This window comes from Patiria miniata, unplaced genomic scaffold (genome assembly GCF_015706575.1).
Source record: "Patiria miniata isolate m_02_andy unplaced genomic scaffold, ASM1570657v1 HiC_scaffold_20, whole genome shotgun sequence".
NCBI classification, from domain to species: domain Eukaryota; kingdom Metazoa; phylum Echinodermata; class Asteroidea; order Valvatida; family Asterinidae; genus Patiria; species Patiria miniata.
In genome coordinates this window covers 10317121-10388311 of record NW_024037059.1, presented here as the reverse complement: position 1 = coordinate 10388311, position 71191 = coordinate 10317121, and the positions used below count along the sequence as shown (strand labels likewise).

The window sequence follows — 71191 nt, the reverse complement described above, 5'->3', positions numbered from 1 at the left end:
TTTTGAATGGATATTCGTTCATAATACATTGTGGATACGTCGATTCATCTGTCCCCAAAAGTGTCCGAAGACATGGAGGTTATATCTCCGTCCAAAGCGTTTGTCACACTGGTGACAAGCATAGGGTTTGACTGCAGAAATAGTATTCATGTTGAAGCTTTGAAGGTTAATCTCCGAATGGTAAGGAACGGATGAAATCATTTAATATATATCTACTCATTTGGTTACTCATTTACTCATTTGATTACTCATTCACTCGTGGCGTTACTCATTTACTCATTTGCTACTCATTTGGTTACTCATTTACTCATTTGGTTACTCATTTGGTTACTCATTTACTCATTTCGTTACTCATTTACTCATTTCGTTACTCATTTACTCATTTCGTTACTCATTTGATTACTCATTCACTTATTTGATTACTCATTCACTCATTTGTTACTCATTTGGTTACTCATTCACTCATTCCTTGATTTTTCTTGCTCATTGAATTGTACTCATTTCTGCAATTTCACTTATTCTATGCGCTCTAACAATAAAGTATTTGCAATAATTACACGTTTGGGATGACATCTCAAACGTATTGACTGCAGAAATAGTATTCATGATGAAGCGTTGAAGGTTAATCCAAATGAGTAGATATATATTAAATGATTTCATCCGTTCCTTACCATTCGGAGATTAACCTTCAAAGCTTCAACATGAATACTATTTCTGCAGTCAAACCCTATGCTTGTCACCAGTGTGACAAACGCTTTGGACGGAGATATAACCTCTTGATACATACCGAAAATGCACTTGCTGAAGATGAATCCGACATAGACGAAATTGAAGTGGATAATTCTGAACCTGAATTTAAAAGCAGTAGATTTGAAGATCCGGAAATGGAAAACTATGAAACTGAATCTACGTATGATGAAGACGAAGATCTTGAGGAAAATGATTCCGAATCCGTCACGGAGGTGGAAGATGACGAATCATCTGATGAAGATGAATCTAGTTCTGATTTGGAAGACAATGCAGCCTATTTAGACTGGTTTAAAGAGGCCATAGAAGCCACCAATGAGATGTGGAGTGAAAAACATAAAAAGTACATCAACGAGGGCATGAGTGAAGATCAGGCCACGGAAAAGGCCAACAGAAAGACCTTGTGGGCAGTCAAGCGAATCTTTTTCAACAAATACAAAGATTTTTTTGTCAAGTTACATACATCTGAAAGATCATGATACTCATCAAGAAATTGTGGACGAGATCAAAGACAGAGTCAATCATTCCGGTATTCTACTGCCCACGGCTGTCAGCAGGGTCATATCTAAACACCAGGCCAAATTTGACGGCCTGTTCCATCAAGATGAAGATGACGTTAACGAGGAAGACAGTGACGATTAAAGTGACATTACATTAAGATCACTGGTGATTTAATTGCAAAGAATACATTTAAAAACAAATAAAAAAACACGAGTGATTCAATGAGAAATGACGTCAATAAAGCAATAATGTTATAACATTATTGCTTTATTGACGTCATTTCTCATTGAATCACTCGTGTGTTTTTTTATTTGTTTTTAAATGTATACACTTTCTGCAGTTGTAATTTTCTTTGTTGGTGTTGTCTTACAGTTAAACAATCGGGAAAGCCCTACTGTCATGCAGTCATATAATTAGTGTTTGGACACGCCCTGTTGATAATCCCCGAAATATTTACGGTCTTTAATGCTTCATGTATGGCTTTATCACGCACAGTGTCCAACTTTGGGACTTTGTTGGGGGTAAAAAAGTTAGTTGTCTTATAACACTCTAAATCTTCAATATACAATAGAAGTACATACCATTGCTTTAACACAAAAAGACCTAGTTATATATATCCTTGATTTTGTAAACAAGTCTGGCCCGGTGGTACAACTAGGGTTCGGTGCATTCCTGTACAGACAGCGGTAAAGGGGTATTAAGGCTTAAAGACTCATTAAATCCCGGGAAATTTCATGTTTTAATTCTTATTTTCAAACATTTAATTAAACCATAATGTCTTATCGTTCCTGAGAAAGGATTAAAAAAAACCACGGTTCTTCACATCGGATGCGCGACGGTGTATGTACGCATACGTTTTTCCTGTCGAACGCCAATGTGGTTTCTCATACGGCCGCAAAAGGCGAGCACTTTATTTAACTATAGCTAATTGGGTTGTTTTTGGGGGGTGAGGTCGCAAATGGAGAACCCTAAAATTCGTTCTTGCTCGAAATATCACACAACACACAGGTTTAAACGATGGTTGTGTTATGCTCTTTCCGATAAAACATCATTCGAGAAGCATTGCTCAATCGGGCACTGTCCAGGCCGTAGTGTCCCTTTAAAAACCACAGGCAAGTACGTTTTGTTATGGTTATAATGACGCTTTTTCAACAAAATCCATTCAAAATTGCACGCGCATCTGCAGACTTAAAGATATAGAGCCTAATCGATAATTTAGCCTGAATGAGTAATCATTTGGTTACTCATTTACTCATTTGATTACTCATTCACTCATGGCGTTACTCATTTACTTATTTGCTACTCATTTGGTTACTCATTTACTCACTTGGTTACTCATTTTGTTACTCATTTACTCATTTCGTTACTCATTTACTCATTTCGTTACTCATTTGATTACTTATTCACTCATTTGCCTAATCGATGGATTAAGCGCCATCTGATCGGACGAGTGTGAAGATGCAGTAGGATGTCACAGGTGCCTGTGTACTTGCATTCGCTCTGGCTAAAGTCAAAACCTTCCATTGCTACGATCACCGCGCATAGATATATATTTTACTTGGATGGTTTTGGTGGCAGTGTAGAAGAGTGCCATTGGTATTGTATCGAATAACAATTAAGAAGAATATTGGTGCACGGAGATAATGAATTGCGTATCATCGTGGAACGACGACCAGTCTCCGTACATACGCATGGATTATTAGCTATCTTGGACCTTCGATTAATCAAAAACTATGCCTCGTTGTTTGGTAAAGTCAGCTCGTACAGCCGATTCAGAGCTACTGCCGATTGAACAGCGTTGAGTGTAACGGTATCCAATATGAAACCGAGCTCTTCGTAAGTTTGACAATTTTGTATTTCTCTGTAGATATCCATTTCTAGGTAGTGTTACGCAGTACGTGCTGTAGCTCTATGATGTCATTATACTATTGCTCTTCAATTTATAAATGACCGAATGATCGGTAGTCCGACAGTTTCGCTGACTTTTTTTTTTTTTACGTACGAAACGCAGAGGTTAAAAATAATTAGTGACGATATTCCTAAATATAACTCTGACAACATCTCTAAACTATGCCTCACACCACGAGCGCCACCGTAGGCCCTTTCGAGAAATATCGATCTGTTCCGGCTAACCCCCACGGAGTGATCAATAAGTACTTCCGGCCACTTAAAGTCCTATTGTCCGACGGATTACACACTCACCACACGCGAGCGCACGTGCGTCAACAGTCCATTGTCCGAAAAGATTATCTCGGATCGATGCTCACTTCCGGAGATCCCGGTGCCACGGTACTGTCTATTGTCCGAGAGGATTAACTACTACCGGCCACAGCTGGTCGTGTTCGGGTTGCGTAACCGCATGTAATACACGTGTAGATACATAACTATATTAATTTTTTTTATATTTCCCCATACATATGTGACAAGTGTACATATGGTCCTTTAAATGTAATCGAGTTTAAGATACCCCCATTTAATTCTGTTGTGTTGACATGTTACGCAATGTAGGTTTTGTGTAGCGCCCTCGGCGGTTCCGCCTTGTTAAATTATTTTCGCGGGCTTCGTCATTACCTTGTCATGCGAAGAACTGACAACATGTACATTTTTTGTCTTCGTGCTACAGGTAATGACCGTTTGATTATTTCCATTTCTTATTTAACTGTACTTTATACTCTAGTTTAGATATATCCTATATCAAGTCTAAGCTTATCATGTTTGTAATGATTTCGTCATATGTACAATGATAACTTAGAGAGTAGATATTTTGCTCAGAAAGCAATGATCTCCGATGAGTCAATTCCAAAACATTAGGTCCGACACCGATAAATGTTGTATTTCAGATTATACTTTATTCCCATTTTCCTTTTAGCGTCTTAATTAATTAACTGTAAGTTTGATGTTCCTTGATTTGTTACAGTGACATTTCCGTTACTTTGTTTGATTTACTCAGGGCAAATGCAAGATGGCGGTCCCCAGAACAGTTTGGGCGGGATTTTCAAGTCTTCATTTACATTTATATTATTTCCACCTGCTTGTAAATTGTGTAAATAACCTAATTCGCATTACTAGATTATTTACTTAATGTCAAACGTTAACTTTTTGATTTAAAGTCTAAACATTGTTTCATTTATTTATTACCTTGTCATGCGAAGAACTGACAACATGTACATTTTTTGTCTTCGTGCTACAGGTATTAAATAAATCACCATTTGAATAAGAAGTCCATCCAGTTGCCGTTCCCTCAATAGTCTCAATAAAACGACCCGTCACATTTGGTGGAGAATCCGGGTATTGAGGGTCTTCAAACGGCAAAATTTCGCCGGGCGATCCTGTACTGCACTCCAGGGCGACTCTCTGAGCTCAGCGGTCCTACAGCGACAGTCCAAGGTATCCATCCCTCATCGCCGCATACCGGACCTGATTCGCCGATATCGAGCAACACAGATGCGGCCCCTGGAGAGATTCTTCGCTCCGAGCTGATCCAACCAACCCCCAACTCAGTCCTGCATCCGATGAGCCATGCTTGATCACCGTCCCTTCCAGCGAAGACGACTTCACCGGTCCCCAAAGAGCCGTGCTGACCGATCCCACGAACTGCGCTGACGGATCTCTGCGTCCTCCAGAGCTGTGGCACCTCAATCGCCTACATGTTTGATCGCGGTCTAATACCCGTGATACGCAAGCAGTTCCCGGGCTGATTACCGTTACCATCTGAATTCCTGCCCAAGGATGGCTGACTTCGTCGAACTTTGTATCTCGATGGTGCAAGAACTCCTTGACCGGACCTTTTGAACTGGACTGGACTATCCTAAACGCACATCCAAACGCGATTTTCATTGAACATTGACACTGATCAACAAACGGTCTCGATCTCAATATTCAACACGTACTACGCTGGTAACTGGAACAAGGCTCAAGATGGTATTGTAACTTATTGTTAACCTTTTGGAAGAACTAAACATCTGCTTACCCAATCGATTGCTTTCTTAAAGTGATTTAAGCCTGAGTTATTTTGCTTTCGTTAAGTAACGGGAATTCCACCACCTCCCACCAAAATAGTCAAGGGCTTTGATTGCGTGTACTCTATTGTTAACCAATTACTGTACATGCACAATAGGGAAATCCACAACAGAAATACTTAACGCCTCAGTACTCTTAATCCCCCACTTGCTACTGTGTATTTTGCTGGTGTACCAGTGTGGATTAGTTGTTCATTGCAATACGTAAGGAAATTCTTCCTGATATCCTTGCATCGTGTGTTACTATCAGTCACACTTTAGGTCCTATTGGAACATAACCCTAAAAGTGTTTGAATTGTGTTCATACTTTGGTTGATCTGATCATTGTGATACTCCTTTTTTTGATATTGCATTGATGGTACATTGAATTTGATTGCACAATATCATCTGTCTGTTATCGATCGAGTTGCATTATCAATTTGCCTCTGACTGAATGCCATGTGAATGTTTGTATTTGATGCCAATGGTTGCTCATTACATTGTTTTCAGTGATATTTTGATTACATTGTGTTTGCAATATATTGCTGAATTATGTGATACATTTTCCATTTGACATTGACATTTGATAATTTCTGGTTTGATGTACTTGACACTTTCAATTGTGAATATAGCTGTGCTTCTTCAACTTTTAGCCGTACTCCTTAAGAAAGAAAGCTGAACACATTGACCCCACACCTACAACAACCAGAGGCATGCCTAATTTGACACCGCATCCAGACACTGGTGCACGTCCGAAACAGCCACTCCAGAATCCACATACTTCATACCAAGAGAATCTTCACTTCCAGGCCCCAAAACCAACCACGGAGCAGATTCTTGCCGATGTTGCAGCCTTGGAACGCCGACTCTCGGATATCTCCCCCTTCCTACAACACCGGGCCTATTCCTCACCAGCTGGTATAGCCGAGGAAATTCCCAGACGACGCTCCCCTGTACCGGTGTATCACCACTATCCAACACCTAGGCACTCATCTCCATCACCCCCAGTCCATGTAGTGCCCTCCCATCAGATCAAGAGTGTTGCCCAATCTTCACCGGCCGTGAAGGAGGAAGTATCTACGTCGAAGACTGGATTCGGGACACACGATACCTGATTGAATCTACTTCTATGCCTACCGAAATGCAGTTCCCCACAATTGTACGGTACCTCGGAGGAGTGGCTCGCAAACTTGTTCTTAACTTACCACCGCACTTACAGACTCCACAGAACGCCTTTGCAGAGTTGAAAGCGCAGTTTGGGGACAGTCTGACATCTGGTGATCCGCTTGCAGAGTTCTACGAACGCATCAGACTACCGAAGGAATCTGCAAGCATCTATGCAGTGGAACTTGAAGCAACCCTTCGTGAGATCGAGGAACGTTTGAACAAGAAACTCCCTTGGAGCAACCGTAACGCTATGCTGACACAACATGTCATGAGGGGCGTCCGAGACGAAAAGATTACCAATAGACTGGCTCCAATGAAACCCCGAGAGATGCTTTTCAGAGAACTACAAGTCGAGCTCAGACAGATCGAACGAGAATCCAGAGTGTCTGCTTCATTAGTGTCTACCTCAAAGGCCCAAGCTCAACCACATCAAGCGAAACCGTATCAACAGAGTTCCTCAACAACACAGACTACCCCGCCAATACCTTCAGCCAGCCAGCCTACAAAACCAACTTCCTCCAACGACGACGTCCTGAGGAATCTACTTCAAACAGTACAGCTACTCGCCCAGAAGGTGGAACAGTTGAACATCAAGCCTGGAAGAAACTATTCTCGGAAGCAGAGCTCTCAAGCTTCTACGTCTGACCAGGTCGCCACCTCTGCAACACCAAGGGTATATTGGTCTGTCACCGTTGTGGTCAGGAGGGACATATAGCTAGAGGCTGCCGGAACCTGCCGGTAAACTACCAAGGCCCGCGGCTGGAGGGCAAGCCGTCAGAGGCCGGAAACCACGCCCAACAGTAGAGACCAAAGATGACACAGCTACCCACCAGTCCTACACCGTCCATCACAACAGCTCCACACCAGATCACCAACAACTCATTGGGCCAAACAACGAAGAAACTGTGACCATAAACGGCGAGAATTATCTTGCGCTCATTGATACTGGCTCTCAAGTTACTTCCATCACCGAAGACTTATGGAAATCTCACCCTCAACTTCAAAGTATCGAATTATCATCAGCCGCAGTCTCCATCGAAGGTGCTAGTGGTAAAAAAGTCCCATATCTTGGAGTTTTGCCAGTTTCTATAAGCATCCTTGGTGTTACCTATGACGATGTGCCGGTATTTGTTGTTCCAACTGACAGCTACAGGGTTAGAGTACCAGTTCTAGTCGGCACAAATGTCATCAAGGCATCACAGAGAGACCAACATTTAGCCAGAGGCCAGCATTACTTAGATGAGATAAAAGCCGAGAGCACTGTATGGCACGCAGCGTACATCAACACGACAGCTTCTGACCTAGGTGATCAGAAAGGGAGAATAGGCTACGCCAGATATGTTGGCAGATTCCCAAGAACGATCCCACCAGGAGATGAAGTCGAAGTCCTCTGCGAGGCACCACGATGTCAGGGAGGTCAAACCTACACAGCAGTCGTGGAGAGCTTTTCACGGAGCCCATCATATCTCAAAGTTAAAAACCTCGTCGCTGATGTTGGTTCAAACCGTCGTGTCCCCGTCCGTATGTGCAACATCTCCGCCAAACCCATAACAATTACCCGTAACTGCAAGCTGGCCAAGGTGTCCTCCATCCTACATATGGCCGAGATACCACTCAAGCCTACAATGACAACTACCCAAAGTGACCAAGGAGAACCTCCGTGTCGACCTGAACCTGATGACAGTCTACGTCGTAAATGTCTCCTTCAAACTCAACTGGTTGGCAAAGTCAGACACCAGACTGCTGTCGAAGAGCCGAGCCCCATCATCCCGTCCTTAGATTTGACAAATGCTGCAATAGAGAATGATGAAGAGAAGAGAAAACTTGACACTCTCCTTCACGAATACGCAGATGTCTTCTCCGTTAACTCCTTAGATTATGGTCACACCTGCACTATCAAACACACGATTCCGCTTATTGACAATCAACCCTTCCGTCTTCCACACAGACGTATACCACCCTCTCAATATCAGGCCGTCAGAAAACATCTCAAAGGAATGGAAGAGTCTCGAGTCATCCGCAAAAGTTGTTCTCCCTACGCCTCTCCGATGGTCATTGTTTATAAGAAAGACGGCTCTCTCAGAATCTGCGTGGACTACAGACAGTTAAATAGCAAAACCGTGAGAGATGCTTTTCCTCTACCCCGCATTGAGGAAGCCCTTGATGCCCTCGGTAAGGCCACGTTATTCACAACTCTAGATCTCACGTCGGGTTACTGGCAAGTTGAAGTCGAAGAGAGTGACAAAGCAAAAACGGCCTTTACCACCCCATGGGACTCTACGAATGTAACCGCATGCCATTCGGTCTTCAAAATGCCCCTGCCACCTTTCAACGCTTGATGTTGACATGCCTAGGTGACCAGAATTATTCGACGGTCCTTCTTTACTTAGAACACATCATTGCCTTTTCGTCGACATTTGATGAGCATATAGAACGTCTGGGAAAGGTATTGTCATGTCTCCGTCAACATGGACTTAAGCTCAAGCCATCGAAATGCCACTTACTACAGAAAGAAGTCAAGTATCTAGGTCACATAGTCTCTGAGAAGGGTATATGCACAGATCCAGAGAAGACATCACAAGTGAAGAATTGGAAAACTCCTACCAATCGTAAAGAGCTCCAGCAATTCTTGGGCTTCACTGGCTACTACAGGCGGTTTATCAAGGGATATTCCAACATCGTGGCACCCCTGTACAAACTGACCACCGGCAACCCCCGTCAGAAAAAGAAAGGACGAAAAAAGCCCCGTGTCCCTCCTCCCCCCTTCATCTGGACTGAAAGATGTCAGCAAGCGGTGGATGTTTTGAAAGAGTACCTCACATCGGCTCCAATACTTGCTTACGCCGACTACACGGCTCCTTTCATCCTCCAGACTGACGCGTCCGGTGTTGGACTCGGGGCGGTACTCAGCCAAATAGAAGACGGCAACGAGCGTGTGATAGCCTACGCGAGCAAATGTTTGAATCCTGCAGAGTCTCGATACCCAGCTCATAAATTAGAGTTTCTTGCGCTAAAATGGGCAGTTACCGACAAGCTACGAGACTACTTACTTGGAAACAAATTCACAGTCTTAACAGATAACAATCCTCTGCTATACGTGACTTCATCGGCCAAACTAGACGCCACAGGACAAAGATGCGTCGCAGCCTTGTCTCAGTTTGACTTCAGCATCAAGTATAGACCCGGTAAGAGCAATGCTGCTGCAGATGCACTATCCAGGAAGCCCCATCAAGAAGCGACCAGGTCCTCCTTAGAATTCAAGAAGGAGGCTATCACTCTCCCCGCTGAAGTTGTGCAAGCAATCTGTGCAGGGCATCCATCTTCTTCACAACCATTTATGGAAGCCTCATCTGCTAAATGTCAAGTTACAACTCGAAGCGAAACCAACGTAGCCGATCCACCAAAGCTTCAAGCGAGTGACGATGGACTTCCGAGGGTATCCAAGCGAGAAATTGCTATATCACAGCGAGACGACCCGGTCATATCCCGCGTCATGTTCTATATCGAACAGAAAAGAAGACCAAACAGAAGAGAAATAGCACGGGAACCAGCTGAATGTTCTGTCTTCTTTCGTCAGTGGGATAAACTGTGCCTGCGAGACAACATTTTGTATCGACAAAGAAGGACGACTGAAGGTTATATGACGCAACAGTTGGTCCTACCGGTCGAGTACAGAACAACCGCCATGTCTGCTCTACACAACGACCTAGGTCATCTGGGTTTTGAAAGGACGCTAGACATGGTCAGGAGTCGATTCTATTGGCCCAAGATGTCGAATGATATCAAGGTTTGGTGTGAACAGTGCAAACGATGCTGTCTTCGAAAGACCAAGCCATCTAAAACCAAAGTTCCACTCGTCAGTATACAGTCATCTGAGCCCCTGGAACTAGTGTGTATTGACTTCTTGAAGTTAGAGAGATCAAAAGGAGGCTACGAAAACATACTCATCATCACCGATCACTTCACTAAGTATGCCCAGGCACATCCAACAAGAGATCAAAAAGCTGAAATCGTTGCCAAGATCCTGTGGGAGAATTTTATTCAACATTATGGTTTTCCAGTCAGGATACATGCAGATCAAGGCCGCAACTTTGAGAGTTCCTTAATCAGAGAGCTTTGCAAGGTGTGCGGTATCAAGAAAAGCCGCACAACGCCTTATCACCCGCAGTGCAATGGCCATACAGAAAGATTCAATCACACATTGCTCAATATGCTAGGAACACTGGAGGCAAATCAGAAAAAGGATTGGAAGACATATACAGGCGCGATGACACACGCATACAATTCTACCCGGCATGACTCCACTGGATATGCACCATTTTACCTCATGTTTGGAAGACATCCCAATCTCCCAATAGACATCATGTTCGGCCTGAAGGAGGACGACGAAAGTTCACTTGTCTCACAAGACCAATACGTCGAAGAACTTCGAGACAAGCTGAAATCCTCCTACAAAACAGCCAGTGAGCTTGCTGAAAAGGCAAAGAAGAGGCAGAAACGTCTGTATGACAGAAATAGTCGTGAAGCACCCCTGCGTCTCGGTGACAGAGTCCTAGTACAACACAAGCATATTCTAGGAACTCAGAAACTCGCAGACAGATGGGAGCCTTCACCATACATCGTCGTCTCAAAACAACCAAACATCCCCGTCTATGTGGTCAGCTCTCTTGAAACCGGCAAAGAAAGAACTCTGCATCGTAATCTCCTCACCCCTTGCATGTTCCTGCCATTAGAACTAAAGGATGAGGCAGAATTAGCATCAAATTCGACCAATGACGCAGAAACCTCCGATGAAAACAAAGAGGAAAATATCCATCTTGAACACAAGGAATTAGCTGTCCTCGCCGAGAAAACTGAAGAGCACTACGTTGAACAGGATACCTCGAGTGATGAAGACGCTGATATTGTCTTTGTCCCCATTCAACAAGACATCCCCAATCCGTCACCAGTGTCTCTCCCTCCAATCCTGAACCAAGACGAAACTGAGGTTTTGATAGATTCTCCTTCAGAAATCTCACCGCCAGCCACTGATGAACCAGAACAAGTCGAACCTTCGATGCCCGTCATAGACGAGTCTCCATCAGAACATGAACTTGACCAGTCTCAACCCAGCAGACCCAAAAGAATCCGAAAACCAGTTCAAAGGCTCACGTATGACTTCCTTGGTCAAACAAAACAACAATTAGTGACACAGGACCAAGCAGTAAAAGATCTGTACAACAAAAAGCTTGAAAAAGGAAAGAAGTTATTGGCCAAGTCCAAAAGTCCCCACATGGCCGAAGCTAGAAAGAAAATTGGTCTAAGATTCCTGTCACAACAAAAGACTGACTTTGAATTCTGTACATAAAACTTAATAAACAGTTGTACTGTGTTTTTTTTTTGAGGTAGTTAATTGCGTAAAACGTAATTTGTTTGTCTAAAATGTTTGTAATCAGCAAGGAAACGACTTCACGAAAACACGTGATATTAAATAAATAAGATTGGAATTATCTATTTGTTTCTTCTTGCTGTAATGGAGATGATTACAGGTATCTAATTTCTATGGATTTGATCACGAACATTATCTTGAATCATTTTAAGATTATTTGACTTGATGATTATTATGATGCCAGGCGCCGGTTTATTAATTTTATCTGAAGAGTCAACGTATTGTAATTATAAGATATGACAGTAAGAGATCACCTAATCCAAGAAATGTGATATCGCTTTTTGTAGATAATGTATAAATAACTTTTCCTTATCGCAATTGTCGAGGACGACAATTTTTCCCAAAAGGGGGAAGAATGTGACAAGTGTACATATGTTCCTTTAAATGTAATCGAGTTTAAGATACCCCCCTTTAATTCTTTTGTGTTGACATGTTACGCAATGTAGCTTTTGTGTAGCGCCCTCGGCGGTTCCGCCTTGTTAAATTATTTTCGCAGGCTTCGTCATTACCTTGTCATGCGAAGAACTGACAACATGTACATTTTTTGTCTTCGTGCTACAGGTAATGACTGTTTGATTGTTTCCATTTCTTATTTAACTGTACTTTATACTCTAGTTTAGATATATCCTATATCAAGTCTAAGTTTATCATGTTTGTAATGATTTCGTCATATGTACAATGATAACTTAGAGAGTAGATATTTTGCTCAGAAAACAATGATGTCCGATGAGTCAATTCCAAAACATTAGGTCCGACACCGATAAATGTTGTATTTCAGATTATACTTTATTCCCATTTTCCTTTTAGCGTCTTAATTAATTAACTGTAAGTTTGATGTTCCTTGATTTGTTACAGTGACATTTCCGTTACTTTGTTTGATTTACTCGGGGCAAATGCAAGATGGCGGTCCCCAGAACAGTTTGGGCGGGATTTTCAAGTCTTCATTTACATTTATATTATTTCCACCTGCTTGTAAATTGTGTAAATAGCCTAATTCGCATTACTAGATTATTTACTTAATGTCAAACGTTAACTTTTTGATTTAAAGTCTAAACATTGTTTCGTTTATTTATTACCTTGTCATGCGAAGAACTGACAACATGTACATTTTTTGTCTTCGTGCTACAGGTATTAAATAAATCACCATTTGAATAAGAAGTCCATCCAGTTGCCGTTCCCTCAATAGTCTCAATAAAACGACCCGTCACACATATATGCAATCTTTCCCATAGAATAGGTCAAACTGTACTCGGTTCCTTACCCACACCTATTTCCTATTCATCCCATCCATTCATTAGGGGTCAAACTGTGCCAGAATTTCCTAACCCCATTAATTCATATTTATATCTATATACATATTTACATAATTATTTATGTGACCTTTACATATTTCTATGCCGAAGGTCAAAGTGTGCCAGACAGTCTCCCTAAACTACTAACGACATATTGCAATACGTCAAAGGCGGGCAAAATATTTTAACGAAAGTGGTCGGCAAAGATTTCTTATTGCTTGGGAGGGGCTATGATTACAGGTATGTACAGGTTAACTCGGTCCGTCGGCCGCCTCGAAAGTGAAACCATCAAATCAGATACTCGAGAGAAATGAGCTACATTTTGATGTCAATTATTGGAAACGAGTAGTGATTTCAGACACAAAAGCCTCTTAAACTTGATTAAAGACAATCAACAGTTATTGAAGAAAAAGAAATGACCTTATATTTCTCATCGTTCAAACTACAGGCAATAATAGTCTCAATCTTGTACAAAAGTAGCTAAGGTATCAAAAGATACGGATTTCAAGTTCGAAAAGCTCGTTTTTCCCTCCTGTCAGAGATACAATCACGTACGGACCTCTAAATCATGGTCGTCACATTGGCACTGACGAGTTGTGCGAAGTGAGGGAAAGGAACCATGGTTATTTTCGGGGAGATGACCTTGTGTGGAAGGAGATTATGTCCCCAGCACATTCCATCCCCCGGACAGATTGTCCTTGCTTTAGCAGTGTCCCCGTCTAATACAGTCTTTCCCTATACCTAGACTTCCCCAATGATTGTGCCCCCATATAGGAAACGTGAAGAAGTTCTTTTCAAGTTTTGAACCCAGACACAGGGTCCTTTAGTCATTATTATTTAGACTTCCCTCCTCTATCAAATATGGTATTTTTGTTTAGGGTCTCAGGGTGTATTTGCCTGACCCTTAATTTGGTGTACTTCCGATTCAAAGTCAACGTCCACTCACGGTATAGTCTGTGTACCGCAACCGCTAGGCGTTCGGCTGAAGCAAACACGTTTGAAAATTGATAGTGACCCCTCATTCACAAAAATTTCAATGTAGACCAGCCGCAAGGCAAAAGTGTCTTTAAAAAGCTCCAGTTCAACTCTCGAACGACATTCGGGCATGGCCTGTATTTGATCCAAAACAAGGTCAAAACATTCTAAAGGGGCAGAAAATCCTAAAAGGGTACAGAATATTAGGGTTCGGGCGGACACTCACTCCTATAGGATGAGCTCTCCCCCCCCCCCCCCCGACGGTTTATAAATGCGCAGGAACGAAACATCTGGCCACGCCTACAGTTTCCCAAAGGCGAGAGACTTGGAATCGTGGGTGCGGAGATGAAATTATAGCAAAACAAAATGTCGCTCGTTATCACCTCAACGTCTTTATCCAGAACTCAGTACTTATTGCATGAAGTTCCCGATATTTTTGAACAATCTTTCATGATGGTGATTTGACAAGAAAAGAGATCTACTGTTCCTGGTCAGCCTTTGATAGACTTGAAATCAAGTCTGTAATGAGTGGTTTTAATCGCGTCCGCCGCGCGCGACTGCCAAGCTCTGTGCCGGGGGGCGAATATTTTATTTACACAACTATCTGGGGTACCCATTTTTCAGGCGACTTGAATCACGGTTATAGGATTGTAGAGCGCCGCGTAGCGGCGCTCTACAATCCTGTAACCTTTTACCTACGCGCGCGCGTATACTCTCTCCACATGTTTGAAAGTATATAATTTATGAATTGCAGGGATTTTTCGAGCACCGCCGTTGCCTAGTGGTTAGGCATGCTGGCTAATGATCGGAGGTCTCGAGTTCGATTCCTCGCTCTGCCAACAAAGATTTTGCTCTTTTTTTCAACAATTTAAAGTTGAATCTTAAAAACGTTATTTTTCAGTCGGATACTACTTGTATAGCAGCAATTTCCTTTTTCTTTTCCTGATCTGAGGCTCTGGAGGATTTTTTAAAAAGGGAAATAAAGTCCGAAATCCGTACCAAGTTGAAAAATAGTAGCCTCCACTCAAGCCTGGTTATAAAAACCAAGCCCCATAGGAAAGCGCACAAAGTACCCCAGATAGTTGTGTAAAAAAAATATCGCTGCCGGGGGTACGACGTACCGCATGCTAGTAGCGGGGACGCTACGTACATTTTCGACCCCATGCGTGTGCTCTGTGCATGCTACGTACATTTTCGACCCCATGCGTGTGCTCTATGCAGTACAGACTTGAATAACTCGTTGTCAGTTTGTGCATAGGCTACCAAAATTGGACGGAGCAGTCTGATTGGTTAAGAATCAAGAAAATATGAATATTCAACAGGCATCTCTTAGCCGATGCGTTTTGGCTTGCACGACGACACACACAAGTTTACATACACACCTGATTATCGCGGCATGTTAGTGTAGTCTTCACAAAACATTCTCAATCGCTTACATCAAATTTCTTCGGATTTCCTATCGCCCACCGTTAAAATGGAGGTGTTGGAAGCTAGCACCGAAAGGTATAGAGGTTCCATTGACCATGGGTTGCAAAAACTGGGGATTTTCAGTGCTCTGAAACCCCAACAAACTGAGGCAATGAATCTACCCACCGGGTACGGGAAATCCCTGATATACCAGCTAGCCCCTTTCTGTATCGACTTCATAAAGGGTCTGAGAACTTTTTTTTATTTTTACTTGCACAAAATTGTCTTGAAACATGACATTAATCATTATGGTCACAATTACAAATGTAAAAATAGAGAAACCGCGAACGAGTTCGTTTTCAGGGTGATTAGTTAAACTTCAACAAACCACATGGGCCAAAAGGAGCTTACGTTTACAGTCGGTGCGCACTTCATTTTTTGAAGGGGATTTACAATTATTCGTAACAGTTTCAACTTCCATAATTACTTAAATATGACTCCTTTTTATTCAAAGACAGTTGCAAAAGTACTAATAATATCTACAATGTTATACTCTTTTTTACTGTAATTTTAAAAACCGGACTGCCAAATCAAATGGAAACTTCAAATTATCGTGTAATAATTACCCCTATATTTATAATGGATGTTTCTTCGTAAGCCAGATGGGCTACCATTGGCCCTCGCTATGGAAACGTCATGCATATGCATTGCAGTGGCTGCATATATGAATATTCGCTTGAAAACGTCGTCAAGTCGTTAGACACAGACTGACCATGCCGCGCGGTAGTACATGACTTTTGCATGAATGGTTGTAGCGCTCACGTTGCATGAACGGCGGTGGTATGCGGATTCTGGCGCTGATGACGGACATAAACCACTATAGTCTAACGACTTGTCATCAAGTCTACCTTTGATCAAGTGTGGTACTACTCCCCAATCCATTGAGCATGATGTATGCGAGTCATTCAGCCGGGACGTTTTTAATTCAGCCGGACAATATTTTGGCACAATCTTACCCACACAATCATTGGGGCAGTGACAAAGTCAATTGAACCTTTGACCACCAACGTCAATGCACGTCAATGCCATATGTCTATACAGTGGATAGCTTTTTATACTGCTTGTTACAGTTTGGACTTTAGCTTACCAGTAAACCTCGTTCCCAAGTTGTTGATTTTCTTCAGGCTGTGTCGAGATCGGTCGTGTCGGTCTGAAACAAGCGATAGTTCTATTCACTGTTAATCTAAACCGAAACAAGTCCTGTGTGAAATATAAAGTTGTACCAGGTCGATATCGATTATATGCAAGCTTGACCAACGTCGTTCTCATGGTTTCGAGCAATACACGTGCTCTCCCGCCCTGTGCATGACTAGATCGTTGCATAGTAACAAATCTTGGTTGTAGGTGCTGAATAGTCTGTACCTTGACACACATACTGCAAGCCGATGTTGGATTCTAGACCGAAGCAATTCGGTGTGACACAGGGTCGAAAAGTAGCTTTTCTTCAAAATCTCAATATACAGTACACCCATCCATTCTACTCTTTAAAATGTTGAAAAGTAAAAAAAAAGAAAGTATTTTTTAGGAGGATTGGGGCATAATATATATTTACATTTGACATGATGGTAATACATGTCGAAAATCAAATTCACGAGCACACGATCAAAAAAACAATACTGTACTTTTATTTGCGGTCACGAATCAATATCAGAAGCTATATGTCTGAATGTACAATAGCCTTGATATTGGATTTGGATATTGCGTGTAGTACGCGCTCAAATAATAATACACACACGCGCGCGCTGGTAACATGGTCAATGTACACGATTCACCATGACGGTGCACCATGTCATTTTGGCCGATATTTTTACAAAATACAGATTGTGTTCGACGTGAAAGCCGTATTAGGATACACAAACAACGTATCATCTTCTTCATCAATCCCTCATTTGGACGAAAAATCCATCCAAACCATAGTGTCACCACGGTTCACCACTGTAAATTATATAAGAAGCAGAGTCACTCAATTCCTTTATAGTTTGGTTTGGATGGATCACCGATGGATTTGTCGGCAAATTAACGGAATGAGTGAATACAAACAAATTGACAAGGATTGTATATTGTTTGTGTATCATGATGAGCCTTTCAAGTTAAACACAAACTGTATTTTGTACAGTTGTTGGCCAAAATGGCATGGTGAACCGTCATGGCGAACCGTTACGATGCACGCAACAATAAAGTTGTGATTTTAAAGAATTGGAACATTTGTATTTTTAATTTCCATTTTTGTATTACTATCAATCATTATTAGCTGGCCTAAATATGTGTTTTTTCATTCAACCTTCGGCCGCCATTTCATATTTTGGATACAAAACTCAAGAAAACAGCTCCCAAAACGGCATGTCATGCATATTTTGAAAAATGAAAAAATTCAGACAATCCTGGCCAAATCTCGCTGGGCCCCCAACCCCCAGCCCCCGCTCAATGTTGTCTCCCATTGCGCGGTGTGTGCTCCATCCGCTGGAGAGAACATTGACCGGGGGAGCGGGGGAGTTGGTGACCGTTGGAGGCTAAGGTTATTTCCACGGTGTCCCAACCATTTTGGCCGGGATTGTAGCTACCATTTATGGTGCAACTGTTGAGAAAGCTGTTTTTAAAACTGAACCTGGGAACGAGGTTGAAGCGAATGGTAGATGTCACATGCATTTCAAAGGTCGATTTCGACGCACACGGCGACTATTGACTCCTAATAATAATGTAGAGATCCCTCGGGACGGGGTGGTTGGGTGATGAGGTAGTACTAGTGTGGGTTGTAACTGACTGGTGAAGGGCTCTGGGTCTGGCTAAATGGGTGATTGGGAGGGCAACACGGGCACGCAGGTCCTAGTGAACAGGTGACGCTTTGAGAGTAGTTGGCTTCCTTGCCTCAATGACTGCCGATTTATTCTTGCCAACCTGCCAGCCCAGCTGCCAATTCTCACTGTGTGAGAATTCGGCAGTGTGGTAAAAAATACAAAGGATACAAATTACAAAAAGCACGCGCATGTCAGTGTTATACAGGTATAAAATTACAATAAACGTGTACATGTAGATCTATTTCTCCAAATTAAATAAACAATCTTCGCATGAAATAAGAATTACCTCAGGCAATGCTGAACATAAAGGAGCCGAGGCTCACATTTACACATGCTGGCCAGGCACATTCATACACACTATCAACCACTTTCATACACACCAGTCCTCAATGAACAGGAAGAGCCATTATTTACTTGTGTGTTATTATTCCCTAAATGTAAACCTTAGATAATCATAGTACATGTACTGGAATCTGACAAGGCGCAATAAGACCCATGCTAAATTATACATGAACATAAATACGTACGTAACGTTATACACAATTACATGGGAATATCACGCGTGCGCGCACCACGCTGTCACATTTTGCACGTGAACGCGTGTATGCCTATACAGTACTACGCGCACCACACGCACAATGTTCGCTAAACTCTCCACAACGAGCTCACACTTTAGAGCCCCAAACCTACATTTATATCTTATCAAAACTTTACTTTAATGCCTCCAGTATTATCTATGAACACTAGCTGACAAATCCTAATGCAATATTGGGTAGCGTGCAGTTTGCAAACAAATGATAGGCCTATTTCAATTCAAAAACGAGCTTCAAAGGTTGACAACGTACATTGTACCTGTGTAAGAATTCGGCAGTGTGGTGCCGGTGTAGCGTGAATTTACGTTTCTATGAAAATCGGACTCATTGGTAATACTGCGCATGCGTAAGTATGATAATTAGGAAAGTGACCGGTCACGTGAGAGGGATTAACCAATAAAAGGGAAAAGGGGTCCGATTTTCATAGGAGTCGGATTTTCATGTGACACCGGTCAAGGGTTACGCAAGGCACAGGTCACGTACATAATAAGGCTTATCTACATGTACAAATGTACATGTAAGCACTACGTGCATATCATACGCACACTCTACAATAATATCACGTCGCGAGTTTTCGGGACGTATTCCTGTCAAATATTGGCCTATTACGTCTGTTTCTATATTGTTGGTCTCGGAAAAAGAGATTCTGAAAATGGATCTGTTCATGCTGGGCTTGACCTTCAGTATCATGTGTAACCTTGGTAAGGAAAACCACACTTTGGAGTTCTTCATAGCCCAAGATGCGAATTAGATGTGATTTAATGCATATCCGCGTCAGCCTCTAATTCTCTGTGGTGTGGTCAATATTTCATCGAATTTTTATTATTTGAAACTTTAACCTGATTTTCGACACAGGTGAATCGGCCGATAACGCAACAGACACCCCGGGCTATTTGGACGGATGCTTCGGTGAGTTAACCAGATATGTTTTCAACACAGATCGATTCTCTTACTTTTAACAGATTCCAGACAATGAATCAAGTGAGTTTTGGAACGATTTCCCTCCAATTAACCATAAGAAATATTGCAAAAAAAGTTCGTCATTAAAATTTCCGTTTGCCACAATACGAGAAGGCATGATGTTGGCTAACCATACGGATTATTCCATAAATTAGGGTGCCAACTTGTGACATTTTGACCAAATTTGGAAAAAATTGATTGACAGAGGATTAATAATTATTTTCAGTATAACTTAAAGATATTGGCATTCCTCATATTGAAGCCAACATCAGACATCATTTACTTCAGGAATGCCAAAGTACCATGTCAAAACCCATTCACGGTTTCACGTGTAAAGGGGACATCGGATTAATTTTCTGCTTATGTGTGTGATAATTCCTCCTCAATGTGGTGCGTTTATTATCTTACCCAGGATAACACGTCAATGTTTATTGTGACAATAACTTGCTTAGACTAAAAATAACAATTCCGTGCATGATTGCGTATTGGGGACACCATTTGGTGTCCCATTTACACGTGAAACCTAGTAAATGGCCCCAAATATAAAGGTTACATACAAGCAAGCAGAGTAGACAGTGTTTACACTGAGTATACATTGTTTATTCGTCGGTGACGCGAAGGGCAAAAACGCAAATTCCATCTAACGAATAGTATAAAAAATAATGTCACACTTATCAAATGGAACATGTAATTAATGGTGATGCATTTGGATATGCCAGTGAACCCAATAATCTTTTTACTTCTCAGAAACATTACACACACATTTCCCATATAAAAGGGACACCAAAAAAGCGGGTCTCGTTTACACATTGAAATACACTTCGGCTAACGCACTGTGAATCTCGCTCAACTAGGGCAATTCCAACTTTATGAAAGGCAGTGTAATGTCCGTAACAGAGCCAATTAACCATGATATCTAATTAATGGTTCAGAGAAATGATCCAAAACTCCTAGTCTGTAATCTCCTTGAGCACTACTCGATAATGGATTTTTTTATGGTTTTCATAGGATGGAATTTTGCGTCGTGGTGATGTAAATCAAACTAGGTTTTGGCCTTCACCGACGTATAAACACTGTAGGTAACACACTGAGTATACGGTGTTTATACGTCGGTGAAGGGCAAAACCTAGTTTGATTTTTAGGTTTATTCAGTGAGCTCTTAAAATATCTTTTACGGACATTACATAACGCTGACAATTCCCTTTTGTAAAATTATCTAAATATGCCTTATATGTCATTCTAAAGCAGTATTAAGTTGCTTTAAAATAAACACATTGGAGTGCAATAATTGTCCATACACATGTGAACGTGGTAGTATTTGAAAAATTTGAATAATAGTAGACTACATAAAAATATAATCTCCGTTATGTCCAAAAATGTTTTGTATCATCGATAGGATAGCGTTTTTGGCAAATGTTTACAAAACATACTGTCCTTTTATCACGTGTTGTGCCTTCTCTTTACAGTTGTTGAAATTATTATTATTTTATAGGCAGCGCCATCGACGATTTCATACTAGATGGTTTCCCCGCAAGAAAAAAGGAGGGACAACTGCTCGTGTGTTACAAAAGTGACTCCATTGTATACTATCAACAATGGGGTGCAGTGTGTGACAACAACTGGGACGACAATGATGCCAAGGTCAATGCCAAGATTCTTTGGTTTTATTTTTGTGCCGGATTCAATCACGCGTGTATCTACTCTGGCTGTCTGGATGCCTTTCGTGCATTCTTTAGCATGTTTTAGAAATCTTTTTTTTATGAACTACCGGTGGATCCAGAACAAACTTGTCGGGCTGGGGAAGGCGGTGTGGAACAAGACTGACCGGCCGCTTGTTTCAACTTCAAATCCGGTGCACGAAGGGGGGAACCTTATACCTCGCTGACGCTCGGGCGCTCTTTTCCCCTTTTTCTTTCTCTCTTAAAACATTGCACGAATCCGAGGGAAAGAGACAGCAGCGTATCCAGCTTTCAATGTCAGGGGGGGGGGGGGCAACCGCACATCCGCGTCTAAATGTAGACATGTTTTTTTTATCCGGAAACTTGCCCTCCGTAAAATCAAAAAGCGGGGGGGGGGGGGGGGGCGCTCTTCAAAACTGACCATTATTATGTATACTATATTATTATATGGACAATTTCACGGCGCAGTGTAATGGTTGTTGAGCGGGTTTTCTTCGGTGGGATTGATGTCAGAAGAACTCTATAAACACTTGAAATCATTGTTGAAAAAAAACAATTGTCAAAAAATACCCCAGAAGGGGGCAAAGTGCCCCCTGCCACCCCCCCCCCCCCCACCCCCACTGGATACGCCACTGGAAAGGGAGGAGTAACATTGATTTATAAACATCAGTCGTTGTCGTTCGTTTTCTGGATTCGTTATTATTAATAACAATATGACACTAATTTGAGAAAATCAAACCGTTGCGCCCCCCCCCTTCCCTCACCTACATGTAGTTTGGCCAGTCTTTATTAACCCCTCCCCCATTCGCCCCGGTTCTTCCCCTCTGCATTCCGTGTAAGTTTAATGGCACTAGTCATTGTCTGCATGAGCGGTAAATTGTCAGTTGGTTTCTGGAAGGCTAGACAGATCTCTTCACAAACAATTGCAACAAAGACAGATGTTATCTTCACTATGTTGTAGTGATTGAGATATTCTCGAATTCATAACAACAGGTTGCCTGTCGTCAGCTAGGCGTCAGTGGGCCAGCCAAAGCGGTACGCGATGCAGGATCCAAATACATGTCAAGCAATGGAGCCCTTGCTGACAGGATCCTAGGGAATTTCCGATGTACGGGGAACGAATCCAGGCTGTTAGACTGCCCACATGATACCAGTTGCGGTAGCATAAGAACAGCAGCTGGTGCTGTATGTGGTCAAACATATATACCTCCAGACAGTAAGTCACTCCTCTAAGTGCGACGTGTTTTACATTACAGACAACGAATGACTTCAAAGTTGGATTCAGTGTTGACATCTACAACCTTTATTCAGTTTAAACATGTGCTCGTTATAAGATTCGATTTTTTTTCTCCTAACAAAATTTCAATTTTCAATGTAAATTAAAAAAAAAAATCATACTTTATCGATGTTGAGCATTTGCAATTCAGAGAAAAAGGACTCTTTGTGGATAAAAGACATATGCATAAAATTATCACCAGCCGCAATAATGTAAAACATAATTTGAAAGGAAATTATTCCTTAACCAAACATGGCAGGACGTTTTTGTCGTTGGATGTTTTTATTCAAGTAGTGCATAATTTTTGAATTGCTAGAAAAGAGCAATTCCTGTGTAAAACAGTTAGAACAGTATATAAGAAGGTATCATGGGCGTCGCAAGGGGGCAATGGGGGGGGGGGGGCTGGCTGGAAAAGCAAACAAATAAAAATGGGGAAAATGAGGTGCGAAGTCATATTGCTGTTAATTTAAGGATCATTTAACAACATGGGCGTCCGCATGGGTGTCAGTGGGCAAAAGTCCCCCCACACAACCTCGACAAAAATGATAAAATGAGAATGCTAGAAAAGTACAAGGATTTTTAGAGCTTTACCCCCCCCCCTAGAAAAATCCTGGCGACTCCCTTGGAAAATATGCATGTTAATGTTCCACTAGGCGGGTGGTTGGCCAATCGGGGTCCGCCCGACAGTCCGAAGGTGCGATCGTCCGAAGCAGCGGCGGTGGAACGCTTTTCAAACTGGGGAGCATAACCAAAAAGGGGCACTTGCTGAGAACAAAGGCACCTTCCAGCTATGGTTAAAATAAGAGCATTTTGACATAAGTGTGCGACGTTGCAACATTTTAGTACACGAGAATAAAGGAAGTACCCCACTTCTATGCCTATGTAAGCGTGAGTGTGCGGGCGACTACAAATTCGTATTCTTGTGGAGACACACACAATAGGGAACAAAACATTGTAAAGTTCTCCACAGGGCAATTTCTATAGATGAATAGGTCTCCACAAGGTTTTTACGAAATAGATATATGGGTTTTACTCAAAAACTAGGAATTTCCAAGGTGGGTTGATCAGGTACTCAAAACCTAGGAATTTCCAAGGTGGGTTGATCAGGCGCGGTTCTAGAACCAATATGTTTGGGGGGCTAGCAAGGTGGATCCAGATTTTTTTTCAGGGAGGCGTGCTGAAATGTAGACCGGTTATTTCTTCCAGACACTTAGGCCTCCGAAAATCAATCGGGGGGGGGGGGGGGGGGGGGGCTCATGCCATATTTTCAATGGGGAGCGCTAATACAATCCTAAAATCATTCACACTATATTAACTAATGCACCCTTTTTGTCACGACTATTTTTTAGGGGGAGACCATTCGCATGTACATCACAATCCTTCTTTTTGCTAATGCATTTTTTTTTTTTACGGAATTTATTTTGGGGGTTAGGGTTAGCCTAAAGCCCCCCTGGATCCCCGTAGAACCGCGCCTGGGGTTGATCCGTCGCAAATGGAAAAGTTTTAGAAAAGGGATATCAAGTCCAAATTTCAGCCACGGAAACTAATTCTTGTTAAAATAAGAGCATTTTGAAACTTCACTTTCAAAATTGAACACTTTACTACACGAGAACAAAGAAATGTCTCCACAAGGATACAAATTTTAGAATGGGTGTGTGTGTGTATGTGAAGCAGTTGTGAAGCAGTTTTTGCGTTGCTGTCGTAAAACTAATGTCAGTTTTGCTTCTGCCGTCTCGACGTCATTCCTCGTCAGCGCCATCCACTCCTCCTTGTTAGAAGGCGCATAGCTGCTCCACGCCTTGGCAGTGTTGTGTGGACGCTTGCCTACCGTCTTCAGGTCGTTGTCGAGAACGATTGCTAGTGTGGTACGAGGGCGTCCTCACCAACCTTCCATGCCTGCTTCTGACAATTTCGTGTCTTTAAATCAATATTTTGAACATATTCACCATTTTCCTTTTGCCAAAGCGTAAATGCTCATGTCGATTTTCCAAGAGGTTAACTGGAAACAACAAAATTAGTTTACGTTTCCTTGTTTTTTTTTGTCAGACAATGGAAACAATGGAAACAATGGAAACAACGATGACACTTCGCCAGGCAATGACAACACAACGATGATTGTAATCTTGGTTATCGGGACAGTTGTTGCGGTCATTGGAGGAATTTTCGGCACGTGGTGGAGGTACCAGCGTTGTCAACGTCACCATGACCAGGACAGACGTATACGTGACCTAGAAAGAGCAGCACGAACACATAGGAGGCAGCCACAGGCAAGAAACCAGGCTTCAAACCCCCCTGACAGTGACTACCGGCATGTTACCCCACCCCCTGCGACTGCCCCTCCCCCTGCCACTGCTCCACCACTGCTGCCCGGGTACAACGGCACAATGGACGATGCTGCGACGCTTTCTGGTCCCCCGCCATCGTATAATGACGTCGTCGCTTCTACTCCTAACTGATTAAACCCTTTTCCATTTTCTACAACACGATTGGAATAGTTTTGTTTTATACAACTTTGTTGGCGAACGAATTATAAAGTCGTTTATTGGCGGATACGTGATTTTCCAAGGAGGGCTGGCCTTATGGGTGTAGTATAGTCTATGTAATAGACCACGGCGATCGAATGCCGCGGTCTATGATTATGTGAGCAGATTCACTGATTAATTATGCAAGACAATCGCTTCTTGACCTCTACACAGGTATTCGGCCATTCACCCGTTGTGCGTCATACAAAACCTGTGTCACGTGCTCTGTATCATGTTACGCGCGTATTCGCCCGGCTTTTGTTGTATTACAAAACACTGCATTGACCAATCCAACCATTTATTCCTGATTTGGGAATGAAATGACGTCACGATTTAGCAAAGTCGACTCTGATTGGCTGGCGCGCGGCTTGCATGCACCTGCATGTCTAAACATATCAGACGTTATACAGGAGAGTTACGGTTGAAACTCAGACTATAGGTGTAGTATTGAAATCCATGACATTTCAAGGAGGGATGGATTCCGCATTAAAACCCAAAGGCTTGAAGTTATAAAATAAATAAAGAGATGCTATTAACCCTAAAAGGGCCGGGGCGGAATCCGCCCCCCCCCCCCTCAACATTTTCCGCGATAGCCTCTAATTTTCAATTTTTTTTCGCAACCCGATCTGTTATAACTTTTTAGCCTCGATCTTTTGATACCAAAAACATAAAAATCGGACCACGGGTTGCCGCGTAGCGAAAACTTTTCCAGCGCTGCGCGCCGTGAAAACTGCATTTTCCAATATAACCTACGTCCGTACACAGAGCAGAGTTGCCATTCATACATATGAATAATTAATTAGCCATAATTTCAAACCTATTAACCTATAGTCATAAAATCTCTTGGGTATGTTTAGGAAGAGTTGTTCTATGCATGTACTGAGTTTCGAAATTTTTCGTCACTCGATGGCCGAGATCTTAGGGGGGCGGAATCCGCCCCCCCCCCCCCGGCTGAGAGATGGTCAAAATAACCCGGCCATTTTAGGTGTAACTGCAGCCTCTGCAAAACCTATAGGGCGCCCTCTTTTGACAACTAGGATTGTACTTGTTGAAAGCACATTGTTTTTAGTAGCCATCTTTATTGCATGTTGTAAATTGTACTCCAGAGCATCTAAAAGGACCACCAGAACCTGATTGTTTTTAAGGCCTAAATAACCCCCAGAAGAAGCAAGGAGGTATTGTTTAATGATTACTCATATCATTGAGGACTTTCTAGAGTCTTTTGAAGCTTTAGTTTATTCAGTTTTTATAAGAAAGGCACTGGACTCTCATTTATATGTTATTTGCATGTAAACATAGTGTAATTCCATGATATTGAACTTTGTATTTGGATTTGTTCTTGTAATTGCAGTTTTCACGGAGCTTTGCCAGTTCATGTTTCGTATTCAATGGATGGAACTGTAGCCTAGATCACAGAGCCTCAATTATTGGAGATTATTTGAACTTGAGCCTGTGTGCTGATCCCTGATCCTTGAATCTTTGTTCTGTACTGGAGCTGTTACCATACTGAAGTGAGAGCTTTACAATACATTCTTGAAACAGCAAGCTTCTGTCGAGACCCTTGTTTATTTGTCTTCATCTTATTTTGCGAGACACTGCGCCCCCTAGTGGCACACCTTAACATAGGCCACCGACTTCATGCGAATCGATAAGGCTGCCGCTACAGTGAAAACTCCGAACATAACTTGAAATCATCAAGAACTACGAGATTAGCCTGTCCTCATTTGGAACCTGGAATGCTGAAACATCTTGAGACGAGACTTTCTACCAACTCACCTTAAATCCATCCTGGCTTTGATGTGTTTCCTGCGAACAACTGGAACTACAGTACATGTACCTGTCATTCCTGTGTACTACGAGTGCGACAGTTTTGCGAAGTTTCCTCTCACCGCTGCCCCCCCCCCCCCCTGTCATCATCACTGCGAGAACAGCCAAGCAAGAGGACATGCACCGACACCGTAGGAGAGAGGGATCATTCTCTGAAGCTGTATTCTGAACTGCTGGTCCCAAGAACTTATTTGAAATAACTTTTGTTACACAATCAAGTTAATTTGTGTGCCTTGCGTATAATTATTGTAGATTTGCATCACAAATTGTAAGCATAAAATGGGAATGTTTCCATCAGCAGTAATTGTGTAACATACAGACCTGCATATTACAGTATTGCGGAATTACATTTGCTCATCATTGTATCATAACGTGTATTGTACATGCGTTTCATACATAACCTTTTGTATATGTAAACAAAAATGGGTTTGTGTATACTGTACAACATACATGTATCCTGTAGGTTTAACCACTGTTTATATGATGGTGCATACTATTAATATGAATGTACATTGATGCGCACACTTTCACTTGGAGGTTTATCCCAATACAGTAAATAGGTTTTGGCCATGTCACGCACAGACACAGACGAAAGCAATGCTGCGACTGCCCAGGCTGAGGGAGGTGAGGATGGAAATGGAGTCGAAACCGCCCGAGAAAGACAACTCACAGAGAAAGGTTTACTGTGGCAAGTCAGCCTACATGAGCGGAGGTTCCGAAGTTCCCTGTCAGCCTGGCATAGATGTGCCAACCAATTGGAGGAATTATTATCAGATTCAAATCAAGTCTCTGCAATTAAAGCTGGACGAGATGCCATGCATAAAGCCATGCAACAGCTGCAGGAGTCAAGTCACCAACTTGAAGAATTGCAGGCAGCAGAATATTGGGTCAGTGAACTTTGTAGAAAATATGAGAGGACTGAAGAGGAAAACCATCATCTTGTGAAAAGAGCTTGCGAACGCATCATCGACCTTGAAGATAATCTGCGTGAGATGAGATCCAGAATGTCTGAAAAAAGTCATTATTCAAGACGATCTGCAAGCTCGAAAGGTTCCGGTGCTATTGACAGAGCTGCTGTTGCTGCTGAAGCTGCAGCCCTTAAAGCCAAGCTGAAATTCGCTGACATAGAGGCAAACAAACGAGCAGAATTGGAACTTAAGAAAGCAGAACTCGAGCAACTAAACACAATGAAAGACTTGCACGCTGCAGAGGCAACGTTAGAGGCAATTGATCAGGCACAAGACCAACACTTGTTTGGCTCCCAAGGGAGTCTGGCTGGTATACCTGCACAAGAGAAAAGTGCCCTTGTTGCAGATTACTTGATGAGACAAGGGGAGCTTGATACTTCAAAGGGTGTTACTAACGACACAACACCTGCATTTGGCATGAAGCCACCGGCAGATACGAACAACCATGCGAACAATTCTCCAGTAGAGATGTCTCACACTCCAGCATCTAAGGCAAATGTTGAGCAGCCAATGACAGGATCGATGTGCCACCCTCAGACCATGCAAAATTCAGACAAGTGTGGAGCCACTAAACCTGCCAGCAACTCTCAAAGCACTACTGAGAGCACGAACAATTCACCACCTCTTGCAGTCACATCTACAACCCAAGTACATACTACTGAAGCGGTTTCAAACGAACCACAACAGCAGCTGATAGACTTTACCAAGTCCCTTGCGAAGCAACTGAGCTTAAGTCGGCTGCCCCCTCCAGAACCAGGAGTGTTTGTGGGTGATGCACTTAAATATCCCAACTGGAAAAGTGCATTTGAAACACTGATTGAACAACGTGGGATTCCCTCATCAGAGCAACTCCATTACTTGAAGAAATACACTGGAGGTGCAGCAAGAGAGGCAATCGAAGGCTACTTCTATCTCACTACCGACGATGCATACAACCAAGCAAAGAAACTACTAGAGAAACGCTATGGAGATCCATTTGTCGTCGCAAATGCCTTCAGGAACAAACTGGATTCTTGGCCAAAGATCCCCACTCGTGATGGAATAGCCCTGCGAAACTTTGCGGATTTTCTGAGACAGTGTGAAACCGCCACAAGGAGCATTGGCACCTTAGATGTTCTCAACGATGAACGCGAAAACAGAAAGATGCTCTCAAAACTCCCTGACTGGTTAATCAGCCGATGGGCCAGAAAGGTTGCGGATAAGAAGGAAAAGGATGGAAAGTTTCCTACCTTCTGTGAGTTTGCTAAGTTCATTGAAAAGGAAGCAAACGTTGCGTGCGATCCCGTGACCACCCTGCAAGGCCTGAAGGGAGATGACAAACGATACAAGTCTTCAGAATCTCACAGCAAGCCTGACAAGAATGTCGGAAAACGAACTCCAGGAGCTAATTCCTTCCCTACCAGAGTAGATGAGTCTCCATCCAAGGGACAGAAGGGAAACCACATGCAGCAATGGAAGGAGTGTCTTCTATGCAACAAGACCCACTACCTAGACTCCTGTCCTATCTTCCTGTCGAAGGAAATAGGCGAGCGTAAGGAGTTTGCAAAGAAGAAAGGCTTATGCTTTGGATGCTTGTCAAAGGGGCACATGTCAAAGTACTGCCGACGAAGACTGACCTGCAGAACCTGCTCTAAACACCACCCTACATCCCTGCATGGCGACACCAAGGAAGAGGTCAAGATAAGTGTGAACTCAAGTGCAGAAGGAGCCCAACAAGAACATAAAGCAGTCAGCTCAAACACTCGAATAAGTCTCTTCAGCGGAGTTGAGGATTGCAGCCAGAGCTCAATGACTGTTCCCGTATGGATTTCCCATTGTGATCGACCAGGACATGAGCGACTAGTCTACGCATTACTGGATACACAATCTGATACCACATTTATCCTAAGAGACACATGCGATGCTCTTGGCCTGGATGGACCAAAGGTTCATCTTCTGCTTTCTACCATGACTGCAAAGGAGCAGAGGGTATCAAGCCGCAAGATTAATGGACTGCTCGTGAGAGGATACAACAGTGAGACCAAGATTCCACTACCGAGTACATACTGCAGAGAAGCCATCCCAGCTAATCGTGATCACATACCGACGGCAGACATGGCCAGAAAATGGCCTCACCTCGAAGGAATGGCAAATCACCTGATGCCTGCAACGGAATGCGAAATAGGTCTCCTGATTGGGTACAACTGCCCACGTGCTCTTGCGCCACGTGAAGTCATCCACCCAGCAGAAAGCGGCCCATACGGTCAACGAACAGACCTCGGATGGTCTATTGTTGGCATTGTCAACCCTCACTTTGGAGAAGACGAGGGAAATGACCCCATAGGAATCAGTCACAAGATAGTCACCTGCAAGGTGCACCCTTTGTCGGAAAATGATCAATCGACAAGTAAGCACGTGATCTTTTCTATCAGGAACAAGGTGAAGGAAATCACTCCAACTGAATTTTCACAGATGCTGGAGTTGGATTTCCCCGAGAAGAAACCAGACGATACCAACCTGTCACAGGAAGACATCCAGTTCTTGGACAAGATCAGAAATGGTATTCATCAACGAAATGATGGTCACTATGAAATGCCATTACCATTCCGTGGGTCTGAACCGGATCTCCTGAATAACAGATTGATGGCACTGCACCGCCTCGAACTTCTCAAGACTCGCTTCAAGAAGAATCCCACGTACCACTCGGACTACACCAACTTTCTACAGGACATCATTAGTAAGAACCATGCGGAGGAAGTGCCTGGCACCCATGTCAGCAAATCAAGTGGAGTGTGGTACATACCACATCATGGGGTTTATCATCCCAAGAAACCGGGGAAGATTCGCGTGGTGTTTGATTGCAGTGCTCAGTATAAGGGAGAGTCCTTGAATGACCATTTACTTCAAGGTCCAGACCTAATGAACAGCCTCGTCGGGATACTCTGCAGATTCCGATTGCGTCCAGTGGCATTCATGTGCGATGTCGAACAGATGTTCCACCAGTTTAAAGTCGAAGCAAGGCATAGAGATTATCTGCGATTCGTATGGTGGAAAGATGGCAACTTCAACAACGAACCCACAGAATACCGAATGGGTGTACACCTCTTCGGTGCAGTTTCATCACCCGGATGTGCAAACTTCGGCCTGAAACAGATCGCAGAAGACTACGAAGCTAAGTACGGCTCTGATGCTGCAGACTTTGTTCGACACAACTTCTATGTTGACGACGGCCTAAAGTCAGTCTCGTCCACATCTGAAGCTGTCACCTTGATTAGACAAACCAAAGAAATGTGTGCACAGGGCGGACTACGACTGCACAAGTTTATCTCGAATTCCAGAGAGGTCATGGAAAACGTCCCACTTGAAGACCGAGCCAGTAATGTGAAAATTCTTGACCTCCTCCACGATGCCCTTCCCATAGAAAGAGCACTCGGAGTTGAATGGTGTGTGGAATCTGATGCATTCAACTTCCGCATTATCTTGCGAGACAAACCTTTGACGAGGCGTGGAATTCTTTCCACCATCTGCTCCATCTACGATCCTCTTGGCTTCGTTGCTCCAGTCATGTTGGTGGGCAGACTCATTCTTCAAGACTTGTGTAGAGTTCAAGCTGACTGGGACACCCCCTTGAATGAAGAAATGAGATCACGCTGGGAAAAGTGGAGAAAGGACCTACCTCTTCTAGAGAAACTCAAGATTCCACGATGTGTTTGTCCAGAGAAGTTTGGGAAGGTGATTGCTACAGAAATTCATCACTTCTCTGACGCGAGTGCTTTTGCTTATGGTCAGTGCTCGTATCTCCGTCTCATTGATGACAAAGAGAATGTCCACAGCACATTGATAATGGGAAAGAGCAGGGTCACTCCTCTTAAGCCCATTACCATTCCTCGTCTGGAGTTGACCGCTGCTGTCGTCTCAGTGCGAGTCAGCACCTTACTGCAAAAGGAGCTCGACCTAGATACCATAACCGAAGTCTTTTGGACAGACAGTAAAGTGGTTCTAGGCTACGTCAAGAATGAATCGCGACGGTTTCATGTGTTTGTTGCCAATCGGGTGCAACAAATAAGAAGTCGCTCTGATCCTGACCAGTGGAAACATGTGGGGACGAAGGAGAACCCGGCAGATGAAGGATCTCGAGGTTTGAGAGTTGAGGAAATTCTCACCTCGAAATGGCTGAAAGGGCCAGACTTTCTCTTGGAAAGAAAACTACCACCTCAAGAATCAACCGAATATCAGACTTCTCCAGAAGATCCAGAAGTAAAGAAGACAAGCGTGCTGCTGGTGCAGACAGTGAAATCTGCCGTAGAGCTTGAGCACTTCTCCAAATGGCGCTCTCTTAGACGAGCCATAGCAGGATGTCAGAAGTTCATGTCTCGACTGATGGAGGCTGTAAAGGACCAACGTGGAGAGTTGACTGAGAGTTACAAGTCAGAGGCCAACCATCTTCCTCACTATTCCCCGGCGACTGTTGAAGACCTGCAGCGATCCGAACGAACTATCATCAAGCTTGTACAAAGCGAATCCTTCCCAGAGGAGATACGGATACTCACCAGTCTAAATGTCAACGACGGTGACATAGATAGACACCTTGCACGGAAGCGGAACAAGTCAATGAAGCGTACAAGCTCACTCTTCAGGCTGGACCCCTTCATCGACAACGAAGGCATCTTGCGTGTTGGAGGACGTATCAGAAAGGCAGACATGTCATTCGAATTCAAACATCCAGCCATCCTTCCAAGAAGACACCACGTCACTAGCCTGATAATCCGTCATTTTCATGAGCTAGCAGCTCATCAAGGTCGTGGTACGACGACAAATGCCATACGGTCAAATGGATTCTGGATACTGGGATGCAGTGCTGCAGTTGCCACTCAGATCTCCAATTGTGTCAGATGCCGAAAGTTGTATGGAAGGGTGCAAGAGCAAAAGATGGCCAGCCTACCTGATGAGAGACTTCAGCCAGCACCTCCTTTCACATTTTGTGGTGTAGACTACTTTGGTCCATGGCTGATCAAGGAAGGACGGAAGGAGATTAAGCGTTACGGGGTCCTCTTCACTTGTTTGGCCTCCCGAGCCATCCATATTGAGGTTGCCAACTCGTTGACTACAGACTCCTTCATAAATGCCTTACGCCGATTTACAGCCATACGTGGCCCAATGCGGGTGCTGAGGTCTGACCAGGGAACAAATCTAGTTGGCGCAAGGTCAGAGCTAAAGCGAGCACTAGAAGAAATGGATCATGACAGGTTGCGACACTTCCTCATTGAAAGAGGGTGCGACTATCCAGAATTCAAGATGAATGCTCCTACAGCGAGTCACACTGGGGGAGCATGGGAAAGGCTCATTCGGTCCGTGAGAAGAGTTCTCCAAGCTCTCATGGAACACTCGGGAACCCAGTTGGATGACGAGTCTCTCCGAACCTTCATGTGCGAAGCAGCAGCAATAGTGAATAGCAGACCATTATCGGTAACCACTCTGAATGAGCCCACCGCCTTAGAACCTCTGACACCCAACCACTTGCTCACTCTGAAATCAAGTGTGGTTCTGCCACCTCCTGGCGAGTTTCAGCGTGTCGATGTCTACTCCCAAAAACGTTGGCGAAGAGTGCAGTATCTAGCCAATGAATTTTGGAATCGCTGGAAAAGGGAGTTTGTGCAAACTCTTCAAGCAAGACAGAAGTGGACACGCAGGGTACCTGACGTCCAAGTCGGAGATGTTGTCCTGATTGTTGACAACAATCTACCCCGAAACCAGTGGCAACTTGGTAGAATCTCCGAAGCTATTCCTGGCACTGACGGCCAAGTCAGAAGAGTGAAGCTTGTTGTTGCCGACAGATCCTTAGATGTCAAGGGCAAACGAACACGACCAGTGACAACCCTGGAACGCCCCATCCAGAAGCTTGTCGTGCTTCTTAAGAGTCAGGAGCACTGGGGATTCCCCATCGGGGAGCCTTAGTCCCAATTTAGAGTTTCTTGTTGATGAGTTGTGTTTGACCAGTGTTCGAATTATTGAACTTAGATTTGAAGAGCTCTTTAACTAGTGTTTTTTGGCAAGTTGTTGAACAGTATAGTTTATACCTTTTGATCTTAACATGTAAGTGACGAGTAGGAATTGATATTCAATGTCAGTTTGTAAGGCTTTGAAATGGAAAAATTAGAAGTCACTAATTTTGGGGAGCCATGTAACTGCAGCCTCTGCAAAACCTATAGGGCGCCCTCTTTTGACAACTAGGATTGTACTTGTTGAAAGCACATTGTTTTTAGTAGCCATCTTTATTGCATGTTGTAAATTGTACTCCAGAGCATCTAAAAGGACCACCAGAACCTGATTGTTTTTAAGGCCTAAATAACCCCCAGAAGAAGCAAGGAGGTATTGTTTAATGATTACTCATATCATTGAGGACTTTCTAGAGTCTTTTGAAGCTTTAGTTTATTCAGTTTTTATAAGAAAGGCACTGGACTCTCATTTATATGTTATTTGCATGTAAACATAGTGTAATTCCATGATATTGAACTTTGTATTTGGATTTGTTCTTGTAATTGCAGTTTTCACGGAGCTTTGCCAGTTCATGTTTCGTATTCAATGGATGGAACTGTAGCCTAGATCACAGAGCCTCAATTATTGGAGATTATTTGAACTTGAGCCTGTGTGCTGATCCCTGATCCTTGAATCTTTGTTCTGTACTGGAGCTGTTACCATACTGAAGTGAGAGCTTTACAATACATTCTTGAAACAGCAAGCTTCTGTCGAGACCCTTGTTTATTTGTCTTCATCTTATTTTGCGAGACACTGCGCCCCCTAGTGGCACACCTTAACATAGGCCACCGACTTCATGCGAATCGATAAGGCTGCCGCTACATTAGGGTTAATGGAAGCTTAAAGACACTTTTGGATTTTTCATATATTAAAATAACTAACATTGGTCAGGTGGATGGGGGTAATAGCCAACTGACTACTCCGTCTTTGGAGTTTTTGGGATGCGTTTTTAAGCCGAATGTGTTTTGTGAAACTGACATTTCAGATTAATCCAAAGACTGTTTGACCTCCTAACAAAACGAAGTGCTTTTGGGCCGTATCATAAGTCCGACGCCTCACAGGTCCAACGCCTCATAAATTTCGGACTTATGAGGCGTCGGACTTTTGAGGCATAAAGTAAAGTTTATTTATTCCGCCTCATAGGTCCGACGCCTCATAAGTCCGACAACGGAAAAACGCCTGAGGCGTTTAATTTGTCGGACTTACGAGGCGTCGGAGCTATGAGGCGTCGGAGCTATGAGACGTCGGACTTATGAGGCGTCGGACCTATGAGGCGTCGGACCTATCAGGCGTCGGACTTATGGGCCTTTATTTGGTTAGGGGATACGATTTTGTCGGACTTATGAGGCGTCGGACCTATGAGGCGTCGGACTTATGAGCGGACCCCCTTTAATTATGCGCCGCAAGTCAAACACATGAGTCTTTTGAGAAATTCAGCAGTATTTGTAAAAAATACCATCTAAAATGTCGTGTGTATGTTTTGCCCTCCATTTTAGATCCATGTATAAACACTAACTTCTGCGGGATTTGAAACAACGAACAGTATACAGGTACAGCAGCTCTGAAGCGCACATTCTTTGATCTTAAAGGGAAGATACAACATTGTGCAAACATTGAAAAAACACCAAATAATTAAATTTTCACAAAATATCTTACTGAATTGTTAGGAAATGACAGTCTAAAGCATCCTGTGAACTCGTGGCTCCTGATATGCTAAGGAAAACTGATTTTTTTTTTCAATAAGAAAATAGGGGAAAAGCGGGGGGCGGCCGCGTAAATTATCCGTTGATTGGGGCGCTGGTCAAAAATCGACGAATATGCACACTAATGGGCAATGTGTGGTGATTTTCAGGGTTATACAAGTCATGGCGAAATCAAAGAAAAAATCAGACAGGCAGCTGGCACAAAAATAGCGCCACTTTTTTTTTCCAAAAGGGCACTTTTTCGGAAGAAAACTTAGAGCACAAATGGGGGTTATAAGCGCTGGTGAAAAGTCTTCCCAAAATATTAGGGGTGGTAAATACACCCCCGGCTACGCCCATTCCTTCCTCTTCATACCCCACCAGTCGAGTCGAGTCGAGTCGACACACAATTCACTCCGCGCATGTACGCACATTTTAAAAATGGGTGGCTGGATGGACATGGGGGTGCTGTTCAAAGTGAACGGTATTTGAACAGGAACTTGCCAACTCTACCCCCCCCCCCCCCCCCCCCCTCCAGCGACACCAGCACCCGTCGCTACTCATTTTTTTTTTATTTTATTTATTTTTTTACCACATCTCATTGAGATTATTACGTGATAAGGCATAAATACATATAGGTTTAAATATTAAGAAATTAATACTGGTTTTACAAAACTATATTGATACACTTGAGCGCATTATTTTCAAATTAGAGATGATGGAAGGGGATCCCTAAAAAGCAGAGCTTGTCGCCAGTAGGAATTCCCTTTAACATTGAATTAATACATACATTTAATAAACAAAATGAAACGATCGAAAACGCATATGCACATACATGTAAGTTGTACTATACAGCAAGTATGGTTGTAAATACATAAGACAGAGTAAACATTTGATACCAATAATATTCTTGATCCAAAAGATACGTACGGAAAAGAAAAAAAAAGAAAAAAAGGAAGGAAAAAAAAAAAAAAAAAAGAGGCGCAAAGACAAAGTGGTGTAAATTTAATGAGTTGGGGGGGGGGGCAAAATGTCCCTGCCCCCCCCTCTAAAACTGATAAATCGAGAATGCGTTGAGAAATACAAGCATTTTTTGGCAGAAAAACATTTTTGCCCCCCTCTAGAAAAAATCCTGGCGACGCCCATGTCTGGGATATTGTCCTTTGATAGTAAATTCGATTTCAGGTTTGATTTAAATACTGGAAAACTACGAATGCCCTTAAAAGTGAGATCTCTACGGACTCCCAACAATGACTTTAGGGCCTTTATGCCTATAATTGTCTTTTTATAAACAGTTGTTCTTGCAAATGAAAAGTGAAATTCTCTACCGTTATAATGGTGATGTATAGTTTCGTTTCTGTAAACAATGCAAGCTCCATGCTCAAGTGAATAAATGTCATTGACCTTGAGTGTTTTATGTATAGAAAAGAGGATTTGAATGTTCAAGTCTATCAAGTATCAACATAATAACTCTCAATGCCCGCTTATGTAGATTAAGAATCCTATTCACATTTATGCACAATTCCCCCATGCTAGGATCATAGAGCTTTATCTCATAGTTCAAATGAGGCAAAATCAATGTTTATAAAGCATAAACAGTACTTCCTGTGGGAAAATAGCTTGACTAATGACACCTATATTTCTAGAGATAATAGAACAAATGTTATTTACTTAAACTAGATACGGGAAGATTGTTTCATTGAGTTACAGTGCAGGGAAAGGAAGGTATCTGGTAATGAGATGGGATTTTGTAAGCTGGTGATTTTTCTGTTCGGGTAGGAGCATTTTAATTTACTTAGTTTTCTTCGATCAACGACGGTGATGTCACACGCCCTCAACGGAAGATAAGAGCAGTGCAGTGAAAGGGATTGAACAACTCGGCATGCGCATTAGATTGCGGGTGGTAAGCAGACAATTTTGCTCTCTTTTTTTTCAAAATTACCGCTTGTTGGGAATAATTTTAAGGGGTCTTAATGGAATGTCATGAATGTAGAGATCTATCCAGGGAAACTATCTTTCTAAGTTGTATTCTCTTTACCGGTGTTCTTTGGCCTTTTGTCCTCGCGTTGGTATGTATCTATCCACCTCGTACTAGCCGGCTACGAGGTCACGGTTGGTTGACCTCAATAAACATTCTCAGCGCTACTTGTATGTACTAACTATGCGTCATGCTCCATTGCACTCCCACTTCGTGACCGCGTAGCCGCCAACAGGGTGGTTGGTTTGGACTTAGAATTTAGGGGTTTATTTCCGAGTGGCGGGGTATTCTGCAATTACTCCATCATCTTCTGAGCGTGCGTCAACTTTGGCAAAGCGCACCGCTGCTGTTGCCTGTCATTCCAAAATCTAATGAAGCTCTCTGCGAGCTGCAGTGAAGCACGCCCGACCTGAGTGAAGCGCGTCAGACCTGAGTGAGCACTCACTCACATACAAATGTGGAAAGTCAAGGCTTTGCCGGCAATTTATACTACTACACAGGACCTTGAAGTACATGTAAAAAAGATCCACCATGAAGATTCAGCCTACAATTGCACTGAAAAAAGGAGGCATAACCGACAACCGTGCGGCCATGATGATTGCTGGAGCTAGATTTGTGCACAAACAAACTGCATGTACAATTAAGGAATGGCAATGCGCGGTCAATTACCGTGCACAGTCGAACCAGTCGCTCTTGCGCTGCGGGCGCATGACGTCATGCGGAAGCGTAACACCCGGACGACTGTTTCATGCACTAATATGAGGTTTACCACTCGCATCACAGCTGCGGTACTGGAACGGCAGCTGGAGTTGGCCAGCTAAGATATAGCTATCGCAGCAGGTTCGCGATATTGACTTTTCCTATTCTGGTCTCACGTAAAATTAAAAGTTTAAATTACTACAGAACACTCACCTTTAAGTTTTTCGCCCAACAATTTCTTTTGAAAATGGAGACCGTTTGGCCTTAAAAAAGGTGGAATTGTGTAAATATACCCAAGAATCAACTCCCTGGTTTGGGGGCTTCCATCTGAGGCAGGCTTGATAAAATTACGGATGAAAAAATGGGTCCTATTTGCCTGAGAAAGTGGAAGGATGCCACTTGTAAAATGGCTACATGCAGGCTTGGGAACTACAGTGTATCACTTTTTGGGAGGTGATTTTGGTTGGGTGTGAATATTTAAAAACGTAATTGGCTAATCTACCTAAAAATTGAAAAGAAATGAAAAAAATGAAAGACAAGACAATAATTTAATTTTTGTTTGAGAAACCCCAGTGATGTTGGCTTGCATGTTATGTGGCCCTGAACTTTGTTGATTTTACACTGCTTTCAATTGGGCTTTAATAAGTACTAGTGGACCCACATGTACGTATCAGTGTTGTAGGTCTCGGTCTCGGTCTCTGTCTCTACACCACTTTTTGCTGGTCTCGGTCTCGGGAGCTGTGGTCTCGGTCTCGGTCTTGGTCCCCTTTGTTCTCGATATTTTGGCTGGTCTCGAGTCGAGACCAGCCAAAATGTCGAAATTTGAGTCGCGCACATAAAGCAAAGTAAGCACCAATTTATGAAGGGCCAACCATTTTTGGGGGATTGTGTAGTTTAGCCCACCCCTGTGGATGTTAACTTAAGGTGTTCTAAATGAGGTGCTCTAAATTAGTGACATTCTCGACCCCAATCTTCTCTTTAATTTGGGATAGTACTTTGGAGTAAGAATAAATTTCCCCACCTGATTTTCCAGCAATGAATTCACACACCAGTCACCACTCACTGTTGCCATGAGAGTCCATTTTCTGGCTGCTCATTTGGAGAATACCCCATTATTCCTCTAAAAGCAAAATCCCAGTCAGAAAAAGTAAAAATCCTCATCTGGCTACCACCTCGCACCTTTTGGGTCTACACATGTACATATATATATTCCATGACGAAAATTTTAAAAAGTAAATCAATATTTTTTTAGCTCCAATTTATTTGAAATCAGGTTTTCAAGGAGGCCCAATGTAAATTAAAGTTGCATTGAAACATCCATTAGTAGTCATAGCTGAAATCAAGGGGGTGGCTGTGGAGTTTAGGGTCCGAGTTCCTACAAAATGTACAACAAATGACACATCCACCTTTAATTTTTTACTTTTGTCAAGTTTCAACATTGCAAAAAATTAAGTAAACATTTTTGTACTACACGTAAGGTAGAGTTTCTTCATCAGATATACTCTTTATAGTAGTTAAAAAGGATTTTGTTTAAATATTTTTTAAAGAGTGGCAACAATATTATATATGGAGTTGTTTTCATTTTTTTTAATTGATTGTGACAATAGCAAATCTGTTGTAATGTTGTAACGAACATTTTGAAAAATGGCCTGGTCGGGCGACCATTTTGGCATGTTTGTTGGGGAAAAAAGAAAGGGCCTCCCGCTTCCTTTTTTTTTTAAAGGCAGGACGCTAAACATGTTTTTTTTTATTTGGTCTAATTAAATTGCAGTCTGTTTATGAGTCGGTCAACATTGCCTACTTCAGGACAGGTTACTGGACATTGGAGGTCAACAAACTTACACATGCACAGTTTGTTAACCTCCCGTAGTAGTGTTCATTAACCTGTCCTGAAGTTTCATTTTCACGTGATGTATGTACATGTACATTGTATTATCTGCTTGGATATTTACTTTTCTACTTGTAAACCAGGTTAAGCTCAAATCAAGATCTCTACGGCATATATTGTACACCCTCTGATGCCAACAGCCAAGTTCAGTTATTTTCAGTCATCATCAGTCACAGTTATTAAGCTGATTTTCTTCTTGTTGCTGCCATTGCAAGATGGCACAGGTGAGTTTGGGTTGAAAGTCGATTCTTAAAGGTATAGGCCTAGTCCATCATTTGTAATTTGTGCATTTTGTTCATTTGGAGCAACAAGCGTGCTCAAGATCTAAAGAAGGGTGCTGAACAACGAACCTGATGAAGTTTCAGCTATATACATGTATTTCAAGAAAAACAGCATTCTAGGATTTCGATTTCAAATCAAAAGTTGCTAAATTGGGCCTGAATTCAGTGTCCGAGACACGTTCTCACTGAGCCGATTGCAAAAAAACCCGGAAATTTCCAACGGTGCGTCTTAAGACTCACTGTTGGAAAGGCCTTTTTTCGTTGATTTCTTCAAAATGACAGCTTGCCAGAAAGAATAATTTCACAGGGAGTTTATTCCCCTTACTATCTTTCCACCAAGTATGTTTTCAGCAATAATTACATCAGTTACTTTTTGGATAGCTGCAAATGATGGACTGTAGCTTTAAACAATCATGTTATGCGCATGTTCAGTGTTTTTAACAAAATATAGGTTTGGGGTTCTGTAACGGCGACCCAAAGAGGCCAACCGTCAGTTGGGGGGATTAACTAATTAATCAATCACAAAATAACCGACAAAGGGACAAGTATATGCAATATCAGAAAATAGAAATAATGAAAATTTAATTAGCGCTTCTTCGCTTACAAAATAATTAACCAGGGGAGAGCATGTAAATATAAATGATAGAATTTAAATAGTTACTGACAGAGCAGAGTTCAGACTGGCACCACTACGATACAACACCGTAGTCTACAACCAGGCCATGTAAAAACTACTGGGGGCAAGGGGGGTAATATTGGAACATACTCACAAGACTATGCAGACCACTGAACCCTTTGGTGTAATGGTGGTGGTGGTGATGCAAATTAAAGAACACAGCGTCTTGCACAAAAACGAAGGCAAATTAAACTAGGCTTCCACCGTCGGCCATGTACGTACAGGAACTTAGAAAATAAGAAACTAAAATGCACACCACCATCCACCACCATCCACCACCATGCCCCAGTCGCAAGACCACGCCCTATTGGGCTTTCAAAGGGGTTTTATAGTGCTGGGTAAAAATATGCATAAGAATTTCAAGATTAGGCATACTAATGCGTGTGCCTTTCGTACTGGGAGATATTTGCATAAACACTAAGTACAGAGGTATGGGGGCAAGGAACTTATATCCCAGTATTGTGAAGGTAAACAATAAAGACTGCCATGAGAGCACCATCTCTGGTTTGACTGCAACCCAAATACTATTCTATTGTGGTTTAAAGTGGGTTAAGACTTAAGTTGAACAAAGCAAGCTCTGAAATAGTTTTGTGGCATTAATCTGACTTGAGAACAGATGTAATACATGACTGCTATGGATTACTGTGGCCAAAGCGCTCTCTATTTAGTTTAAAGGTGCAATTGGGACCATAATAAAATCAAATTTTGTTACAGTTCTTCATCACGGCTGCATCAACCGTATTGTACCGTATTAAGTAAAAGAGATTGACTTTGTATCAATGAAAAGCTTCAATTATATGTTTGTTTTCTTTCTACATTCAGATGGAGTTAGAAATCCGGGACAAGGACAATCCAGAGAATCAGGACAAGGGTTGCCCAAAGAATGTGGTGATTCAGCAGCAAGAGAAGAAGGTAACTATGCCACTCAGACAGCTGGGTCTATATTCACTTCTCAATAATAAATTGCCATTCAGTGATTCATTGATTCTACAGTGGCTCCTCTGAACTGGAAGTTAGCGAGATCCACTTCCTTTAGGCATCGTTGGGAGTGTTGAGATTGTGGATCAGACATGTTAATCCATTAACAGGGTGCTATACAGTGCTATCAAATCAATTGAATGTGTACATACAATCTTTCAAACCTTGAAGAAATGGAGGTGGACCCCCCCCCCCCCCCCAGTCATTTTCTCCTCAAACATTTCTCACACATTTTGAGTTTTTCATCAGTTATTTACTGCCAGTGTTTATGAAATTCAGCTACACAGATTTCTAACCATTGAAATTATACCCTTTTTAGTCACATATTTGAGGCTTTTGACATGCTTAGATTGGTGACTGTGTGGTACCTAAGCCTGTTAGTACCATTGAGTGTAAATTGTACCATTCTTTCATGTAGTTTCCCTTCAGCTGAGATGATGTTTATCTACATGTACATGTAATGGAGATGACCTTATTGCACAGTTCTGAGTTGTGCGCAGAGGTGACTGGTGAGGCAAATCTAGCATGCTCTTTCAAAAACAGACTCTTTTGAGCAGCTTGAACACTTTAAAAAAAAAATAGTACACATGTACACAAATGTACATGTACACTTTATGCATATTGATTTTTGCCAATGTTACAATGATGGTTTAATTTGTCCAAAATGAAAACACAAAAATTGTCTGTGTAAGTTAAGGATTGGGTGAAGCATTTCCTAAACTTATTCACTTCTAGTAAAAATCACCTACACAATCGCCTTCGGAGGTAACATTATGAAGTTAAAACTTTGAGAGTATATTTTAAACAAAATATTTAAGACCTAAATTTTTCAGGAAGAAAAAGGAAAATCTGAAATCAATCATTGCCCACTGGGTGTTTTGGTCATACAGTGTAACTCCAATTCAAGCTAGCCCAGAAGGGTCTGATGAAGACCGAGCATGTCATGTTCAATGGATCCAATGGTGGAGGTACTAATGGTCATTCTGGCTCTATATGTGCTTTCAATTAATACAAACAGCTGCTTTCAAGGCAGCTACACTGCCTCTACACTACCTCTGAGCATGCCGGGTGTGATTCAGCCATAGATTTATTTTTAATTAGGCCAAAAAAAAAGAGAGTTCTGCTTCTGATTATATATGCATTTCAAAAATAGGGAAAATACCGTAGGTCGGAAAAATGTTTCTATTTTGCCCATTTTTGGTGCTGATTGAATAGGGTATTCCATTTTACTACACCTCATAAATACTTATGAACTAATCGGAGCGCATTATTGGCCAATTCCGTTGTGCATCCGGGAAGTAAAAATGATATGCGCCAAGGTGACGTCATCCCGGTGAGCATCCTGCTCGCTGCCGTGCAGTAGTTTTTCTGGTAGCACCAAAATTTCCCTCTGGAACCCGCCTCGTAGACATGTACATGTAGTCTATGGCATGTAATCTTTACGGAACCAGTCTGTTGTTATACTCCTTGTTACTACTGTAGTAAAGACACATTAAAGAGTGTTGGCACCAGACCATTCCGTGTATTGTGACAAAGAACTTGAAATGTGCTGAATAAACTATCAAGATGTAAAATCTAGGAAGGCCGTTATCGACAAGGCAATGAGGCTACTAAATATTTATGAGGTGTAGTAAAACAAATACAGCATGGTTAATTTCTGGAAAGTACATGTAGTTGGAATTACTGGTCCCTCGGTGTAGGTCAGCTGGACTGCCTCCCTCCGCTTTGCGTCGGGAGGCAGTCAAGCTGACCTGCACCTCGGGACCAGTACATGTAATTCCCACCCCTCAAACCATGCTGTATTTGTATTTAATATGCAATTTTGGCCTGAACCCATTTTCATTTGCGCCACAAAGATATCAAAAATTGCCACAGAAAGTGATATCAACTTGCCTGAATTAATTTAACAATATCTACCGGTGATGATTCTTTAAAATGATGGAGAATTCAGGTCTACACATCACTATGCACATTGGTAGTCATGACTGGAAACTGGCCAACACTGTCTGTGTATTGCATAGTATCAGTGTGCGTGACTGCACGAGCAGGACATTTCAGGGAAACAGGCTGTGCTGTACATGCATATTTGATGTAAAAAGGATGTTGATTTGAGTTTGATGAAAACAGTTTTTTTTAAGTTGCCGATTCAAACTTTAGGGTTGGGCCATTACAATGTATAATAGAATAAGTTGGGTATTACCGGACAGAATACCCTGGCTAGCAACTGTACTAAAGAATTCCCTAGAGCATGTAGAATACTGGGTATGAAGGCATATATTTGAACAATTCCATCTTCAACTCTGATCACTTCAAGCATTGTTGTAGAACTTTCAGTCCGTCACTATAGTCCTGACAAGTCATCACTCGTCCTCACAATCAGCCGGTCCTAAGTCATGTGAAAAGGGGTTCAAATGAACTGTGACAAAGGCATTCTTTTGCTATCGTTTATCTCATCAGTACTTGTGAGCAGGCTTAAAGGGCCCACTATGCAATGTGATTTCTTTTAATGCTATCCTTAAAAATACACCTTTGTGTCTCATTTAATTAACCTAGCCCCTTAAATGTGGCCAATTTACTGGACTACATGTACCTTCGTAAATAAAGGCCACACTTGGAACATGCACCCAAAAATGTAGAACTTTGTCAAGTTTTTATTTTTAATTTTAAAAAAGAGTCTATTTATGCTTTAGACGAAGCACACTCACCCTCTTTAAGGCGACAGAAAAGTAGTCGTCCCCCCCCCCCTGTTTTCAGACATCTATATTTTGTGTAATTTCAAGGTTAGTTTGTACACGTTAATTAGCTCATCTAAATTCCAACTCGAATTTACACGAAAAAGAGAATGAATTCGCTTCTAAAGCATAAATAAACCACAAACAAAGTCTAAATGTGAAAATAAAAAAACTTGACAAAGTTCTACATTTTTAAGGTGCATGTTCCAAGTGTGGCCTTTATTTACGGAGCCACATTTATGGGGCTACCGGTACATTGAACCTTATTTTGGTTTTTATGGTAATGGAAATTTCCTAAGGTTGCATAATTTGAGCATAAGTTCAGGGGGAAAAAACAAGTGTTATTCAATTTCTAAACAAAAAAATTGTTTTGCATTTTACTGCTAAAGGGTGTACTCATGTAGAGACCCCATATACCGGTAGTGGTGTTCCCTAACGTGGCACACTTTGAAGTTTACCCTGACTTTCGGCATGCAGTGTTACCAAACTTCTTTGTTGAGAAACTTCAAATTCATTCAGTTAAATACTGGTACTGTTACCTTAATAATGCTTGTGAACAATTTCAGTGCCATGAAATTTAGTCCGAAATTCAAAAGCGGTCGCGTTCGGAAATTTGGCACAAAATTGAACAGAGTTTTCCCTAACGTGCGCGTGGTGCACTTAAAATAAATCTTGGGAAATCGCAAGTTGAACATTTAAGAATTTCTTTAAAGTTGATAATTCTGATAAACCATTATTATCTCTAGTTACATTCCCAACTAGAGGTTGGTCAGAAAATTATTATGTTATTTTTGTGCACATTTTCAAAGGGTTCACTGTGCACTTCGAAATAAAATAGAGAAAATCACGCCAAAATAAATTTCTCTTCTTACTATTTTTGACGGGTAGATAAACTCATGATTATGCATGGGAATGTTTACAGCTTGATGGAATTTCACGTACCTTTAAATTTCAGGTAAAACTTTTGCTTTAGCAAGGCGCTAGAGGCGAAAAATCAAAGTGTGCCACATTAGGCCCAGAAAAAAAAAAAGTCTCCGGTTTCTGGTATGTGCGCGCGTCGCCGTAGCCATGCGCGTCGGTAAAATGAAAAAGTTTTTTTTTCAATACAAGATGATGTCTCAAAACCGCCAAACTCACTGGTTTGACTGATATCCTGCTGCTGCACAATTTTAACGTGTTTTTAGATGGGGTTATGATCGAGAATAAGCTTTATGTGGCCTCTCTGGACTCCCATATATTTGCACTAAGTTTAGTCGGGCACCATTTGCAGTCATCAGCTGACATTTGAAGCCAAAAAAACCCCCAAAAAACAGGTAATAAAAAAAAAAAGCCGCGTCGCCGCACCACTTTTGGGGCAAGCTCCATACCAGAAACCGGAGACTTTTTTTTTTTGGCCATAGGGTACAGGTACATCAACAATACCATATCATCTGTTGTTGTTTCAGCAGTGTAGCCATGACTACCAGTGGACAGAGACTTTAAGCATCTTGTTGTTTGTGATTGGAGGCATCATTCTCAGCCTTGCTACCATTTGGAATTCTCTGACCTGGCATCTGCATTGGTTCTGGGGAGCCTCCGGCAACTTCTGGGATGAGCAGTGGTTCAAGCTTCATACGCTGTTTGGTGGCAACACGTTTATGCTTGGTGTTGTGTGTAAGTTCTAACTAAAAATCCATGTATTTTGATATTTTTTTTCATTATTCATTTAATTTTTTCTCTCATTCAGATTGCAATTTGCACATATGGCATCAGATATCAGGTATCATTTCATGTGACAAATTATGCACTGAAATTATGCAGTGAGCTTCCAATTCCTTTTTCTTAACTTGGATCAGCTGACTCAGATCACTAAGGATCCCAACGTGAATTCCCTATCACGGCCTCATCCAAACACCTGAAACATTGTATGCATGGATGCCAACCTACACACAAAGAATTATTATGGTTGGGCAGTTTGGTACTGAATCCATCCAATTATTGTGCATTTTGATCTGTAATTTTTAATAATCCTAAGTTGAGGGTCATTAAATACTACTACATGTACATGTACAGTATGCATGTTCAATTTTCCTAGTTCTAAAAATATTTTATGCATTGTGCACCCTTCTGTTGTTGAAGGTAAGTTTATGAAGTGAGGAAGGAGCTTATATTGTCAGCAATAATACTTATTAAACGGTGATTGGTTGGTCTCATGTAGTGTAGCATCATCCCATATTGCATAATTTGTGTGGCACAGTACCAATATATGTATTCTAATACAGGCTACAGTTATGTCAGTGCAGAACACACTGTTATTGTTGTTTAATATGTCTGAAAGTTGTAGATCTGATGGGGATCAAGTCTGCTTGCAGCGTTTCTTTTATTACCCTCATACAGTTGACTCCCGTTAATACAAACTCAGCTGGACCTAGCCAAAATGTTTGTTATATCAGAATTTTGTATTAAGTGGACCGATGGTCGCATTCATTGTGCACATAAATTCAGTCGGGACCAAGGCTTTTTGCTTGTTTTAACCAGAATTTGTATTAACAGTGTTTGTATTAACGAGATTTGACTGTACATGTATGTAACTATGTGGTTTGTTATAACTTGGCTACCTTACTGGCCTCATCTGATCCATCAGGAGATTAAGAAAAGGTCGTCTGACAATGCCTGACCTTCTGCATTGTATGAGTCTAAGTTGAGAAGATTTTTATTTTTATACAGAACTACAAGATTGTGAAGCCAAGGATGACGGGGAATATTCCCCAAGCGTGCTGATACATGTACATGTAGGGAGCTGAATCTGGCACTCAGCAGGAAACACTGTTCAGGCCACACTGACAGCATAATCAATTGTAAACGCATACGAGTACCAGTATTTTAAAGTATGCGTTACTGCTATTAATAAATGTTGAGTACCACAATGCCTTCCCATTCATGACCTTTTTCTTTAAATCACTACAGACTAAGATAACACTTGTCTTTTCTGCTTTGACAGGTACTCAGGTCATTACCTTTGTGATGTACTTGGTGGTTAATTGTGTGTTTGTGTATGTGGATGTTACTGGTGGGCCAGCCTTCATTGTCAAGTACAAAATCCAACAAGATCAGAATGTCCCTGTAAGTAACTTATTTCTTTTTTCAAAAGTCACTTAGCTGAATGATATTGCATTTGTTTGGTTGACTTTGTTTTTGGAGGCGCCCTTTAAGGATGATTTTATTGATCAATAATGGAGCAATTGTTTAGTTATGGCTCAATCAGCACCATTCAGAATATGTGACTTTGGCAATAATAACGTGAACTACAGGTTATTCATAAACTAACAAGTGTGTTTTTATGTCCTCATACACTCAGTGATATAATGAGATTTGTCATCATTTTTCTTGATTTCAGGATTGTAAAGAATTGGTTTTTGAGGGATGCTTTTAGGCAATACAAACATATACCGTAGACCCTCCGTTGCCCCGGTGCCCTCTGCCACCCTCAAATTGCTGATCATTTCCTGGAATTTTTCATTAATCCCCAATTTTGCCCCTGCAATCAAACTCAAGACGTCTCAAATGATGCTGACAATAAAGCAGGAACGTTCCCTATAAATTCTATGTTGTCACTCTTATCTTTACCTGAGCTTAACTTGTACAAAGCTTAACACACATACTGTAAGGAAAATCATTTGTATCACTGCCACATGTACATGTACTAAACAACCACATCAATGTTATTTCAATACGTTTTTCAAGTGCAAAATCTGAAACCGAATGCAATTATGTCAGTGGATGATTTTTGCGAAGAACATCCATCATATGTTAATGGGAGAAGTTTCCTCAAGACCCCCATTTATACTTTGGAAAAGTCTTAAAGTTTTATGAATGACATGAATGAGGTGCATCTTCGTAAGGTACACACAACTACACAAATAATATGTTAATTAATACACTCATGTAGCAATTCATTATGTTTGAGCTTTAATACAGATGTATGTATACGGCAATAGTGACACTGTCCTAAGCCAAAAAAAATAATAGTTCTGCTTCCGGCTACCCTACCTACCCTATTTTGACAGCCCCTACCCTAATTTTTTTTGACAGCCCCTACCCTAATACCTAAAATCCTGGCCAAATCTCACTGGGTCCCCAACCCCCCGGCCCCCATTCAATGTTGTCTCTCATTGCACGGTGTGTGCTCCATCAGCTGGAGAGAACAACATTGACCGGGGCAGCGGGGGAGTGGGTGACCGTGGCAGGCTCAGGAAGTGTCCCAACCATTTTTGCTGGAATTGTACCTACCCTTTTTTCAAATGCCATGTAATCGGAAGCAGAAGTATTTTTTGTTGGCCCTACCGCTCTAACACGCATGCATGGGCGTATTCATCTTTTCAAACCGTGGACGAAAAATACCGGAGAACAAAAGAGAACAATATCGTCCACGATTCCCAGCATACGTCCGCGATTGGGGTCGTGTACAAAACCTATCGGAGTCTTCCTAAAAAGTTAGTTTTCAAACAAAAGAGGGACAATAGGAAGTCCATGATCGACGGTGTGAACATGACGGTGTGTGCGTGTACATGCATGTGCTACAGTAGCTAGTGTGAAAAATACATTTAAATCGGAGAATTCAGGACCGTTACGGTAAAACAATACACATTGATAATGCCACAAACATTTCACACTTGCACTTTTTCTTTTGGTATACATTTGTGTACTAGACCATTACATTTGCTCAAGTCCATACTATTAAGATACAACATCTATTATCTATACATGGTTAGATTTTAATATTATGTATTAATGAATGACGCAAGAATGGCAACAATCACAGTATATATCAACAACACCAGCCAGTCAGGTCCTTCACTGAGCTTCAAGTTACTCTGGTTCAAAAACGAAGACTCTTGGCTGAATTTTACAGTGAAGGGAAGTGCAAATTCTAGTTGAATCTGTTCCTTGTTTTGGAACAGTAAGATGACTGCTAGACCACAGCCATCTTACTTATATTTACCTTTCTAGTAATTGTCATCTTAACTTTAGTGAAATCCAGAGTGACCCCTGATAAAAGTTGTGTTCATCTAAGGAGCCCCAGACACCATGGACACCGGAGGATTTGTTGAGATATGAGTACCTTCATCAGTACGGTTCTCCAGACCAGTGATGCGATTGGCACCCATGTGATGGCAACATAACATCTGAAGGAGTTTTTTACGAAAGCGCTCATATGCAAAGGCATAGATAAATGGGTTGATGCACAAATTCAAGACCACAATGACAGAGGTGAACTCATACACAGGGTCACTTATGAAGTTTGGATGTAGGTTGAGATTATACAGTAAGTAGTAGATGTCTGCAGGCAACCAGCAGATGGCAAAGAACATAGCGACAACGATGAGGGTGATTGTGACATTGCGATTAGCCTTAGAAAACATTTCCCTGGCAGCTGCATTGTTCTCTCCTCGTGTTCTGGAACGTTGGTGCAGAGACCAGATGATTCGTGAGTAGGTGAAGACCATAATGAGGAGGGGTATGACCATCTCTTGCAGAAAGATGAGGACCCCTCCTACAGCCTGCACCTCCAAGCTGGGCCAAGAGATGTTGCAGTCCATTGCCTTGTTGTCATAGTAACTAAGAATGACAACATGTGATGCTGGCAGCCAGCCTGCTATCCAGGGAAGGAGCAAGAGTGTTTTCAGACGGCGAGCTGAGAACATGTTGCGATGCTTGACTGGGTAGCATGTTGCTAGATACCGCTCAGTGGAGATGACTGCCAGGTTGTAGGTAGAGGTGACAAACATGCTGTATTGGACCCACTCAGACCACCAGGTGCGACAGTAGAGTCTCACCAGAAAGTTAGCAGGAACAGGTGGCACGGCAAGGGCAAAGCGTCGGGTGAGAAAGATGATTGAGCCAAAGAAGTCAATGATTGATTGGTGGATGATGAGTTGATTTGTAGTTGAATTGAACACCTTTCTGTGATGTAACATCACAAAGCAAACCAGAGCGTTGCCAAGCATACCCAGAGAGCTCAGAGCAATGAAGAAAAACAGTGCAACATTGAGACTATCAGGACTTGCTGTGGTAGGACTGGCTTTATCTGAGGTGACAGAGACTGTTTCTGTAACCTCTCCTAAATTTGCAGCTGTGGATGCCTCCATTGTGGAATATTTCACTCTCCTCAGAATTGATCTGGAATGCAGCGTGGTTTGGAGTATTACTTTGGGGTGAGGTATATTGTTTGCAGGCTTGCAGTCTCCTTAAATGCATAAAAAGATGAGATGATGCACTATTAGATTCTGCAATTTGTACTGCCCGAGCATAGAAGGCTTGGCAACTTTTATACTGCATGGGCAATAATCCCTTGCCGTCACTTCTGGACCTGCACCCAATTAAGCGGCTTATTTCAACCTACAGCATTTTGCACAGAATTGCCTTTTAAGTCTTGCACAGTCTTGTGCGTCACAAAAAAGGGTTGCACTACCCAGCCTTTGTATTAGCTGCAAGGGATGCTCTTAGTCTTACAGGATTATTTTTCATTCAACTTGCACTTGTTTATTCTCTTGGCCTTTTGGGTTTTTTTTTCAACTGACAAGTGGGAATTTGAAAAGCACTTCACCAAGCACTATTATAATGGCAGAAGCTGTGATTCTGTGGTACCGGAACTTTGTCTTTTCAATCTGTCCTTTTTAAGAGCAAGCATGTAGGTTTGATATCAGGATGATTAACGTTGAAAATCAAAAGCTACGCTCTATCTTAGGCAAAGGGTAAGACTGAGTGATTTTATTCACAATGCTGATCTTAAAGAAGGACTGTACTGGTATTTCTTAAAAGCATTTGAGAGTACTTTGCATTGTTCCAAATAAGCTCCTTTGATTTCACTTGTTATTCAACTTGTAATATAAAAGGAAGAACATTGAGCCCCATGAAATGCCCCAGCTTTTAAAGCTTTGTTTCTAACTAATGCCAGTTGCTAAGTTGTGACGTTATTCAAGAAAACTTTTTTGAAATTATTGTGTGTATTTGCCCCTTTTGTTTGAGCACTCTATCTGTTTGTGAGCTACAAGGTCGAAGTAAATTTCAGAGTCACTGGCCACTGAGAGTAAATTCCAAAACGCGCTTTCCTGTTGATTTTTTTCTGATCAAACTTTTAACTCAGAAATTATTTACTACACGCACAATTGATAGTTTCAATTAAATTTCAATTTTCAATACATGGGTTGAGAAAGCAACAAAACAATTATAATGAACAAAACCATTCCATTATCATAACAGCTTCTAATTTCATGTAAAATAGAAGAATAAACAGTTAATAAGCAAATGAAAACAAATTTGAAACACAAGTGCAAGTCCCATATCAAAAACTCAGTCTTTGTTTTATCCCACTGCATTCCATTTCCAAATATTAATTTCTAATAAAAATATTTGATAATAAACTGAATTTCCAAATAATTATGTGGCACAGCTCATTTGTATGTGTTGTTTGAAGGGCCTTGTAATTAATTGTTTTCAGGTGGACTGGGAGAGACTGAAGAAGGACTTTCGTTCGGTGTTGTTCAACATCACTGTGGTTAACTTTGTGTTTTTGGTGTGCATGTACCCCATGGGATTGTGGTGTGGTGTGAATGCAGATCCCAACTTACCCTCCTTCCATAGAGTGCTGGCTGAGTTTGTTGTCTATCTGATCTTTGAGGAAATAGGATTCTACTACTTTCACAGGTTGGTTTGCTACACGCTGATTTTTAACATTCAGTTTTCCTTTGTTTAGTATTATGCATGTATTTTATTTCTCATTTGCTTCAGTTAAGAAATCAAGTACACATATCCTTGAATGTAATTTGGCTTTAGGAAACTGATTGTAAAAAACCTCCAAAGTCACACAAATTGAATATTTATCCTGAAATACCTCTCAGACTAGTTGCAGACTTAATGCAGATACTTGGGCATACACAATAAGAATGTGATGTTTAAACATTTAAATAACAACTACAACATTGAAATGCATTCATATGTATTTCCCAAATATTCAAATGGAACACAAGTTTTCTGGCCAGCCATAGTATGTAAGTTACACAACATACAAAAAACATGTATGTAGCACCCTAGGGGCTGTCCATAAAGTACGAACACACAAAATGCCAACTTTTTGGATCCCTCCTCCCTCTGTACGCATATGCATTCCTGTGTACAATACATGTACTGTACATGTACATGTTCATTGTACATGCACATGTACATACTGTATGTGCACATGTACATACTGTACGTGTACATGTGTACATTATAAAGCATTATGAATGCGCTATGCTTGCTGGCTAATATAAGCAGTCTTGTAATTGGCAATTGTGTAGTAAGGTTACCAAACTAGTGACATTTACAATGTAGAACAAACGAGTGTCGTGGCTGGAGGGCAGGGTTTTGATTTTTGTATGGGAAATTTTGCGGTAAAACGATGACAACTGACGACAAAATGCAACACAAAAATAAAGTGGCGATCACCGTCCGCGACTTGCGTTGTTTCACATTGCAAAAAATGTGTATGGAAATTAAATTTTCTACCAAAAGAAACTGTTCAAATAAAAAAAAAATGTTTTTAGATTTAAAAGAAGTTTTACGTTACAGAAATTGTTTTGGAATGATAAAAAAAAACTGTCTTGACTCTAGCTACTTGACCAAAACTCAAGAGAGGCCCTTATCACAAATGTCTTTTTGATCATGTCGCGGTCTCTGAAGTTTAATGGCCTCTAAAGGCGTTGGCTGGCAGTGTACTGGTGGCACTGGGAAGACAAATCTAAACATGCTACATCATAACATGGTGGGGATGAAGCCTTGAAGGGTTCTGTGTGAAGGGTTCTGTGTTATAACAATTTTCAATGCATAAAAGCTGGTTCTGGTAGGTATTTAATATGAGAAATAAATGTACATTGATTTCATGACTATTTATTAAAAGCAAATCATCGCTCTGGGTACGTACACATTGGCCTGGACCACCCTCCCCCGCACGGTGTACTCAATGTTAACACCCCGCTCCCCCCCCCCCCCCCTTCGTGTGTGTGTGTACGCCCTTAATGGATGGCCCCTAGCACCCTGGGAAGTATAAGTATGTGGTTTTCCTATGGGAAATGGAAGACTGGTTTATAGGCTTTATTAGAACTTTCAAAATTATTCTTCTAAAAAACTGCTTATTTTATTACCTACAGTATTCCTTTGATCATTTTGAAAAATGTTTAAGCCTCCCTGTCTGGCTGGCGTTTCAACAAGACAAAATCAAGTGACTGTTTTTAACAGTTGAATGCTCCCTTACTACATAAAGCAGGCTTGAATGGCTGTGATTGTTATGAAACTTGATGTAGCTATGCTTTGACTGTAGGACATTGATAAGCCAGCTATGCCTACCAGTCATGTGTTATTGTCTGTTGTTTGAAATTGACTGTCACAGTGCCTACAAGAAATATGATCTGACTGTTAGTGACTAGCCTGTGTAAAAGGCATGGCAGGGAACAGGATTAAATTATTGACTGTCTGTGACTGATCAAACAAAAGGAGGGTTTATATATATTATTTTGTATGTGTATTAACTATCAAGAATTTGGTCATGCTGTAAATGTTTAAATTAACTCGTTAATTTTGTTTGTAATTGCAAAGGCTGCTACACCATCCACGTCTGTATAAACACTTCCACAAGCAGCATCATGAGTGGACGGCACCCATTGGTATCCTGACGCTGTATGCTCACCCAGTAGAGCATGTGTTAGCAAATCTCCTACCTACCGTCATTGGACCATTCCTCATGGCTTCACATGTTGCTGTAGTCTGGGTGTGGTTAGTCATTGCTCAGACATCGGCAGTGATTTCTCACTGTGGCTACCATCTGCCATTACTGCCCTCACCTGAGGCCCATGATTTTCATCACCTGAAGTGAGTTCCTAGAATTGTTTAAATGCAGTATGTTGCTGTTAAAGGGGCACAAGGTCCTGAAATCCCCGAAAATTTCATGTTTTTGATTGTTTACTTATCCTATTTCAAACATCTGGTTGAAAGGAAACCAACCTAATGTCTTACCATTTCCGAGAAAAGACGGGGAAAAACCCTTGATTGTTTACATCGGACACGACGGAGTACGAATACGTTTTCCTGTTGTTTTCAGTCAATGTACGATAGCTGTGTGTGTGTTTATTATAACTTCGTATACAGCACAGGATGGTGCTCCCGAACTGCGGTGACCAATCACCAATGATTTCTTACACGTCCGCAAAAGGCAAACACTTTACGGATGAAATTTGGGACCCTCAATACTGTGTATGAGAGTCCCAAAACTAACATGCAATACAAGAAAAATAGACTGGCACCTGAAACAACCAGTCCAATAACCCTTTAGTACTGCATCAATCAACTGTGCCAAAAGAAACATCTGGCATGTCTGGTACTAGTCTCTATTTACTACACATTTCTCTATAGTCAGCCACCAGACTAATGACAATGAACAAGAGGTTAGTCTTTTCAAATAGTTGGACCATGGTCGACATGTACCAGTTTAGTCTTTAGGCTCATTTTGAAATCACTTGACTTCCCTCCCATGTGCAAAATATTGAACAAAAGTCTCCTTTAAAAATTGAGTTGAGTCTTCAACTTGGTTGGTGAAATACTGAGGACCTTTTCTTTGACCAATGAAAGTTTTGGAGAAATTTGCTGGCTCAAAGAGTGAGTAAAGTTGGCCTGATCTAGTTTTGCATATTTTTGAGCACCCTTAGGTCCCAGTTTGGTTCAATGCAATCCACTCATCATTCAAAGCAAATGCAACCACAACGTGAATTGAGATTCATGTGATGGAAACTGATCTTTGGAGAGTCCAGTTATGTCATACGAATGGATGTGTCTGTACTGGAGTAGACCAGATAAAGAATTACATGCAGTAGGACTAATGAGCAATTGTGTTGAACATTGTAAACTATCTTAAGCGCTGTCAGTCAGATTATATGACATGAAGGAAGGTTTGTTTATTTATTTTTTTTCTGTCATTGTTTCCATGCTATGATAGATTTGTGAATTGCTTTGGAGCACTTGGTGTGTTGGATCGCCTACATGGCACGGATGCCATCTTCCGTCAGGCTAAGCAGTACAGTCGCCATTGTGTGCTGTTAGGAACCACTCCATTATCCCAAACCTACCCAGATGGGACAAAAGGTCAAAAGGTCATCAAAGAGGGAGAGTAAAATCATGTGGTCAGATCATGGAACACAAACTTCAAATTCAAATAGATTTCATCACATTTATGTGTGTGCTCAACTGTACATTTGTAAATGTAACAAGTTTCAACGTATTGTTCTGGAATAAGTCTGAACAGTAGAACCACAATAACAATGAAATTTAGGCACATTAATAAAGTAATTTGTGCATTAATTGTGTTGAATATTTTCAACGATTTAATATATCAACATAATAAGCGTGACAAGATGATACACAGTGCAGAGTGGCACATGTAACAAGTGAACAATTGTAATGGCTAACCCAAATAAGTCAATTTTGGCCACTTTATCTGAAATGCCTCATGATATTGTGCCATATTTTGTTAGGTCTCGTTTTAAAGGAAATATTAATGAAAAACAAAGAATCTTAAACTATATGTACATTTGTTACGCATTTCAGATGAGATAGCCAAGATCCATTTTAGTTGTTTGTTGGTTTTTTCTTTTCTAGCGTAATAATGTTACAATTTGTTTAAAAGTAAATGCTGTGTGGCAGCTTACCAGGAAAAGTCACGGATTACTCGGCATGCTCAGGTAGGACTCCAACCCATGTTCTTAGAAGTGAAGGTGACTTTAATAACACTTCACTGTTAAGCTTGCTGGTGTCGGCTATCAAACCCTACTTTCAATAAAGGGATGAGGAAGATCCTAGTAGTGGTCCGACTGATGATGCTAACAAACATTTCCAATAATATTGTTATTAGTTGGACGAAAAGATATAGCCAACATTGTGTAACTTAGAAACGTGACAAATGAAACATACTGAAATGCAATATAACATTTACTTTTGCTGTCACGGTAATTTTCAGAATTGTTGGGGGTTAGTATTTTATAGCAAATATTGTTACACTGACTTGTTGAAGGTTTGTATTCATATAGATGCTGATACCCCCCCCCAAAAAAAAAAAAAAATAAATGCTGTTCTGGTTCTGGTGGAATACTGCATAATTTCCTCAGCAGGGATGTAATATGCAGGCATATGTTCTTGGAGTCTGGTTCCCTGAACCTACTTCAAATGAAATGGAGAAAGTTATAGACATCTGGGAATTGTCAGGTCAGGGAAGCAGGCTATAGCTAGCTTGCACCCGTTCACCTATATATAACCGATTGAAATCAATGTGGACTAACTAAATTTGGTAAATTGGGAACAGTATTTGAAGAAAAAAAATTCCAACGACAGTTGGCCGACCATTGTTGGAAATTGATACAAAAATTCCACTTTTCTTGTAAATGACTGCACACCAGGTGCCATGACTGTTGTTCACCTCCAATAGTTGCAAATTCTGTATATCAATTGTAGGTAGGTCCTACAATAGGTTCAGAAGCAAGGTTATAAAATATTTGTCCCATTCCTCATCCTGGGAAGGTACTCCAGAATGTACTAGGTTCAATAACATACCCCCTGCCTATAACGGAGGTCCAGTGCTTGGTGTAGTGTCATACATGTATAACGTTACTTTGACAGCTATTTTGTATCACGTAAACCATTTTATTGTTTCAATGCTACTTTTGTGATTTAATTAAACCAGTTACACCAGCAGCCGCTAAATTTTTAAATCAGAAAAGCTGAAATATTAAATACATTTTTGGGGGGCAGCAAAAGTGTATCAAAGTAATCCACATCTGTTTGAAGTAGTGTTTTTTATTAAATCTCATTTGTATGTAAAGCAGACCAATATAAGTTAACTAAGACCAAAAATGTAAAAATACTCAAGTTAAAATTAAGAACAAAACTGTTAATTGTATCGCAGCTGAAATGATGAAGTCAGTAGATGTATTAATCTGAAATGTGAGTTGTGCCAATTAAAACCGCCTGTAAAGCCACTCTATCCTTACTTGGTTTTGTTTTGTTCGCATGTGGTTTTGCCTGTAATAAATAATATCAAGTATCATTGTTTACCCAATGCTATAGTCTGTAAATAAGCGGTAGACCCCTGGGAAAATACAGTTTAATTAATAAGTTTCTCAATGGCCAATAATATCAAAGTATGCGAAGGCAATAAAGAAACAGTATTTTTAGCAATAATGAAATGCATATTTACACTCATTTAATTGGTATTTGATAATAAAAAAAAATCTCAAAATGTTTCTCCCCCAACACATATGGTGGAAGTGACCGCATGTATTAGAGAAATGGTGCAATAATGCACATAAACTAGATCGACGATTGGCGCTATTGTCATGTAGTTGTACGTTCCTTGACGTTTGCTGTATGTGCAGACAGATCGAGCACCATAATTAACTGTTGAAAAAACTTGAAATTTCTTGTTGGTTATGTTGGTAGGGAAGTGTTTAGTGTCTACTCATGCGTATCATGTACAGTGGAACAATAAGGACCTGTCCGAGGATGCTCTATAATTGATGATCAGTATGGATCAGTTCTCTTTAAAAAGAGGAGTGTTTTTTAATCTTTTGGGTCATCAGCACCGGAAAAAAAAAGACTCTTTAGACTTGGCATTACAGGATTGCAATGAAAAAACAGACCCTTACAAACCCTTACAAACCCTTAAATTTAAATTCTAATTTCAATATCAAGTTTGTGTGTAATTATTATATTTGCTGGCCACTTGACTCTTCTTCATGACTTCTCTCTTCAAATAATTCGGAACTATCCCAGGGTGACCGTAATTAGTGGCAAAATTCTGCTAGATGCGCTTCAACAATCTGCTAGATTTAAGAAAGATCTGCTAAATCACCTATTGTTACACGATTTAATACTCACGTGCATGCAGCGCAGATATTATAGAATAAGGGAATAAGGCCAAAAAAAAGTCTCCAGTTTCTGGTATGGAGCTTGCCCAAAAAGTGGTGCGGCGACGCGGCTTTTTTTTTTTTTTACCTGATTTTTTTGCTTCAAATGTCGGCTGATGACTGCAAATGGCATGAATGGTGCCCGACTAAACTTAGTGCAAATATATATGGGAGTACAGAGAGGCCACATAAAGCTTAGTCTGGACCATAACCTAATCTAAAAACACGTTAAAATTGTGCAGCAGCAGGATTCCAGTCGAACCAGTGAGTTTGGCGGTTTTGAGACATCATCTTTCATTGAAAAAAAACCTTTTTCATTTTGCCGACGCGCATGGCTACGGCGACGCGCGCGCATACCAGAAACCGGAGACTTTTTTTTGGGGGGGGGGGGCCTAGTAACAGAGTGAGGAGCCGGTCTTCACTGCGTGATAATGACCGGGTGTCGGGGTGACCGCTGTTAATGGACCGAGACGAAGCTGTCACTCCCACACCCGGTCATTCTCACGCAGTGAAGACCGGCTCCTCATACTGTTATTCCCATTAATAAATACCTTTTTAACGAAATAAACAGTTAAAATGCTCCAATTTTGTGACTTTCTTTCGGAGATATTTCCAGACTTTTTTGTGTTCATGTTCATGGGCCATATTTTAGCTTAACAGCTATAACGACGTAAACTCAACAGAGACTGCTACCGTAGCGAAACAAATTACAACAATGTTTTCATATTGTGACAAAAATCAGCTTTTCCTTTAAATAATCTTTCCGTACTAGAGAATAGTCTGGTTTCCTTAACATGAATCTCGGACTACAGAATGGAGATGAAACTTGTTGATTTTAGGCCATTTTCAGCCCTCAAATCCAACTTTATTCACCTACTAGACTTACCAAATATTCGTAGTATTTATAGAATAATTCCACAATGATGTGAAGAAGCCATTAACTTTGCGTTACACTGTTGTTTCTTCCAGGTACTCATGCAAGTTTTATAACATTCAAGGCATTTGACGTATGTGCACAGTGTTATTGAATGCACCCATTGTTTGTGTGTTATTGACTTTTGTAATGTTATTGACTTTTGTTAATGATGTACTTAACTAATGCAGAGATTTCATCATCCGGGTTGGTGACTCGTTTTGCATACGCGATACGCGCTACGCGCACTTTTAGCCTATTGGAACGCGCGCGCTCACTGCGACCCAGATTCAGCCCTGCCAAAAGTGCATAAAAGGCGAGCTGGAACAGCAATCGAGCGCTCTGTTCGCTCCAGAACAAGCCCTGTGGGAAGAACCAAGCGGATGTCAGGATTCGGAAGAAGAAGAAGGAACAAGCAAGAGGGAACAAGCAAGAAGATGAAGAAACAAGAGGAATTGAAGAAGTAGCCTGAGGAAGAAGATAAGAAGAGACGAAGCACGAAAAAGAATAATACCGATGTCCACACGGAAAAGGAAGCAACGTACAACGGCCAACGACAGCCCATGCATTATACGCCATGTACTGTGTGTACATATCCGCGCACAAAGCATGCTTAATTAGACTTGCTATCAGTCCAATTTGCGCACTGTGTTTAAGCGGCAGCAATTAGAATGTGCGTATGCAAACTAAAGTGACCCAATCTGATGAAGTGTTTAATTATTATTATTTGATGGTGATTGATTAAAACAAACAAGAAGTTTGATTTTGAATTATAGCCACTTGTCTCCGCTGCCTGACTGATTTATGTCAGTTATTGTCTTTTGAAGTTATCTGCCTCAGAATAAAAGGTTTAGGGCCAGACTTTTGGGCCAGACTCTTAGGCAAGACTTTAGGGTCAGACTTTATAGGGAAAGACTTTAGAGCCAGACTTTAGGCCTATAGAACAGACTCAAATTATTTTGCCTCCTCAAGGGCGGATCCAGGGGGGGCCAAAGGGGGCCATGGCCCCCCCCAAAACGAAACCAATTTTTTTTTTTTTTAATGTGACATCGCAATAAAGGCAGGCAATGAGCACACCACCATCTTTTCCTCAAAAAAAATTGGTTAAAGTGGTCAGAAATTGCCTCAGATCGCACCACAGAGCATCTAGAATCCAAAAATTTTTCGGGGCCCTAGCGGGCCCCGAACCCCACGCCGTAATTTTGTAGACCCACTTTTGGGGGGACCAAATTTTTTTTTGGCCCCCCCAAAAATTGTGTTCTGGATCCGCCCTTGTGCCTCCTCCACCCCAGCCTTCCCTTTTCTATTGCGTTTGCGCGCCAAGTTATAGTCCAACCCCTCCCCTTACCCTTCCCCTATCCATAAAGTCATCGAGGCCTTGAAAAAAGCTACGCTACCAGACGAACTCCACTTGGGTCACGTCAGGTTGACGTCCTGAGATTGTGACGGCGCCCTCAACGCTGGTCCCGGTCAAGCACTAGCTCAGCCATACATCACCGATTTCTCCTGGTTATTAATCCCGGCGGGTTTTTAGGGATTCGTTGTACCCCTGGGTATATCGAGCCCCGGATTCCCGTAACAATATCTTTACCTGATGGAGGAAGCTGAAATCTCGTTTACTCATTCCTTGTGTCCGGAATTACAAAGATGCTTGGTTTAGGAAAGGTAAATATGTCGGTGGGTGAAGTGTTCAAAGAAAATAAATCATAGATCTACGCTTTCGTCGTAAACATCCTCAGTATATACTGCACTGCTGTACGATGTCGTTTCAATTAACTTCCTTACGCGCGCGCACGCGCGCATCCCTAGCAACTGTGTTGCGTACGCGCGCGTCAGTCTCATCTCACGCGATGGGAGTTGAGCGCATGTGCAGTGCTCTATTGTTACAAGCTACCGCAGGACTGACCAATCATTGGCTTGCATGGGGCTGAACGGGGCTGATCAATGCTGGTTCAGGGGCCATTTATTCACTTGATCTTTGAAGCCGGTGTAGCGTGAATTTAGGTTTCTATGACTCAAACATTTTCGTGAAGGGGTAGTTCAACATCTTTAAAATCAAAATAAATTGTAGTTTATAATTTACCAATCAAATGACGAAAATTTATTCAGGTGTTGTATAAAACAAATAACGAATGTTTTACGTTCGTGCGATGGAAAGAATAATTTCATTCGGTGACAGATTGAATGTTCTATTCCACTCGGCTTCGACTCGTGGAATAGAACATTCAATCTGTCACCTCATGAAATTATTCTTACATCTGTGATGTCAACCTCGTCCCCAGGGTGTCGAGCAGTACGCGACCACCACAACCTGCTCTCTCACCCTGGTATTGGATCATTTGCATGTGCAAGATTTTTGAACACGTATGCAAATGAGGAACAGTCTGGTGCCTGGATATGCGTTACACATTAGCGTTTGTTTTTGTATGCGGAGTCTGGGGTAAAAACAGAGTCAATTCGTAGCAGCGCGAGCACGGCGTGAGTTTCAAAAACACGATTTTTGAAATCAAACTGTTACGATCTTATCAAGACAACATGCAGTATCATATTTCATATTAATATGAGCAAATTGGAAAGGAAATTAGTAATTTCGAGAAGGCGTGGACGAATGATCGCGAAAACACGTACTGCACGTTGTGAATAATAGCACCAAGTACATGTACCAATAAAAATCCATTACTAGCTAATTGCAGTATCCAATCAGGATACAGGAAGAAAGTTTCCTATCCAGGGTTTACTATTGGAAACGCGGTTGGAAATAAAGTAAGCACTGGGGACGAGGTTGCTGTGATGTATTTCTCAAACTGAACACCGCCCTCTGTTGGTTACATTAAAGTTGACCTTCGGGGTTCACCAGGAGCACGTTTTGGCGGCCCTTGAGGGTGCACACCGGTAAATCGATCCGCCAAGCTCATGAATAAAGGTTATACCCTCAAAATATTCTATATTAGAGAGTTCTGAGCGCCGTAAAATTGGGGAATTGAAGAGATATGGTAGTGAACCTCTGGCCCGGACTTGGGGCTTCCAATTCTGAGCATTTTGGATGATATTGGGCTCGAAAGTGGCGCTATTTTGCCATGTTGTGGAGGGATCGTTTTTCAAGATGGCTACTTTTCCGCTTTGGGGAAAATAGGGGTCGTCTTCTTTGCGTGATAATATCTCGAAAAGTCAATGGTCAACCCACCATAAATTGAAAAGAAATTGAAAGATGACACAATGATCATCATTTTTCTGTGCAGCTTGAATACCTGTGAGAGTTTTGAGTATTTTTAAAAGAATTTTGAAGTATGGGCATTTAGCACTAGTGTCTATGGGAGTTTATTTGCAGGTATGCACCCTTGAACTGGAACGTGTTTCTGACGTCACAGCCGTGACCTGAAACATGTTTCCTGTGCACTGCGAAAACGACTGACCGGAAAATTGTTCATGACGTCATGTTACTGCCTACGTGACTGCACACAACCCAAAAGAAATCACACGGCGACTGGACATGATTAACAATAACATTCAAAGCAAAAGTGGGAGGTTTTTTTTTATAGCGTTTCCCTAAAGTTCTAAAAAAGAGTAGGCCTGATATTCTGTATCAACTTTCGTACCAATTGAAGGTAAAAACCCACTATTTAAACCCCATTTATGGTAAAAAGTAACGTCGTCTGCTAAGCTTGTTTAACTTTCCGCCATCTTGAAACATAAGTGAACCGACCGGATACTTCGGTTCAACTTTGGTTGAAACAATAACGTCATTTCAGTGTAACCGAAGTGGCAAAACGGCCGCGAACCAGAAACATGTTTACGGTCACAGCGCCAAAACGTGCCCCTGCTTGTTCTGAAATGATCGTGTCTTGTGTGAAGTTACTCTAGATTGTGGCTGCTCGTCAGCGAATAACTTTACATGGTGTCAGAAAACGGATCATAAAAGTCGCAATGTCAGGCCTGAAACCACCGGGACAGTTGCAGCTGGAAGGGAACTTGGCGAAAAACTGGAAGGAATGGGTGCCCTCATTTGAACTGTACGCTATGGCAACGGAACTGCAGAAGAAACCGGAGCCAGTGCAGTGTGCAACGTTTCTGCACGTGGCGGGCCCAGCGGCACAGCGTGTATATGCGACACTGACGTTCGTGGACGATGAGGACAAACTGCAAGTACTTAAAGCCAAGTTCAAACAATACTGTGAACCCAAGAGAAACCTGTCAGTACTGCGATACATGTTCAACTCGAGAAACCAGAAAGTGGATGAGCTGTTCGACACATACAAACCGTCACCGTTTTCACGAAGAGCCGCATATGTCCAAAATTACAATTTTTGTGATTTTGATTTTTTTTTCTCAATATTTCGCTTTAAAACAATGTACTTAACCATTTTGACATGTTTCTGTAAGCAAAACATCATTAATTTCTAAGTTACATTAATGTTGCTAGGGGCAGAAATCTCGATAAATGCATTTTGCGTTTTCACGAACAGCCACATACATTTTGGCCCTTTGAACGCGTACAAAACCCATTGCACAGAAATACGTAAAAGTAGGTCAAATGAGATTTGCGTTTTCACGAAGAGCCACATATCTTTGTTGCATTTTCAGCTGCGCGCGCGTACTCACGCGCGCGCCTATGGAAATACACGAAGTACAGAAAGGGCCAATATGTCGGAAACGTGAATTTGCGTTTTCACAAAGAGCCACATATCTTTACTAATTAATTTTCACTAATTAACTGCTGTATTAAGTCTTATTACCAGGTTTATGTAAAACTTCAGCTCACGTAGAATCGTGTGATGGTTTTCTTGCTGCACAAAGTTGTTGCAAAGTAGGATTTCTTGCAGTTTTAAAATATGAGAAACTTCTTTTGCGATTATCTCGAAAACACTTTTCTTCAAAATCAACATAATATATATAGTATGTGGCTGTTCGTGAAAACGGTGACGTATTTTAACGTGAAATGCCTGGCGAGGGAATGTGAATTTGGTGACATTGAGAACTCCCTCCTTCGAGACAGAGTTGTGTGTGGTGTAAAGGACACAAAAACACGAGAAAAACTGCTTTAGGAAGATAATTTGACCCTGGAAAAGTGCATCAATATCTGCCAGGTCAGTGAAATGAGCGCCACACATGTGAAAGCCATAAAGGCTGAACTGGATTTGACCCAGCAAAAACAGGAGGTTAACCAGGTGACGTCCACTAAAGCCAGACCTCCGACCAGAGCTGCAAGTCGCAAGGAAATGTCAAATAACAACGCAGAAAATGGAGCAAAGTCACGGTGTGACTTCTGTACTTACGTACACTTCGCAAACCGCTGTCCTGCAAAGTATGAGCAGTGCATGCAACTCGTGCCATAAAGTTGGACATTTCAGCAAATCGAGAATATGCAAAGCCCAACACAAATCGCGACCAAAGATGGTCAGGGAAGTCAACGAAAGCAGTGATGACGATGAGGACAACACGCAGTATGATGTCGCCGGTGTCAACCTACATGAACCAAGAAAACAACTCGAGGACCTGATGATAGACTACATCGCTGGACAAGAATTAGGCGACTGGACTGAAACCTGTCAAATTGGGAGAATCAAGGTGGACTTCAAGCTTGATTCAGGATCTCAAGCGGACATTCTACCAGAAGACTGTTTCAAAAACACTGGACTGACATTGCTTCCCGGTAATGCATCTCTCAAATCCTATTCAGGGCACAAGATTAAGGCATTGGGAAAGACCATAGCCAATTTGAAGGTTGGTACAGGTACCGGTTGCACCACAAAACAAGTTGTTTTTCAAGTGGTAAGCGGAAATGTAAAACCTATCTTAAGTCTGAAAACATGTCAAAGGCTAGGATTGATTAAGAGAGTAAGAGTAGATGAAGTGGTTAGTGGTATAGTGCGCAAAATGTCCCAGTGCATAGCAACATCACGTTCACAGAACACAATGATTTGTATGAAGGGCTAGGCAAACTGCAAAACCACGAATAAGAGATTGAATTGAATGTAGATGCCGCACCAGTTCAGAACCCTCCACGCACTATTCCTTACACATTGCGCGACAAAGTGAGGGCTGAATTAGAGCATATGGAAAAACTTGGGGTCATTGCGCGTGTGGAAGAGCCCACAGACTGGGTCAGTTCCATGTCAATAGTTGGTAAACCGGAGGGCAGTGTGCGCATTTGTCTTGACCCGCGAGAGCTCAATAATGCCATAAAGAGAGCCCATTACCCTATGCCCACCCTCCGAGATGTTGCAGCGCGCATGCCACAGGCTAAGGTGTTTTCAAAGTTTGACGCTACAAGTGGTTATTGGCAACTTCCTCTCACACAAAGAAGCTCGTACTTTTAACATTTAACACACCCTTTGGAAGATTTCGATAAATGGTTCTACCATTCGGCATCTCGTCGGCAAATTTGGCAGCGCGCCATGGTCACTGAATTTGGGGCACTTGAAGGGGTTGAAATTGTTGTCGATGATATCCTAGTTTGGGGTGAAAACACAACTAAGCATGATGAGCGAGTAGCTAAGTTCCTGGAAAAAAGTCAGAGAATCAGGACTTAAACTCAATGGGAAATAGACGGTCATTGGCACAGACAAACCTGAATATGTGGGTCATGTGATTTCTGCAGAAGGACTCTCACCAAGTCCAGCGCGTATCCAGTCTGTATTGGAAATGCCAATCCCAACTAACAAACATGAGCTTGAAACCTTTCTACGTTAGTAAGTTCATTCCCAATCTTTCTGAAATCACTGCGCCGTTGGGACAGCTTACCGAAAAGCAAATAGCTTGGCACTTGGATGAAAACACACAAAAGCCGTGCAAACACTCAAGCATATTATAACATCAGCACCAGTACTGATGTTATATGATGTGAATAAGCCAGTCAGCTTGGCCACTGATGCATCCAAGCATGGGTTTGGATCAGTATTGATGCAAGATAATAACAGACCAGTGGCATATGCATCGCGTAGTACTAGTCCCGCTGAAAAAAAATTACGCGACTATTGAAAAGGAGATGTGCGCCATTCTCTTTGCGTGCCACAAATTTCATTACTATATCTTTGGAAAACAGTTAACAGTGATCACAGCTTGATGGTTTCCTCCGCCATCTCAACCAACAACACCCGAGTATACAATTCACCATGGAAACTGAGACATCCGATTCATTGCCTTTCCTTGATGTACTCATTTCCAAACGGGCCGATGGTTCACTTGGACACTCTGTGTACAGGAAACCTACACATACAGACCGATACCTCAATGCTCGTTCATTCCACCCACCATCAGTGAAAACCTCGGTGAACCGCACCCTACTTCGAAGGGCACATATCATCAGTGATGATGAACACCTACAATCCGAACTGAAGCACCTCAATAAAGTGCTAAGAGACAATGGGTACAGACCTAAGAATCACAGCCTCGCACCGGATTCGAGCATGTCTCAGACCCTGAACACACCCGATATGCCGGTTGCAGTCCTTCCGTATATTGGCCATGCATCACACAAGATCCAGCGAATCCTCCGTGAAGCCAATATTAAGGTCTACTACCGAACTCGCAATAAACTCGAAACGAAATTGTACACCCACAAAGACAAGCACAACCCGAGAAGTCAAGCAGGAGTTTACCGAATTCCTTGCTCATGTGGCAAAGTGTACATTGGCGAGACTGGCAGAGACCTCACTACCAGGCTTAAAGAACACATAGCTCACGGCCGCAGAGGGGAACTTGACAAATCGGCAATTGTCAAACACTCTGCTGATCTGGATCATGTTGTTCATTGGGAACAAGCGGAAATCATAGCCCCAGAGAAACACTGGTACACCCGTCGTATCAGAGAAGCTATTGAGATCCGCAAACATGACACTGTCCCACAAGATATCGGCTACTTCATAAGCCACATATGGCATTCAGTTATTCCAAGTTGCAACACCCGTGGCTCACAGCCAACTGACACACCTGAGCGAGCAGGACGCTCAGGTGGCATCCCTCAACACAATGCCCAAGGCTCACAGCCAACTGACACAGTCGAGCGAGCAGGACGCTCAGCGTGCATCCCTCAACACAATGCCCATGGCTCACAACCAGAACTAATATCTTCTAAGCAGTAGTTATTACCACATGGTGTTATCTGCTTGTAGTTGACTATTTTCCAAGAAGTACAGGCCTTGCAAGATCTCACAGCCCATTCGGTCATACATGAATTGAAAATTATATTTGCCCGCTCCGGTACACCAGATCTGTTGATTACTGATAATGCAAGCCACTTTGTATGCGAAGACTTCAGAACTTTCCAAAACATGTGGGAGTTCAGGCATGTCACGTCTAGCCCAAGGTACCCACAAAGCAACGGGCAAGCCGAGCGCTGTATTCAAACAGTGAAAACACTCATGAAAAAGGCTAAGGTGTCTGGCAGGGATCCTTATAATGGTACTGCTGGAATATCGCAACACACCCCTCGATGGCATAGAGGGTTATGCACCAGCACAATTACTCAATAGTCGCTTGCTCAAAAGCCGACTTCCCACTTCATCGACTCTTCTTCAACCACAAGTAGTCCCACCCATGAAAGCCAAACTCAAAGAGAGACAGACTGTGCAAAAAACACTACTATGACGCAAAATGTAGTAAGCCAAAGCGCACACTACACACTGGGGAACAAGTTAGATTCCAAAATCCGCACAGCCAATTGGTGTTAGGGAAAGTTACAGAAAAACATGATAACCCTAAGCTATATGATTGCGACACCAACTGGACAGGTGTATTGAAGAAATAGGCGTCACATTGTTCACTCCAAAGAACATGCTGACATTGAAGGGAATTCATTGTCTCAGCCCAACCTATAGTCTCTCCTAGCACACAGAATGAAAATATCCATCAGACTGCAGAACCTGAAGAACCAAGTGAGACAAAACAACATAGTGTAAAATATGATAGCGTGACTGTAGGTCAGACAACTACTACTACAAGTGGCAGGGTAGTAAGACCAACTCAAAAACTTGACCTGTAAGCTGAAGTTGTACACCAAATTGCATGGACAGTAAATAACAGATTTGTGGCTTTTGAAGATGGTCTAAATTCATGTACAAATGCTTGTGCTTTTTTCAAATTTGCTTTATTTGCTTTAATTCAAACACCTTCCATAGTTCTCTAATCCTCCCTTTGGTAAATCACATTTTGCAGTATTCCCTTATAAAGTTCAGTAACACTTTGCTCAAGCTTATTGTTTGTTTCCTACATGTACATGTAAGTTCCCAAAGTTCAACTTGTTTAATGTTTACTTAATTTGTATGGGGGAGATGTGATGTATTTCTAAAACTGAACACTGCCCTCTGTTGGTTACATTAAAGTTCACCTTTCGGGGTTCACCAGCTTGTTAATAAATGATCGTGTCTTGTGTGAAGTTACTCTAGATTAACTCTACATTTGTGGCTGCTCGTCAGCGAATAACTTTACACCATCACACTCACAAACATTCGTTATTTGTATACTACTAGTGCAGGGCCAGTCGAAAATGTGCGTGTTCGGAGGGGGCAGCTGAGAACTGCAGCTCGTGCAAATAACGCACATTATTCAATGGTGTGAACGCACACTCGCAAGTTAAACGCACAATATGTCGTCAACCCCCGACACTGATATTTACCCCTACTGGACAATATGGTAGGCCCTATTGCCCAACTGTAGGGCGTAGTTGTAGGGCGATACCATATTGTATTAGAGTTGCTCAGTCGACCGCCTACATACAGTGCAGTGATGGTTGCTCAGTTGACTACAAAATGCATGTGCCCGTGCCCGTGCATGCCACTAACGTACGAAGACATGGTGTGCAGTGCTATCGCCCTACAATGTGCCCATGTCTTTTTTGCATTGTTTGCGTCATATTGAGCACGCGCGCTCTTGCTTTAACATGACGTAAACAATATAAAAGAACGGCAGTGCGCGGAGTTCTAGGCTATATTCTGGCGCGCTAGGTCTCAGAAAATACTGTTGTTTTTGCAGCTTTTTCGAGAACCCCTCGTCCAAACTACTTCAAACTCGGCACTGCACATTCTGTTGTCCCGAACAATGCACCCGCCGATTTTCAACTCCATACGGTGCCCAGTTCTGGAGATAATCGGCGGACAGACAGACAGACGGACAGACAGACAGACAGACAGACAGAGATTCCTTGAATTGTAGTATAGATATCAGCCTCAACTTGCAAGGGCGGATCCGGGGGCTGGGGGGGGGGGGGTCAAAGGGGGCCATGCACCCCTCCCCCCCCCCCCAAACAAACATGTTTGGGTTTTTTTTGTAAGTGACGTCGCAATAAAGGCAGGCAATGAGTACACCACCATCTACTTTTCCTCACAAAAGTTGCTTAAAGTGGTCAGAAATTGCCTCTGATCGCACCACAGAGCATCTACAATCCAACGTGACGTTACGTGCAAAGCACGCGAGCGTATTATGGGCGCGCCCGGCGTGCAATCTTCGAAATGCGCGCGCAGTACGCTGTGAATAGCCATTCAGCTATTTTTATTAAGTAATCGTCCAGCCAGGTGATTGTGATTTTTAATGCATTCTTTATGGGTCTTACCGTATATATTAATTAACTTTTTGATGTATTAGTAGTTTTATGAGCTTTTAAATGTATTCAAATAACATTCAAACTAAACATTTTAATGGACTAGTAATATATATTTAACTTTTTAGAAGTATTGAAGTAATTTCTTTGTAAAGCGCATTGAGATTTCGTATGTAATGCGCTATATAAGAACTAATTATTATTATTATTATTATTATTCAGCGTCATTTACGTCATCATCACAGCCAGAGGTTAGTGTAAGGAACGAGCACGCGCCCCTGGAGTCGAGGCTGACTGGATAGCTAATAAAGAGCCGCACAATGAACGAATTTGACGCCATATTGGTGAGACCGGCTGGTGATCTACAAAGGACAAGTTGCCGTTTTTATAGACAGCATGATTTCTTTTGTAACGTCAAGGTTCACTTGACTTATATTTTGACCACCCCCACTGACCAAAGTTTACTACAATTTTTCTTACGTCGTGGTTACTTTTTAAAATGCCGCAAATCACTTTTTTGGCGTTTTTGAAATAATAATCACTACGGAAATGTGTCCCTTTTAGAACATCATAATATGTGTACGTGACCAAAATGCGCGTAAACTGTTGATACAACGCGCGCGTATTTACGCGTAGAACGAATGCAAGGACTACTG

At 41.8% G+C, this 71191-nt stretch overlaps 4 protein-coding genes across 6 annotated transcripts; 3 read left to right on the top strand and 1 right to left on the bottom strand.

Annotated features, from left to right (window-relative positions):
- Positions 1-19515: 19515 nt before the first annotated feature.
- On the top strand, positions 19516-25983 carry LOC119727202 (deleted in malignant brain tumors 1 protein-like). The gene is made up of 5 exons (XM_038199063.1): positions 19516-19664; positions 19819-19872; positions 21416-21564; positions 22596-22818; positions 24925-25983. The coding sequence occupies exons 1-5, from the start codon at positions 19616-19618 to the stop codon at positions 25332-25334; spliced, it is 885 nt and encodes a 294-aa protein (XP_038054991.1). The 5' UTR covers positions 19516-19615; the 3' UTR covers positions 25335-25983.
- A 1813-nt stretch (positions 25984-27796) lies between these two features.
- LOC119727375 lies at positions 27797-35024 on the top strand. Its single transcript, XM_038199244.1, has 2 exons — positions 27797-34543; positions 34720-35024. The coding sequence occupies exon 1, from the start codon at positions 27797-27799 to the stop codon at positions 34127-34129; it is 6333 nt and encodes a 2110-aa protein (XP_038055172.1). The 3' UTR covers positions 34130-34543; positions 34720-35024.
- A 1964-nt stretch (positions 35025-36988) lies between these two features.
- Positions 36989-58166, top strand: LOC119727684 (fatty acid hydroxylase domain-containing protein 2-like). 3 transcript variants are annotated; one of them, XM_038199686.1, is made up of 8 exons: positions 36989-37795; positions 40541-40681; positions 42237-42326; positions 46573-46777; positions 48105-48226; positions 52605-52810; positions 54737-55009; positions 56130-58166. In XM_038199686.1, exons 2-8 carry the CDS (start codon positions 40673-40675, stop codon positions 56302-56304), a joined length of 1080 nt encoding a protein of 359 aa, XP_038055614.1. In that variant the 5' UTR covers positions 36989-37795; positions 40541-40672; the 3' UTR covers positions 56305-58166. The 3 variants fall into 3 exon arrangements, with proteins under 3 accessions (XP_038055614.1, XP_038055612.1, XP_038055613.1); XM_038199684.1 differs by having other exon boundaries at positions 36990-37795; positions 46570-46777; XM_038199685.1 differs by lacking the exon at positions 36989-37795 and adding an exon at positions 38138-38710 and having other exon boundaries at positions 46570-46777.
- Positions 49972-51351, bottom strand: LOC119727685 (nociceptin receptor-like). The gene has a single exon (XM_038199687.1). The coding sequence runs from the start codon at positions 51250-51252 to the stop codon at positions 50173-50175; it is 1080 nt and encodes a 359-aa protein (XP_038055615.1). The 5' UTR covers positions 51253-51351; the 3' UTR covers positions 49972-50172.
- Positions 58167-71191: the final 13025 nt, after the last annotated feature.

What these genes read in the sequence shown, in the direction of transcription:
- LOC119727202 (XM_038199063.1), top strand. Translation starts at nt 19,616, where the DNA reads ATGGATCTGTTCATGCTGGGCTTGACCTTCAGTATCATGTGTAACCTT. An exon ending in CAGTATCATGTGTAACCTTG is followed by an intron (nt 19,665 to 19,818) that starts GTAAGGAAAACC and finishes TTTTCGACACAG; the next exon opens with GTGAATCGGCCGATAACGCA. An exon ending in GGGACGACAATGATGCCAAG is followed by an intron (nt 21,565 to 22,595) that starts GTCAATGCCAAG and finishes TCATAACAACAG; the next exon opens with GTTGCCTGTCGTCAGCTAGG.
- LOC119727375 (XM_038199244.1), top strand. Translation starts at nt 27,797, where the DNA reads ATGTCACGCACAGACACAGACGAAAGCAATGCTGCGACTGCCCAGGCT.
- LOC119727684 (XM_038199684.1), top strand. An exon ending in TTCAGCAGCAAGAGAAGAAG is followed by an intron (nt 42,327 to 46,569) that starts GTAACTATGCCA and finishes TTGTTGTTTCAG; the next exon opens with CAGTGTAGCCATGACTACCA. An exon ending in AACAAGATCAGAATGTCCCT is followed by an intron (nt 48,227 to 52,604) that starts GTAAGTAACTTA and finishes AATTGTTTTCAG; the next exon opens with GTGGACTGGGAGAGACTGAA.
- LOC119727685 (XM_038199687.1), bottom strand. Translation starts at nt 51,252, where the DNA reads ATGGAGGCATCCACAGCTGCAAATTTAGGAGAGGTTACAGAAACAGTC.